General features: G+C 37.9%; 2 protein-coding genes across 4 annotated transcripts; one reads left to right on the top strand and one right to left on the bottom strand.

Annotated features, from left to right (window-relative positions):
• Positions 1–25,558: 25,558 nt before the first annotated feature.
• gba3 (glucosidase, beta, acid 3) lies at positions 25,559–29,367 on the bottom strand. 2 transcript variants are annotated; one of them, XM_046850700.1, is made up of 5 exons: positions 29,167–29,364; positions 28,588–28,812; positions 26,727–27,529; positions 26,504–26,627; positions 25,559–26,328 (listed from the first exon to the last, which is right to left on the bottom strand). In XM_046850700.1, exons 1-5 carry the CDS (start codon positions 29,267–29,269, stop codon positions 26,120–26,122), a joined length of 1,464 nt encoding a protein of 487 aa, XP_046706656.1. In that variant the 5' UTR covers positions 29,270–29,364; the 3' UTR covers positions 25,559–26,119. The 2 variants fall into 2 exon arrangements, with proteins under 2 accessions (XP_046706656.1, XP_046706658.1); XM_046850702.1 differs by having other exon boundaries at positions 26,032–26,328; positions 26,518–26,627; positions 29,167–29,367.
• Positions 29,368–33,540: 4,173 nt separating this feature from the next.
• On the top strand, positions 33,541–63,755 carry LOC124387422 (adhesion G protein-coupled receptor A3-like). 2 transcript variants are annotated; one of them, XM_046851780.1, is made up of 20 exons: positions 33,541–34,524; positions 34,604–34,886; positions 43,262–43,333; positions 48,104–48,175; positions 52,370–52,441; positions 53,384–53,455; positions 54,221–54,381; positions 55,140–55,353; positions 55,561–55,725; positions 56,889–57,090; positions 57,256–57,405; positions 58,111–58,266; positions 58,421–58,621; positions 58,835–59,021; positions 59,540–59,748; positions 60,058–60,182; positions 60,496–60,619; positions 60,816–60,961; positions 61,070–61,165; positions 61,911–63,755. In XM_046851780.1, the coding sequence occupies exons 1-20, from the start codon at positions 34,488–34,490 to the stop codon at positions 63,382–63,384; spliced, it is 4,218 nt and encodes a 1,405-aa protein (XP_046707736.1). In that variant the 5' UTR covers positions 33,541–34,487; the 3' UTR covers positions 63,385–63,755. The 2 variants fall into 2 exon arrangements, with proteins under 2 accessions (XP_046707736.1, XP_046707735.1); XM_046851779.1 differs by having other exon boundaries at positions 33,544–34,886.
• The last annotated feature ends 2,398 nt before the right edge of the window (positions 63,756–66,153 follow it).

The following is a 66,153-nucleotide window of genomic DNA, read 5'->3' as shown; positions in this document are numbered from 1 at the left end:
ATTAGTCCTGATTGAGATAAAAGTATATGTTTCATCTGATTAGAATCACTGTTACATTAGTATGGCATTGTGTGGTAGCATGATGATACCTGTGCTAGGTGAACACAGACCTAGGTTTAGACATCAGTAACCTGATGTTGATGTCAAAGTCCTGTGGAATAGAGAACATAGCAGGAGCTGAATGTCAACTCATCCTTCAACTGGGAAACAGAATGGGAAAGGACAAAGAAAGCCAAAAGGCTATTTAAAGCCTGATCATTCATTTCCACTTGCTCTCTTAATCCATCTCTCATGGGGAATGGGCCTTCTTCCACCTACCTAAGGCTAGCAATCTATTCTTACCCCTATGTTTTAAGCCTTTCAATAGATGGCCAGCTAGGAAAAAATGCGGTAAACTTTAATGTAATTTATTTATTACAAACTGATATGTTCTGTAATCTTTTGCCTTTTAAAAGGAATAAGGAATCGTTGGATCATGTAGGTGGGAGCACAACTTGTTTGTTTTGTGTCTAATAAAAGTAATAAGGTAGAGAAACAAGGACACACCAGATGGGAATTTTACAGACGTTTTGCTTTTTAATTTGATGAAATGTTATTGTGGATTAATCTTCTTCTCTCTCCTCTGAAAGAGAGACTGAACTGTGTCTTACTGATTACATTATGCCACAATATCAACTTCATAGAGGGCTCTTGACTTGGGCTAAATAAAAATAAAGCAAGAAGCTATGTAAAGAGTTGTCCAGCAACAATAAAAACATAAATGTATCTTCTGAATGTTTTCAAGCTAAAGCGCTCCATGTTGATTAAAAAGAGCACAATGATAAAAAGACATGTTCATCAGCAGAACCCAAAGCTAAAAAACTGTGACCCTACTAAGACTGTTTAATGTTTAATAAAAAAAATTTTTTTCAGGTGCTGCTAATCAATCGCTCTTAATTAAATAATCATCAGCAAGTGTGACCACCTCTATAAAAGACGAGGTTTTTGCAGTTTGCTGGTCTGGATCATTCTGGTGTGTGTTAAAACAATGCCAAAGAGGAGGGACTGCAATGATCTTACAGAAGCAATTGTTGAAGCAATCAATATGGTTATTGATGGTTTTAAGGCCATTTCCAAAAAATTTTAAATCCACAATTCTACAGTGATTACCAATCTTCTCAGGAGTGAAAATGTCAAAAAGAAATTCACCGCAAGGCCAGAGTATGCAGTGCTCAGAGAAATCGCAGAAAGCCCAACAGTTACATCTCAGATGCTACAGGCCTCAGTTAGCATGTTAAATTTGAAAGTTTATGACAGTACAATTTGAAAAAGACTGAACAAATATGGTTTATTTTTTAAGGATTCCCAAAAGAAAGCCTCATGACAACATGACTTAGGTTTGTTATGTTGCATATGAACAAACCACAAGATTTCTGTAACAGAAGAGACCAAATTGGAGATGTTTGGCCATAATGGACTGCACCAGGTTTGTATTATAAACAATATCAGCACAAACACTTTATATCAACTGTCTAGCACAGTGGTGGAGGGGGTTATTATTTTTGGATGTTTTGCAGACACCATGAACTCCTCTGTATATCAAAGTATTCCAGATTCAAATGTGAGGTTATCTGTCCAAAAGCTAAAGCTTGGTTGAAATTGGGTCATGCAACAAGACAATAATTCCAAGCACACCAGCATAGCAACTACAGAATGGCTGAAAAAAGACCAGAATCAAAATGTTGCAATGGCCCATTCAGTGTCCAGACCTCAACCCAGCTGAAATATTGGCAGGACCTGTTCATTGCCCAAAATTCCTCAAAGAACTGAAGTAAAGTGAGACAAAATTCCTACACAATGATGTGAGAGAGACTAATACAGAAAATACAGAAAATGTTATACAAAAAATGTTACTTCAAGTTGTTGCTGCAAAAGGTTTTTTATAAACTATAAAATTATAATCTGTACTCAGATGTCCACACATAGCTTTCTCCATGTCTCACACTTGGCACGATTTTTGCACCATAAATAATAACACAGTTTTAAATGTCATGTGCTGTTGTTCATCTAAGGTTGTTTCCAGCTAAGATAACTGTAATTATGTCCTGATATGTAAAACGATAGAATTCAAACAGGGTGTACTTTCATTTTCACATAAAAAAGAATTAAAAAAAATATATCATAACAAAATTCTAATTATAAATCCTTTGTGCTTAAAATGTTTAAATTACCTTAAATATAATGAAGTGCAGTTGTCTGAGAAAACTGGTTGGTAGGTTGCTTCAGGCTTCCCAGGCCACATACTGTTCATTTTATTCACTTTTTATAAGAACGTTGTCTATTATATAATATGGTTCATTATGTAATTCAAATATCTCTAGTAATTTAAAACAATCATTCTGTGTAGTGTTATTAGTATTATAATTACATAAAATGTATTCTACTGACATGCTAGTGGGGTAGTTATGAAAATGTCTATAGGATTTTCAGACTTTTTAACATAAATGTACATAGGAAAGTTCCACAGTAAACAAGAATAACAGAATACTAACATAATACTAATAACCTTTGCTCAAAAATTTTGTATACACCCAAATAAAGGTGCTGATTTAAAAAATGCTAATTTTTAATTTCTTTCAAAACCATCACCACGTCGTTTCTTCTATTAAATCACTTTGTATTTTCTGTGTTAGTCAAGGTAGGAGTTAATGTTATAGCATATGCAGTACAATGTGCAGTATTTTTTGCGTCTTTTTAATACTGTTTATTTGTTTGAGTTCAGAGTGATCCATTTATTTAATATTAATGTGTTGGTATTTTGGTGTAATCAGGTCAGCTAGATAGATTTTCCCCAATTTCTTTTCCTAATTTAGTTAAGGCAATTTCTCACCTACCATCCAGCTCTTCTTTCATGTAGCAGCTACCAAACATGAAGGTTAGCACACTGTTGTCTGGGGCATGCAGAGTCCCATAACGGCATAACGCACTAAACGCACACTGGCTAGTGTTGTTGTGATTGACAAGAAAGTAAGAATATTAAACTGTCAGCACAGAGTTTTTGTTCAGTTTTTTGCTACTTAGACTCCCTAGGGTTTTGAGATTTTTGATCTCTAGTCAATGCAGCAAACGCTTGTCTGTTGCAGCACTCAGGAGTGACAAAAGCACTATTAAACTATTAGTAATTCTTTCTGCAATCCACAGATTCTTTATATAAGTATTAGTCTATTGCTCCATTACATACCAAATCTTTCTTCAATCTTTCTTTCTTTATACATGTCTGTGACAATATTTTATTGTTCCTATTCTCCTCCATTACATGTTAACTATGCCTTAGAATTACAGTAATTTAAAAGAAAGTGCTGGACACATTGAGATAAAGTTGGTTCTAAGGCTGGAGTTCTTTAAAACGATAAGTGGCCTGTTAGAGTTATGGGCATGCTAAGGACTGAAACTGAAGGTACCATTAAAGATTCTGTCTCATTCAAGTCTTGGAACTTAATTGCTGTAATCGTTTGATAAATGACAGCAATTTAGACCTCATTTATATGCTTCTGCAATTTTTTATAGGTATTGTAAAGCACCATCGTTTGTCCTGCATCTTTCCGTCATCAAGAGGGAATTAACCCAAAAAATGTTAAATATGTACAATTGGGCCAGTAATGAGATTAATAAGCTCTAAATGAGTGCCAGGGTAGAGAAAGAGACCTAAAATCCCTCATCCTTTGAGGTGCGACAGTGAAACACATTATCTATTCTAAGTGAAAATGGGGTTTTAAAGTTTTAAGCTGCACTTTCTCGGCTCTTTGTCTGACTTCACATTTGTCGTTCCAGGTGTATTGTTTTTAAGGCAAGAGGAGCCAAGCTAAAAATGGGAGCAGGGTGGGAAGTTCTTGTGTTTGAAATAAGGTCACGGTAACACCTGTGCAAAGAAGTCGAGGGAAATGAAATCCACAGGGACTCGATCAGTATATTCCTGCTAATTTTATATTCCCTTTTACAACTTTGTGTGTGGATTGTATATTTTCTGGGTGCAATCCCTAAAGGTTTTTCAGAGAGAGTAATATAAGGTATGAGGCTTGCTGTCATTTTGTTTCATGATCTGGGTAGATACAAAATAAAAAAAAAGCAGCTGGTCTTGGATTAAACCTCCTTTGCCTCATGATTGTGTGTAGTTCCTGTAGCTCTGAAACATTTAGTTAAATTCACTCCGAAGCTGTTAACGTTAACTTAAAAATCTATACAGATGATAGTCTGATAATGAGAGCACAAAAAATGTGCTTTGACTAAACAAAGAACCGACAAGGATGGACCTTGGATGAATGGCAGTAGAAAAGAATATTTGCAGAAAACATAAAAGGACCAATGAAATAGAAGGCAAATTTCAGTGCAGTGTTTCATAGTCTTGTTTGTATGTGGTATATTTGTGTCAAATAAATAGTTGAACTGAACAACTGTTCAATTCCTAGCACATATTTCAGAATACTACACCTGTGATTTTTAACCTATATTATAACAGGCTATAAAAGGAGTTACATTCATGCACAATGATGTATTAAAAAATGCCATAAGTCAACACTATAGCTGTAGAATTCTCTGCAATTATAGTGTGTTCATATCTCTTTAGTGGGTATCAGAAACTTGAAAGCACAGAAGAAATGGTTTCCTAAGGGCTTACACATTTCACTTTGAAGGCCAAACAATGCACAGGATGGAGGAGAGAATAAAAAAGTCATTGCATCATCAAAGGTAGCTTAAATCAGCTTTTTTTTTGGCTGACGTGGATTAATTATACAGAGGTGTAATTTAGCTCCACTGCTTCGACTAGAGTACGGAAAGAAAAGGTTTGAAATTTGATTCAAGCATCAGGCAATAAGAGTGTGAAGAAATAGCAATGGAGATGGGGGTATCCTCACTCAATATGTCTCCTTGACAATTGTTCTAACATTACTACAATGGATTATTTTTTAGGAAATATGTTTTAGGCTGTTCTGTTGCATGTTCCTGAACATGTAGTAAATATAATTGTTAGAAGGCAAAGAGGTACTAAACTAAGTCCTACTGACCCAGAATGTGACTTCAGTGAGAGGAAGAGATGTTTTGTGTATAAATCTTGCTTAAGGGTTATTAAGGCACTCAAATGTATATAACATGTTGGAAAAAATTAAATTGTGGCTGAATAATTATTTAGTGATCCAGAGAGTATCGCTGCCATTTTACAGCTCCATAATCCTACCTATTTTCAGCTACTGTCATGTGTTTCCTCTGGGTTCTTTGGTTTCCTTCCACTGTCTAAACCTTACTGGTAGGTGAAACAGGCTAGGCTAAATTGCCTCTGTGTGAATCTGTGTGCATGGTGCCCTGTGATAGGCAGGAACGCTCCCACCTTGCATCCAGTGAGACAGGATAAAAAAGCTAATGAAGATGAATGAATGAATAATACATAAGAAACCATAAGAGAATGGAAGAAAAAATTGTTTGGTTTTACCAGCAAATTTAAAAAGCTGCTCTGTGCCATTTAACAAAGTGCCCTTTTGCAGTCCAGCACTACAGCGCTGCACGTCCCTTGAGTCTTTAAAGAAGGAAAAAAGTCTATGATACGATAGATCACTCCAAAAGTAATTACTAACCAGCCTCTCAGGTAATGAAAAATTCTGATCGCATTGTTCTTTCTTTTTTTTCATTGTTTTCATTGTGTATCGATTGTATCAAAGCTATCTACAATGTGAACCTTTCACTGCGTACAGTTTTGCTAATTTGTATATTAATTTCAGCTTTTTTGTGCTGTAATTGCATTGTTTACTGATGCAACATTAGCAAAACAGTCATGCTAACTCTCACATACCATGTGAGAATGTCTGCTTTTTTCCCCATTTTTCCATGATGGTGTCAGGAGAAACTGTTTAACTCTGACACACTCCCCACAGTGTCTTTCCATCGGATAAGAGGACAACAGCTATATTTAGTGTGTGCAGCCCTGCTGACTAACACCAACTAACATTTTCCCTGCATTGTTAATTCAATGACAGCAGGTTTAAAGTGTAATAAATCTTGTGGTCTTTGGGGACTGGGAGTGAATGAGAGGTGTGTATATGTGAGTGAGTGAGTGAGTGAGTGTGTGTGTGTGTGTGTGTGTGTGTGTGTGTGTGTGTGTGTGTGTGTGTGTGAGAGAGAGCGAGAGACAGGGGCAGTACAGATAAGTGACCCAATGTTTGTGAAGCTCTTTTAAAGCCACTAGGTTAAGTGGTCAGGTCAGAGGTCTTTTGGCCTCTGCTAAGTGACTGAGCAATCAATGCTTTAGGTGACAAAGTCAAAGGTCAGGATGTTCTGTAAAGACTTTGGATCAACCCTGGACATTTTTTCAGCAGGACAGGAAGAAAAAGCTATACAAAAAAAGCAAATGTATATGATAATAAGTGACATTCTACACAGAAATAATTGTTTTCTCTTTTTGTCCCACCCTTCCCTTTTAGACTCCCTTTATGACACTATCTATGCCACAAACAAGGGCATATTTTATAGCTTACTTGTTAACATGTTCCTTGCATATCATTAACAAACCTTCCAACTCAACCTGTCCTAGTGTTGCAGCATTTACAGTTTTTTGCAATCTTTTTTCCTGTTCCAGCAGTATTCAGGCAGCTATCAAACTGTCACTTTTTTATGCAAACGAGTGACAGTAGATCATTGAAGAGAAGGAGAGGAACAATAGCGAAATCTAAACCCGCACTCCATGCTGATGAAGTCCAGATGCACGCTGTGCATTCAAATTGCCCAACGCTGCTTGACAGGCAACCACGGTGTCTGTCTGAGGATCTGAGTGTGGATTACTGTTTGTACCAGATGATCTCCTGTCTGTCATCTAACATCTGTCTATGGGGTTGTGCTTATTTCGTTTACCAAAGAAGTCCTTGTCAAGGCCCTCAGTCAGAACATATACTAGGTAGAATAAATATTAATTGTATTCAAAAAGATTTTTCTTTTACTAATCACCAAAACAGCCACAGCCAAATCCTGATCTCAGGTCTCGATTTTACTGTTTTATCTGGTTCTCTAGTTTCTTTTCTATCTTTAAAAATGCCAAGAGATGCTAAACTGTCATTAGATATAAAGGGCGTGGATATGTGTGTAGTGTCCTGCAAAGGACCTACAGTGTGTCTCAACCAATTGTTCAGTGTTCCGACCCAAAGATAAGCTCAGAATCCAGGGCATCCCTGTCTATGATAAAGCATTTAACACTAGTGGATGAAGTGCATCATACCTGTATTTGAGTAAAAGTGCAAATAAATAATAGCTCAGGAAAGGAACACCATTACTACTTCAGTAAGTATTTGATTTTGAATTTAAGTATCAAAAGTAAATGAAATGACCTATGAAAACTATAGTTTAATGTTACATCATCCTGCTCATCAGTTTTTTGTTTTAGTAAAGGGTTACAGGCACACAGATTAAAGTACATTAACAAGGCAACAAATGTCTTAAATAAACTTTTGACAAGACACATCTGTGAACTGAAAAACATTCCAGGTGACAACCTCATGAAGCTGATGAAAGAATTAAATGAGTTTGTCAAGTCGAAGCCAAATGTAGCTACTTTGGACAGCCTAAAATAAAAAATAGAACCTCTAAAGGAGAAGGTGTGAACTTCTGACTGGTATTCAGAGATGGCACAAGTACACACATCCTTCATTTAAGTAGAGGTACAGGTATTCACCTTTTAAAAGACTCTGGTAAAAGTTGAAGTACTGACTACACTTTTTTACTCAGGATAAAGTAAAGAGGTTCGGCTCTAACATGTACTTAAGTAAAAAGTAGACATTATTACTACCTGTTTAAGTGTCATGCTGGTAACTGGACCACACATCATATAATATATTAATACAAAACAATTTCAAAGTTTTTCTCTAATGAATGCATCCAGGCTGAACAACCACCATATAAAAGACAAGCAGAGAGAAGATGATGTAAAAAAGTATTTGTACTTTGTTACTTCCCACATCTGCTGGTATTGTATATCCATTGGGAATAGTCACCCTCAAAGTTATTGATATAAGTTAAATACCTTATTTGAAACCTTTCTTTTTCACATAGTTGGTTGTGACAGCTGATTACCTTACAATATGATTAATTCTGTTCCCGTTTAACAGAGTGCAATATGTCATCCTCTTCTGCACCAACTTCACACATGCATCACCAATAACGTCGAGACAAAACGTACAAGCAATCATACATCAAGTGCTTTAGCTTCCTACTGCACAATTAATACTTCTGTTTAGCTAAGAATGTAGTGTATTCCATATAAAAAATTATAACAGTCTTGCACAATGTCAAAATTCATAAGTAAATTGTTGTTAATCAAAATTAACCTGAATAAAAAAATTACTGTTAAAAAAAAAGCACCACATATTTTCCAATGGTTTTACAATTAGACTTCATATCATGATGGATTTCTTCCCACCACATGATGAAATACATAGCAGTGGACAACACAGACTTATCCGGCAATCCTTCAAATCCTTTTCCCAGCATGAGCAAAAGAGTATGAGGCAGATAAATTGAAGTGCAACATGATCCCTCTGAGGTTCTTCTGAGGTTCTTTCCCATCACGTATGGATAGAAACATTAACTACCCACAGCAACAGCAACAAGCTCAGTGAGGTCAGAGCTATACCACATCCTTTAAGATCATATGTGACGCACTAATGTGCGTTTCTAGAATGTGCTAAGAAGTGGGAAGATATGATTAGCACATTATATATATATACTATTGTTCACATGGTATTGTTGCATGTTCCCACAGTAGTAAAGGGAACCATACTGTTCTATCATCCAAGTAAAACCCAGCCATTTGAGGGCACAGCTAAGAATAAAACCAAGATTCAGATTCTCAGAGTTTCAAGTCTTCAGATTAGCAATGATGTATTTTGACTACACTGAGACACCATTTCATTTCTCTGGTACTATTTATGAGGGTTTATTCCTTTTTTCTTCTAGTTTTATATTGTCTGGTTTGAAGCTGAGTAAGTAAGCCTCTTAATGATTAAAAAAAAAAAAGTGGGAACAGTCAGCAGAAAGCACTTCACGTTCTTTAACACATTAAAAGCACTCTGCTGTGAATCACAGGGTTGCAGATGCTATATGCTGTCATGACTGGAGTACAAAAAAGTGACTCACGAAATTGCATAGCTTTATTCTTACAACACTGCATCTTGCATGTTAAACAAAATTTCCCTAACGACCTGCTTTTATTCACAGTTAAACTGTCTACAACAATGCAATAAATGCAACATTGCTGACATTTAAGGAGAGAGGGAGAAAAAACACAGTTTGCCCTTTAAAATACTGATCAGAAGCGACAAACCCAGGCAGAAACAAAAGCTTTTCAGATTGCAGTTGACAGAAAAATGAACAGTGTCACATCCACTAGTGGAGGATGACTGTGTGGTGATTCCTCAAGCGGCCAGCGAATGACACGGTGGAGAAGACAACAGATTCAAAAATAGCCTCTCAGCAGGGAGGGACGAGAGGTTTTGAAGATATTATCCTTAAAATCGAGGCAGCAGCTTTGAGTGAGGCTGGAAGTAAGAAAATGCTGTCTCTGGTAAAATATGAAAGGCCTGCACTCAGTGACAGCCCATGGCTTTTCCCGATACCACTAACACCAGCTGACTGCAATGATCCATTGGCGCTTTGTGGAGACTTGTGATACAAACGCTAAGGGCGAGATGCTGGAGATACGAATCCACTTCTCTTCCACTCCCTGCCTCCTCACCTCCTCCCTTCACCAGGCGGAGCGCTGTCACACAGGAGGGAGGAATTTGTTATGTTCTTTCATCTATCCGTTTCCAGGCATGGAGTGACACGAGCGCCGCTCGTCCTTGTGCCTTTTCAATTTGACAAGGAAGTGGCCTTGGGGACATTGGACTCCATTTTCAAATTGACCATTTGTAATCAGCCACTAAAGAGAGTTAGAGAGGAGCAGGTGGCCAGAGATTGGAAGAAAGACATGCAAGAGAAAAAGAGTTTTGCCCATGTGGTGGATTTACTGTATATTAAATGTCTGTAGAAGGAAGACAAGCGAAACACTCTCTCTCTCTCTCTCTCTCTCTCTCTCTCTCTCTCTCTATATATATATATATATATATATATATATATATATATATATATATATATATATATATAATGTGTTATTTGAACTGTACATTCCCTCAGCAACCAATAATAAATCAATGTTTATTTTGCACTGCCAGAAATTTATTTTTTTTTTTCAATAAATTCTTTGTTGTCATGGTAGACACACATTTAAACACTCATTCAAACATAGAGAACAATTGCATAGCCAGTTCACATATAAGAATATTTTACAAAAAATAGAAAAGGAAAAAAAACTGAAAAAATCTTCATGGACAACATGCAGTGCTCCCACAGACAGTAACCTGATCAAACTTGACCATGGAGCTGTGAGGCAGCAATGTGATCTGCTGTATTACAAACGATATATATGTTTTCTCATAAAACCAGTCAGAGGTCTCTTTATGTGCTACAATATTTTTCAGCTTAATTTCAGCATCAATTCACACAGACATCACATAGAGCATTGTGTTCTGTTTTTTTTTTTTTGTTTGTTTGTTTGTTTGTTTGTTTTAGGAACAGGAATGTGTTATAAACGTTATTTTAACTGTGAAAAATGTAATAAAAATAGAAATATAGACATATTGGTTCACTATTAGGATAAATTTTTTTTTTTCATTGTAAACTAAATATAACAGTGTGTTACTTGATATCTTTATATTTTAGAACTCAAATGTGGCTAAATTAGCAAGACAAAAATATTTACCAAAAGCTGTTGAAGGAAAGGAAATGGTCAAGTCAAGTTTATTTGTATAGCGCTTTTCACAACAGACATTGTCTCAAAGCAGCAAAATGGGTGCCTTAAATGTGTATTTACTTTACTACATGCCAAAATAAAATATATACCTATATGTAAAAAATACATATTCGTTCTGCACCCCAGGGGATAGCCAATAGGGACAAAGCTCCTAGAAAACAAACTGGCTAGATTCACCCAGATGAGCCTGGGCCAGTTGTGGTTTGTTGAAACACTCCAGGCTACAGTGGTTACTCCAGGAGCGACTCGAAGACCTTATAGATTATATTTATTAGAAAAGTCAACCAAAAGGTTGATTTGGAGTCTATCTGCACACTAAATGCCTGACATTTTCACCAAACAGCTCTCTATTTTCCATGTGTTTGTTCAGGTGCTCATATTCTTCAGCATTGCCTCACTCCTAACGCCACACGTTTTCATTATCCTGTCATGCAGACTATACCAAAGAGACATGGCAGTAGAAGTGAACTTTACAGCCTATGTTTTGCTCTCATGCTAAAGGAGAGAGAGAGAGAGAGAGAGAGAGAGAAAGAGAAATTGTTCGTTTAGAAATTAATGTCAGTGTCAAAAGCAGCAGGCTAATATCGAAGCTGCTTGATGCATGCTCTTTCAGCTGCAAATAACTCTGATACCATGTTTGCTTACTGAGGTCATTTTATATGTTGTGGGCTGCTCCCCTGAGTCTCAGGTGAGTTTGTGTTGTGTTTATACATAGACCATTAGATGGAGTGGTCTGAGGTGTCAAATGACAGATATAGTGGCAATCTGAAGGTCGCAAACACTGTGAGGTGACCCTGTTTTTTTTTTTTTCTCTCGCTTAGTATTGATCCTCTACATTTCTCATTGCAAGCTTAAGATCAATCAGCATGGCAGAAAAAATTCTAAAGGGTACACTGTCGAACCTTAAATACAGCATTTCAAAATCAAACTAAAATAAATAAAATAACAAAAAATAAAATACCAAAATAGGCTACACCTGCAATATTATAACAGGAGTGCAAAATGAATATGAATAAACAATGACACTCTATAGCAGAATGTATTTACTAAATCATAAACCTCTAGACTGACAGACTTTTTTTTTTAAGCCAGTGTTTATTAGAATTCTCTTCGTCTTGGATGACTATAAAATCAAGGGGATACCCCAGCACTTTGCATTGACTTGTTATCTTTAATATGGTTTCAGCACACCATTTTGCATGTCAGTGACCCCTATAAATTAAACAGAGTTTACCTGAGGACTTTTCATTATATTAAAAGGAATACTTGAAACGTGTGTGGAAGCTGCATAGGCCAAGTATCAGGGATTCAGAAAGGGAGGGTTAATTATGATAACAAGGGGGCGGACAAAAATATGCAGCGTAAGTGGGGAGCCCCTATTTGTTTCAATAAGGGAAATTGATTCCCATGTCCTCTGGTGAACAGGTGCTCCTCTTTTCAGTGTGTGTGTGAGGCAAAAGCAATGGGGGTGCATTGATTTCTGAGTAGCTTGCACTGGAGAGGCTGGTCAAAGCAGAAAAGTATTATGATAGATTTAAACATTGAAGAGCAGGTACATTATATATCAGATCGCTCAAGTTATTTGCAGGCCAATTTTCAATTGACATTTATTTTTGCTTTTGTACACGGTAGTTATAGTATGCATCCTGATACAAATAGGCTGTAAACCAATTTTATACTCCATATATGCTAGATGATGTGAAGTCTGAATGAAAGTCATAACTACGGTCATCATTTCATTATACATGTACAGAATGATAAAACTATAAATGGCTAGTAAATATATGACACACAGATATGGAAAGCAATTACTCCCAGTCCTGTCGGCTTGCACGTGTGCTAGAGAAAGGACGCAAGCATGCCGTGCATTAGCAGGCAGGTGATGTATTATAAAATACTGTCTGCCAGTGGAGCCAGGATATAAAGGACAAAGAGGATGCTTATAGCATGCTGTCCCTGGGGCTTAGCCCTGCTTCACCACTACAGGGGCAGCTTAGTGGACTGATGTAGAACGTCAACTGGTTACTTCAGCTCTGTGGTAAAGCAGGCCCGAAGCTGCTCACCTTTCTGGCCATCTGCTAGTCCTTGAGAAAACTTTTGTTTAAATGGTTTGGTGCCTGATCTGAGGTGTGTGATGAAATACCAGTTTTTACCCTGGTGTTACAATATAAAATACTTTTCTACTAGTAATCACAAATGATCACATTACAAAAAGCTACTTCCAGGGGTAGTACACTACACCTTACAAGTTTTGAAGAAAACTATAGAAAACCCTCATTTCTATGTAAGTTTACTGACTGCTCTAAAATGCCCGAAGGTGTGAACGTACATGTGTGATGTCCTACAGTGGGCTGGCGTCCTATCCAGGGTGTACTTTGTGCAAGTTGTTCCCAGGATAAGTTGTGGATGCGCCACGACCGTGACCAGGATAAGGAGGTTAATGAAGATAAATGAATGAATGTTGTTTAGTTTTGTTGAATATTCTATTCCAATAGTGTTTTTACTGTTAATTAAAGTATAGCAGGACATTTTTGCTGATGTTATCATCATTTAAGTGCATTCATAAAACATTCTAAAAATAGAAAACGTCCTGAATCAGTTTTGTTTTAACTTTGGTAAAGACGACCGGCCGACTACTTTTTAAAAATTACTGGTTGACTAGTAAAAATGAAGTCCTGCTGTTATTGCCGTGAGCCGCTAAGACATACCAACGAGCATGCTCTATGCCACTTGACACATCTCATCAAACAGTATATCCCATCTGGAGCCATTTACAGACACTGTGCTATTCTTCTTGTCTGGGTTTAGAGATTGAGTCACGTTTCTCCTCTGCGTCGGCCACCCCAGAGCTCCCAATGCGGGGTGGCATCCATCTCTTCTGAACTGCAGCGGGCTCCAGGACACTCCCGCTGGCATGGCACCTTCCCCCATAAATCAGCGTGTGTCTCTGCTGATAGCACGTCGCCTCAGCTGTATGGATGAGTGTCACTTACCTGTGAGGGCCTGCATGCCAATGAACTCTCCATTACACATAATGACACAGGCACTCTGTTTCAATGTTTTATTGTTGTGCAACAGTTTTCATTATGTATACTGATTTTAATTATAAATACCAAAACCTTACTAGCATACTTAATATAGTGAGATTCACTGCATGCCTGAAAAGACATGCCTTACTTTTTTATTTCAATGTATTTAGAATGATAGTATTTGAAGCCATGTAGCTAGGTCTGATGAGGGATTTTAGTATGGTTCAGAAAAGGCTTCACATAAACAAAGGCAGTAGCAGTGTGAGAGTATAATTCTATAATTATTGGGAGCCCAGGGAGGCCTCTTTCGCTCTCTTCAGTGGTGCTCATTCACAGCAAGGGGCCATTATTCTGATTTAAATGGGATGAAAATGTACATTCAACACTGATCCGGCTGCTAAAAATATTCGCCATTCCCTTGTAATTCCCATAATTGTGTCATTACAGTGTTATTCAATACATTTCAAACCCTCAGTAGCTGCTAAATGTACTTGAGTCTCTTGTGCGATGTCTCCAGTTTGGCGCTTTATATGCTAGTCTTTGATTATAATAAATAGGTAGACACACATTTAAACACTCATTCAAACATAGAGAACAATTGCATAGCCAGTTCACATATAAGAATATTTTACAAAAATAGAAAAGGAAAAAAAACTGAAAAAATCTTCATGGACAACATGCAGTGCTCCCACAGACAGTAACCTGATCAAACTTGACCATGGAGCTGTGAGGCAGCAATGTGATCTGCTGTATTACAAACGATATATATGTTTTCTCATAAAACCAGTCAGAGGTCTCTTTATGTGCTACAATATTTTTCAGCTTAATTTCAGCATTAATTCACACAGACATCACATAGAGCATTGTGTTCTGTTTTTTTTTTTTTTGTTTGTTTGTTTGTTTGTTTGTTTTAGGAACAGGAATGTGTTATAAACGTTATTTTAACTGTGAAAAATGTAATAAAAATAGAAATATAGACATATTGGTTCACTATTAGGATAAATTTTTTTTTCATTGTAAACTAAATATAACAGTGTGTTACTTGATATCTTTATATTTTAGAACTCAAATGTGGCTAAATTAGCAAGACAAAAATATTTACCAAAAGCTGTTGAAGGAAAGGAAATGGTCAAGTCAAGTTTATTTGTATAGCGCTTTTCACAACAGACATTGTCTCAAAGCAGCAAAATGGGTGCCTTAAATGTGTATTTACTTTACTACATGCCAAAATAAAATATATACCTATATGTAAAAAATACATATTCGTTCTGCACCCCAGGGGATAGCCAATAGGGACAAAGCTCCTAGAAAACAAACTGGCTAGATTCACCCAGATGAACCTGGGCCAGTTGTGGTTTGTTGAAACACTCCAGGCTACAGTGGTTACTCCAGGAGCGACTCGAAGACCTTATAGATTATATTTATTAGAAAAGTCAACCAAAAGGTTGATTTGGAGTCTATCTGCACACTAAATGCCTGACATTTTCACCAAACAGCTCTCTATTTTCCATGTGTTTGTTCAGGTGCTCATATTCTTCAGCATTGCCTCACTCCTAACGCCACACATGTTTTCATTATCCTGTCATGCAGACTATACCAAAGAGACATGGCAGTAGAAGTGAACTTTACAGCCTATGTTTTGCTCTCATGCTAAAGGAGAGAGAGAGAGAGAGAGAGAGAGAGAAAGAGAAATTGTTCGTTTAGAAATTAATGTCAGTGTCAAAAGCAGCAGGCTAATATCGAAGCTGCTTGATGCATGCTCTTTCAGCTGCAAATAACTCTGATACCATGTTTGCTTACTGAGGTCATTTTATATGTTGTGGGCTGCTCCCCTGAGTCTCAGGTGAGTTTGTGTTGTGTTTATACATAGACCATTAGATGGAGTGGTCTGAGGTGTCAAATGACAGATATAGTGGCAATCTGAAGGTCGCAAACACTGTGAGGTGACCCTGTTTTTTTTTTCTCTCGCTTAGTATTGATCCTCTACATTTCTCATTGCAAGCTTAAGATCAATCAGCATGGCAGAAAAAATTCTAAAGGGTACACTGTCGAACCTTAAATACAGCATTTCAAAATCAAACTAAAATAAATAAAATAACAAAAAATAAAATACCAAAATAGGCTACACCTGCAATATTATAACAGGAGTGCAAAATGAATATGAATAAACAATGACACTCTATAGCAGAATGTATTTATTAAATCATAAACCTCTAGACTGACAGACTTTTTTTTTTAAGCCAGTGTTTATTAGAATTCTCTTCGTCTTGGATGACTATAAAATCAAGGGATACCCCAGCACTTTGCATTGACTTGTTATCTTTAATATGGTTTCAGCACACCATTTTGCATGTCAGTGACCCCTATAAATTAAACAGAGTTTACCTGAGGACTTTTCATTATATTAAAAGGAATACTTGAAACGTGTGTGGAAGCTGCATAGGCCAAGTATCAGGGATTCAGAAAGGGAGGGTTAATTATGATAACAAGGGGGCGGACAAAAATATGCAGCGTAAGTGGGGAGCCCCTATTTGTTTCAATAAGGGAAATTGATTCCCATGTCCTCTGGTGAACAGGTGCTCCTCTTTTCAGTGTGTGTGTGAGGCAAAAGCAATGGGGGTGCATTGATTTCTGAGTAGCTTGCACTGGAGAGGCTGGTCAAAGCAGAAAAGTATTATGATAGATTTAAACATTGAAGAGCAGGTACATTATATATCAGATCGCTCAAGTTATTTGCAGGCCAATTTTCAATTGACATTTATTTTTGCTTTTTGTACACGGTAGTTATAGTATGCATCCTGATACAAATAGGCTGTAAACCAATTTTATACTCCATATATGCTAGATGATGTGAAGTCTGAATGAAAGTCATAACTACGGTCATCATTTCATTATACATGTACAGAATGATAAAACTATAAATGGCTAGTAAATATATGACACACAGATATGGAAAGCAATTACTCCCAGTCCTGTCGGCTTGCACGTGTGCTAGAGAAAGGACGCAAGCATGCCGTGCATTAGCAGGCAGGTGATGTATTATAAAATACTGTCTGCCAGTGGAGCCAGGATATAAAGGACAAAGAGGATGCTTATAGCATGCTGTCCCTGGGGCTTAGCCCTGCTTCACCACTACAGGGGCAGCTTAGTGGACTGATGTAGAACGTCAACTGGTTACTTCAGCTCTGTGGTAAAGCAGGCCCGAAGCTGCTCACCTTTCTGGCCATCTGCTAGTCCTTGAGAAAACTTTTGTTTAAATGGTTTGGTGCCTGATCTGAGGTGTGTGATGAAATACCAGTTTTTACCCTGGTGTTACAATATAAAATACTTTTCTACTAGTAATCACAAATGATCACATTACAAAAAGCTACTTCCAGGGGTAGTACACTACACCTTACAAGTTTTGAAGAAAACTATAGAAAACCCTCATTTCTATGTAAGTTTACTGACTGCTCTAAAATGCCCGAAGGTGTGAACGTACATGTGTGATGTCCTACAGTGGGCTGGCGTCCTATCCAGGGTGTACTTTGTGCAAGTTGTTCCCAGGATAAGTTGTGGATGCGCCATGACCGTGACCAGGATAAGGAGGTTAATGAAGATAAATGAATGAATGTTGTTTTGTTTTGTTGAATGTTCTATTCCAATAGTGTTTCTACTGTTGATTAAAGTATAGCAGGACATTTTTGCTGATGTTATCACCATTTAAGTGCATTCATAAAACATTCTAAAAATAGAAAACGTCCTGAATCAGTTTTGTTTTAACTTTGGTAAAGACGACCGGCCGACTACTTTTTAAAAATTACTGGTTGACTAGTAAAAATGAAGTCCTGCAGTTATTGCCGTGAGCCGCTAAGACATACCAACGAGCATGCTCTATGCCACTTGACACATCTCATCAAACAGTATATCCCATCTGGAGCCATTTACAGACACTGTGCTATTCTTCTTGTCTGGGTTTAGAGATTGAGTCACGTTTCTCCTCTGCGTCGGCCACCCCAGAGCTCCCAATGCGGGGTGGCATCCATCTCTTCTGAACTGCAGCGGGCTCCAGGACACTCCCGCTGGCATGGCACCTTCCCCCATAAATCAGCGTGTGTCTCTGCTGATAGCACGTCGCCTCAGCTGTATGGATGAGTGTCACTTACCTGTGAGGGCCTGCATGCCAATGAACTCTCCATTACACATAATGACACAGGCACTCTGTTTCAATGTTTTATTGTTGTGCAACAGTTTTCATTATGTATACTGATTTTAATTATAAATACCAAAACCTTACTAGCATACTTAAAATAGTGAGATTCACTGCATGCCTGAAAAGACATGCCTTACTTTTTTTTTTTATTTCAATGTATTTAGAATGATAGTATTTGAAGCCATGTAGCTAGGTCTGATGAGGGATTTTAGTATGGTTCAGAAAAGGCTTCACATAAACAAAGGCAGTAGCAGTGTGAGAGTATAATTCTATAATTATTGGGAGCCCAGGGAGGCCTCTTTCGCTCTCTTCAGTGGTGCTCATTCACAGCAAGGGGCCATTATTCTGATTTAAATGGGATGAAAATGTACATTCAACACTGATCCGGCTGCTAAAAATATTCGCCATTCCCTTGTAATTCCCATAATTGTGTCATTACAGTGTTATTCAATACATTTCAAACCCTCAGTAGCTGCTAAATGTACTTGAGTCTCTTGTGCGATGTCTCCAGTTTGGCGCTTTATATGCTAGTCTTTGATTATAATAAATAGGTTGACACACCTCTAATGCAACCTCCAACAAACACTGCTTGTGGCAAAAAAATCCAAGGAAATGTAACAAAGAAAACAGATTTCCAAGGAGCCTTGAACTCTAGGGTTAATGTACTGTTTAGAGAGAGAAAAGACAACACTGCAGTATCCGAATGAGGTTACAGCTGAAAGAAGGAAAGTTCAAGGCTGCCCCAAATGCAACGTGAGAAGACTTGGCTAATTCAGTCTATGTTATAGCTAAATGTTATCGCCAAAACTACTTCACAATGGGATTTAGATAATGCTTCAACTTCGAATTTAAAAGATTTTAGTGCTGAGTGAAACGTTATATAAATATTATTGTTTATGCTCATTGCTGCTCTTTACTTGGATAGATCCTTTAGCTTGCTTTATTTAATCAACACAAAAGAACACATTATTTAAATAAAGAAATGAATAACAAATATTACTACTAATAAGAAAAAAGTAATTTGGCAAATGAAATAAAGGTAATTTTTGATAGTAATTCACTAATGCCACAATTGAGAGTTTTGAATCAACTGTAATACACTATGATAATCTGTGCATGATGTGCAAATAAAATTATAGGAATATTGGAAATCTTGGAAATTGGAAATGATAGAAATCTTGTAATATTTTTATAATCAATTTTGTCATATATATATATATCTTTTATGACTCATTCTGTGACTATATTATGACTGAATCATTAAATTAGTAAATGAATCTCAGTACAGAAAGTAACATCAAATAATAGATTACCTTTTGTAGATATAATGTGCTGGCTCTCAGATTTTCCCCTTAAAAGCAGAAGCAAGTGTGACAGTCAGATTCTGCAGAGGAATTTGGGCAGATTATCTGAGATGCTCCTTAAAACTTAAACATTTTCCATTAATCAGAGATCAGCAAGCAACAACAATCAGCTCAGCCCTACTTTTAAACCTGAAAAAAAGAAATCACCTTAATAGAACTATTGGGCAAGTTTTGCACTTTACCACTTTTCTCCAGTGGTGTTGATGTTTCTGTAATCAGTACCTGATTGTGGAACTGTGTTATCTGTGATTACTATTCTTATACTACAGAGGGTATAGATACTATTAAGTTTAAACTGAAATCCTTCTTTAAATCCTAAGGCTTAAAAGTTTTTAGTATGCAGTGTAGACTTCCTTTTTTTTTTTTTTAGCACATACTACACTAATTAAATTTAATCCTAGTAAAAACAGTTTAAAAAGTTATCAATAAAGCTGTGCTAAGATAAAGAGCTAGTACTTATGTATCCATCTTTTTTGTGATAAATTGGAAATATGATCATATATACCTGAAATAAGGCTTAGTGTGAGACATTGACACTACACTGACTTCTTTTAACTAATATTTATGGTATGATATTGACAACAGTGTATCATGTATGCATGATACAATAAAGATTCAGAAGGTTTTCAGATGCATCTAGAAGATTAAAACATTCAAAGATCATCAAAATGTTACAGTATGCAGCATCATGAATCATTGAGGGCACACTGAGTTCTATGAGAGTATTTTTATTCAAGTGAGCTGGAACTCTGTGCCTCTATTTTAGCTACACTATATAGACAAAAGTATAGGGACACCCCACTTTTCCAGCCATATTTGTTTGGAGGCACACAGTTGTACAGGATGTCGTCAGATGCTGTAGAAGCACAGTTTCCTCTCACTTGAACTATAGAAGACCCAAACCTGTTCCAGTATGACAATGCCACTGTGCACAAAGTGAGCTCCATGAATATATGGTTTACATAGGTTGGACTGGATGATGGTTGGCCTACTATAGAGATCTGACCTCAACCCTATTAAACAACTTTAATTTAAGATCATCAATAGGTTATTTTTCTTTATTAAAATTTATGGCATTTCACTGACACCCTTATCCACCCTTATGGGGCTCCCTTTGCATGAATTACTGCAGTGGCATGCGAAGTGTTCGGTCCGTGACGCTGCTGAAGTGTTATGGAAGCCTAGGTTGCTCTGATAGCGGCCTTCAGCTTTACGCTGTTGGGTCTGGTGTCTCCTATCTTCCTCTTTACAATACCCCATAGATTCTGCATGGGGTTTAACTCGGGCTAGTTTGCTGACCAATCAAGCACATGGATAATACCATGGTCCTTAAAGCAGGTAATAGTACTTTTGGCAGTGTGGGAAGCTGCCCAGTCCTGTTGAAAATTTAAATCAGCATCTCCATAATGCTGGTCAGCAGAGGGAAGTATGAAGTGCTCTAAAACTACCTGGTTGACGGCTGTGCTGACCTTGGACCTGATAAAACACAGTGGGCCAACACCAGCAGAAGACAAGACTCCCCAAACCACCACTGACTGTGCAAACTTTACACTGGACCTCGAGCTACTTGGATTCTGTGCCTCTCCTCTTTTCTCCTCTCCTCAGACTCTGGGACGTTGATTTTTAAATGAAATGCAAAATTTTTATCTGAAGAGGCAACTTTGGCCCAGTGAGCAACAGTCCAGCCCTTTTTGTCCTTTGCCCAGGTAAGACACCTCTGACGTTATCTCTGGTTCAAGAGTCGCTTGACACAATGAATGCGTCAGTGGTAGCCCATGGATACGTCTGTGCGTGGTGGCTCTTAAAGCACTGACTCCAGCTACAGTGCACTCTGTGAATCTCCCCCAAATTCTTGAAAGGGCCTTGTTTCACCTTTTTCTACCACATTTTTTCCTTCCATTCAACTTTCAATTACTGTGCTTGGATACAGCACTCTGTGAACATCAGCTTCTTTAGGGATGACCTTTTGTTTCTTACCCTCCATGTGCAGGGTGTCAGTGATCGTCTTCTGGACAACTGTCAAGTCAGCAGTCTTTCCCCATGATTGTGTAGCCTGAACCACACTGAGACACTGTTTAAAGGCTCAGGAAACCTTTGCAGGTGTTTGGAGTTAATGAGCTGATTAGAGTGTAACACCACGAGTCTCCAATATTTAACTTTTTCACAATATTCCAATTTTCTGAGATACTGAATTTTGGGTTTTTATTAGCTGTAAGCCATAATCATCAAAATTAAAAGTAATAAACACTTGAAATAAATCAGTCTGTGTGCAATGAATCTAAATAATATACAAGTTTTTTTATCTAATTACTAAAATAAATCAACATTTTTAATGATTTTATTATAAATTTATTGAGATGCACCTGTAAATCACATACTAAGCACGACTTCCATGGATAACAATTCACATTTTCACAATGGCTATTACATTTTTTTATATGTGTGAACCTGTAAGTTTTGTACAGGTGTAAAACTATCCATTTGTGAATTACACTTAAGCATTAAGAAGTAAGGGGAGTAAGCAGTCAAGCCACAGAGAATAAGATGAGATTCTTAGTTAGCTCATAACAGTGTTAATTGTGATGTCTGATTTTATAAAATACATCAGTCAGAGTTTTCTTATAGGTCATGTGACGTGTTTTCAGTCACAACCAAAGTAAACTGTTCACATTATCTGCTCGATGTAATCACCAGTTGTAAAGTGTGGGCAATATTTAAGTATTCTGAAAGAATTCAAAATCTCAAATACAATAATGCTAAATAGATTCCCGTTTTTAGATGCTCTTAAAGAAAAAAAAAGACATCCAGAGCGATTGAAGAAAAGCATGAAACCAGAAGCTTTTCTCTTTTCACCCTCCTTCTTCTCTCCTGAGAATTTGAAAGAAAGAATATAGAACGTAAAGGTGATGGAAAGATGGCCCTCTCAACCTTTTGTTTCTTTTTCTACCTTCAAACAATGAGCAAAAGTGAGAACACATTGTTCAAGGGGAAAGAGAGATCATTTACATCCACTGTAAAGAAAAAGTACTTCAATAAAAACTTACTTATAGGAACATGCAGACGAGGGAGATCAATAATAGACAAGGTAATTGTTTACCACAAGTCAATCTCTGCGTACATGGATTCAATGTATAAGCCAAAAACATAAGCGCAACACTTTGTACACCTAACATAATTGAGATAGGTAATTGAATCATCTAAATAATCCAGTTAATTTATATTAAGGAAATGTGTTCCCTTGTCACAGGACATTTTATTATGCCTGTCAAAACATAACAAGCGAACTCTGGTCAACTACAAATGTGTGTCCTGTGCGATTCTGCTAATAGGATTATCTGTACAGATGCCCACTGGAAAATATGATAAAATGTAACAATTACAAATACTAATGTGTCCTCAGAAGGGACGTACCCGCTCACATGATTTATCTGTGGCTCTAACTGGAGAGCAAGGTTTCTGTTGGCTCAGCACTTGGATTAGGACAAACTTGATAAATCTATTAAAACAATGTAACCCATGAATGAAGCAACACTTCATCTAAACCCTGTGGTTAAGTGTCATATAAAATACTTAAAGCGAACATAAAGATTCCACACAAACCTATTAAAATCACAAGTGTTTATATTATTAAAAGAAATGAATTGATAAAATCATGTCAGATCTTTTGCATCTTTGGATGTGATATGGCAACCTACTAAATTTTTTGGGGTCAAATATAATTTGTAAAGTATAAAAGGTTGGGTTTTTTTCCACACCATGACATTTTAACAATATCGTTTTCAGTAACTAGGTAATTTAACAAAATCTGTTTGTTTGTTTTGTTCATTGTTCAGTGGGTTTTTGTCTAGCTATCCCATACCAAGTACTACTTCTCATGGCAACTTTGTGGATCAGCTTACTTTTTGTCCTTTTTTTTGTTACTTTTGTTAAATAATGCCCCTGTGGTTAAAGATGGCCAACATAAGATTGGGATCAAACAGGTTACATGGCTCATCTTATGTTTTGGAAATTATTTTGTGCTGCTCTTCCAATTTAACCGATATTGATTTCTTACTGTACGCTGCCATGAGTTGCCATGACAGTTTATGTTAAATGAATTCATATAGCAATTGATATAACCATGGTAACAGCCTATAAACTGTATTTTTAATGCATAGGTTAGGGTCTTAAAGTTAGCTAAATAAACTGACAATATGCCATAGATCCTGCCATTGACTTAGCAAAGGCATTGTGGTAGAATTTAAAATGAATGAATAATGATTTATGTAAAGAAACATTTCATATGAGGTCAGTGGTCATAACATTTTATCAAACATTTTTTTCACTTGTTATTGTGTGTCATAAAGACATGTAATAAAACAGGCACACACGGCAATAGTTTGTGTGCAGCATAAACCGTCATGACAAGAACCATTATGGCAGCCATCATGACAATTCATTAGATAATGTTAATAGGCCAATGCTATACAACTGCTATGTCATGCATGACACGTTTAGGACATGGTTTGTTATATTTCTTATGAGGCAGGGTTCAAGTATGACTTTACGATGAATGATTTAATAGACAAGCAGCATTAGTGAACAAAAGCAGTGAAACTCTAACTCCCAGAATTCGGTATATAAATTGCATAAAAATCCAATTTGGTTATTTTTAACATATAGAAAATGGTTTCATATAATTATATGAGAAATAAAATATTTATTTTTATGAATATCATTATCATTATCAAGTCATTTGTCTATTACAGCTTGCATTTACCCATGGGAGCCGAAGTTCTACAAAAATAAAGATCCAATATATTTCATTATCAGATCAAAACATAAAAATAAAACACATTACGGGCGCGAAATAATTTCAGTGAGCATCTCTTTGTCTATAAATTTGCAAGGTTTGTTAGGTCCTAAGGCACTCTCCTCGAACTGTAATCATATGTACATGTGATTACCCTTTTGCACCACCATGTGGCAGTGCTCATCAACAAAACCCAAACAGAGCAACTCTGGCCTTCCTCAGCTCTTTTATTTATGTATTAGGTTTATCAAGAAAACATGAAAGCGATGTACTGCATGTAGATGCTAATGTGTAACTGTTCAGTCATGTATATACACATCACCTGTGGCCATCAAGGACACATTCTACACATGGAAACAGTTCTGTCCTTTAACTACTTTTAACCTTGTGATGATTTTTCCATAATGTTAAAAAACGTGTGGTACACATTTACTTTACTCAAGAAGAAGTACAGATACTCGTGTTTTAAGACTCTGGTAAAAGTTAAAAGTACTCACTACACTTTTTCAATCAAAGTAAAGAAGTTTGGGCTCCGACATGTACTTAAAAAGTAGCCATTACTACTAGCTGTTTTAGTTTAACGCTGGTAACTGAACTTCACATCATAGTAATATATTAATTTAAAATCGCTAACATTTTGTTTCCTAATGAATGTATTCAGGCAGAACATCCACCATATACAACACAAGTAGAGGAAAGATGATGATCAGAAATGTCATGTTTACATCACTGACTTCCTCTGTCTCATCCACATTAACCCCAAACCTCTTGTTACCTTCTGCCCTGCTTGCTGTTAGCGTTATAAACTAGTCTACATCTGTGCTGTGTGAGAGCTAGAAATGATACACCAGTGGCAGATTGAAAAAGCTGCACAAAGACAGGAAACAGATTGATGGGCTGAAAACAAAAAAAAAATATTGATAATGTCACAAATAGATTAAAACTAAAGTAACTTAAGTTTGATTAGTGATTAGATTTTTATAAGGAATTTAGCTAGTGAGAATCTTGGAGAGTCTGCCACAGTTCTTCTGGACTACCTGACCTTTCTTGCATGTAAAACTCAGCAATCTTCCTTAAATTATTAGTCTGAAAATGTAATGTGTTCCTGTCTTTACACTTTAAAACATTTTAACTTTACTATTCCAAGCAAAAAATGAAATGTAATGTTTGAAATGTATTTAGTTTTTGTACCTAATCAAATACGCAGATGCCCATAAATAAATAAAGACTAGGCTGCCCAGGACTTCTTCCAGCATGCAGTATATGTACACAATCTTAGAAAAAATCTTTAAAATTAATTTGAAAGAATTCAGAATATTCAGAATCTGCACATATTTATTGTACATTGTAAAAGTGCCTCAAAAGCATAATTATAACAATTAAAATGCTTGTTTTAGCTCAGCTTTGTGCTTCAGACTATTCATAGTGCATTCAAATGTGCAATGTGTTTTTATGTTGTTTAAATTGTATACAGTAATCCCTAGTCTATTGCGGCGGTTACGTCCCAAAACCACCCACGATAAACAAAAAACCGCAATAATACTATTTAATGTACTAACATTTTACATCATTTTCAATACATTTCATTAGTTCAACATAAAAGCACAAAAACAAGTCCCTATAAGTGTTATTGGTCTATCGTACTATGCGTAAGAGACCGGGCTCATCAGCGAAACAAGTTGTGTGGCAAATGCAATTCCACAATAAACCAGGGTCACGAGATTCGAACCGTGAGTGAAGCGGGGGATTATTGAAATTCTGGATTTAAAAACCACAAAGCCAGCCATCAGAATCATTAAAAATATATAATTCAGCCATTTTCATTGCTCTTAATGATATTCAGCATTAAAACAATCAGATGTGTAGATCTCAGTGATTTCAGTTGTCCAGCTTGGTATAGGTGTGGTATCTTTTTATTACAGCTGCATATTCTTCACCAGAGCGGTAGATAGTGCGTTTTAGCTCACTGCTGGAAAAGTCCACATGGAAGAGGCCAAATCTCACACTGAAGCCTTCTGACCACTCAAGGTTATCCAGAAGTGACCAGGCAAAATATCCTTTTACATTCACACCATCGTCTGTGATCGCTAGAACACAATGCAAGACACTGCATTAATGGTCTGTAAACAATATAATGTCTATATTTAGAAAAACCCAGCCTAAAATATTTATCGATCAAACGTTGCATCAAAGTCAATATATATTCTTATTTATTAAACACTGCTAGTGTAAAGAATAATGTACGCTCTGCTATTGCAAGACCTTTGGATACTTGCTGAAGTGTGTCCTGATAAAACTGGCAGCGATCAATATCTTCGAACTTCACAGGCCCAATTTGCGAGAAGCCATTTTCAGTGATATAAATGACTGGGTTGTTGCAAGTCTCCTGCGGAACATAATTCCATCACATTTAAAAAAGTTGTGAATGTGTAAATGTACCAAGTTAGAAATGCAAGTAAAAGTAAGAATAATATCTCAAATATACCTTTATGTATTTTAAAAGCTTGCGCAGTCCTTCGGGCACAACAGCAAGCCAGTACGCGCCACTCACTGGCCATGATGGATCTATTATAGCCTCTGTTCCCTGGTCCCCTGCGAAACTGAGCTCACTGGGACGAGAGCTTGCATCCTTCACTTTGCGTGATGTATAGTAGTTCAGTGCAAAGAAATCAGCTGTACCCAAGGGCTTGGGTTCGTCCTCTGAAAACTTGGGCAACCGCTGCCCTTTAGTAAATCCTAGCTCAAGGTTCTTAGCCTCAATCCTGAACCTCATGGACTTTGGATAGTCCCCTGTGCCAAACACTGGGCAAGCAAACCAGCCAAGGGTAAAGTCCATGTATCGCTGAGTGGCAGCAACATCTTTACTACATCCAGGGTCTAAAGGTTCAGCCCAGTCACTGTTAAGAGCAATGGAAACCATTCCTCCCTGCAGACCTCTAAAGTGGGCATTATAGCTATGCCAGGCTCTAGAATGAGCACGCAGCATGTTGTGTCCTACAAGGTAGAGTAAGGTCCCTGGTTCTTTAAGGCCTGGGGCTAAGATGCCATTTTCATACCCAAGTTTCGCACATACATAAGGCTCATTTAGTGTAATCCAAAACTTCACCCTGTCCCCAAAAGTTTTAAAGCAAAACTGAGCATACGAGTCAAAAATATCTGCAATCTCTGGAGATTCCCATCCACCATGGTCCTGAAGAGCCTGAGGCAAGTCAAAGTGGTTCAGGGTGACCATGGGAACAACAGCATTCGCGATCAGGTCATCAATCACTTTATTATAGTATTCTACACCTGGGGAATAAAACAGAAATAGGTTTATTCTCAGAGATGATGATGTGTGCAGAAAAAGATTATTACAATAACCTCACATGGACTTGAGTTGAAATTTACAGAGGGGATTTAAGAAACATCATAAATAAAAAGCAATGTGTTGTAACCAAAACTTTTAGTGCATTAAATTTTACACCGATGTTAATATTTCAGTGCTTGGGGCTGCTTCTCAGAGAAGCTGTGGAACAAACTTCGCTGTGACGGAGGGTGAGCGTGATCAACCCTGAATGCATTTTAAAAACCAAATAGACTTAACTACATTCGTTGCAGGGTATTCATTGAAAATGCATTCAAAGCGTGGGCATCAATGCATTAAAAAAATATAAGAATTTATAACAATTATGCTACCTTTTTGCTATACCTTTGGCCCAGATTGCATTTTGAAACACACACTGAATTTTGCTACAAATTTCACACAGTGTTACGATGAAAATAAAATCCTAAATGTCCTAACCATGAGTCTAAATGCATTTAGGACAAATAACATGTCAAATGATCATTTTGCTACTATTTCTGTTTGGACATTTTACACTTCAAATACATTTTTTTTTTATATATATTTTCATTTTGCAACTAATTAAATGTTAAAATTAGAATGTAATTACATAGTACAACTACTATTGGAAATGGCAAATGTAATTATATAATTTATATAATTTTCATTTCCTTTTGCACCAGACTTTGCACATATGGAAATGGAAAAAGTACATTTAAATACGTTACCATTTTGAATACTGCATTTTACATTTTAAATTGCATCTCTTTGCATCCATAAATTAACAGTGGAGTAAGATATTGAGATGTTGGCTTCCACAAAACAGAAGCCATGAGGATGCAAATTTTGCCACACACAAATGTACCGTATTTTATATATTTATGGCATATTTATTAACCACCTATATGTACAGAAGCACACACTCACCAATGCATTGGTTTACATTGACACACAAACACACATTGCAGATTACCAATTACTGGTCGTAGTTTTCCATTTTGATTTTATTGAACACATTCCAGACCTTTTGGGTTGACAAAATGTGTGGTTCCATCAGGAAGCAACCGTGGCCATGAGAAGGACAGACGGTAGTGTGTGAGGCCTAATTGCTGGATACACTTCAGGTCCTCATCCCAAAGCTGGTAGCTGTTACAGGCCACATCTCCAGTGTGACCCTCGAACACTCGGCCTTTACTGTGGCAAAAAGTGTCCCATATGCTGGGGCCTTTACCGTCCAAATCCCAGCCCCCTGTACAACCACACAAAAGTGACAAAACACACTTGAAAACATAGCTTGCTTCGAGTTGCATATATGAGTTAAATTACAGGCATCATTACAGTGTGTGCTGCATGTTCTCCTCTGGGTTCTCTGGTTTTCTCCCACCACACAAAAACATTGGTTGAAATACATTTAATTGCGTGTGTGTTGCAAAAAAGTGTCCATCCAGGGTATATTTCCATCTCATGATAGATTCTGGATCCTCCATTAACTTTGTTAAAGAGCATATAAATGTTTTAAATAATAGTTTATTTATTTATTTTTACTTAAGTGGTTTCATTTTGCAAAAGTGCATTAGAGTGCAGCTATAGAAAAGTAATCTACCTTCGATTTGGTACGCAGCTGTTGACGTTCCCCATGCAAAATCACTGGGAAAATGTTGAAGGGACACAGTTTTTGACAGCGCCATGTCGGCTGCGTTTGTCATTGACGAACATGAACACGGCACACGCGTCCTCTCACTTGTCCATCAGACCCAAAGCTCAACTTTAATTGCCGCCGCGTTTTACAGCACCCGGAAATACAGCGTGGAGCGTCAGCACGTACAGCGTGTGCGTAGCTACGTCATCACGTAAAGAAAGGGGAGACGTCTGTTTATACATAGGATAGGTCTCATATGCTTTGCGTCCAAGGATTAGGGATGAGCGATATCACTTTTTTCGATCCGATATCAAATACTGTCAAGATCAGTATCGCTAATAGGCATCTTCTTTTTCTTTCGGCTACTCCATTAGGGGTCGCCACAGCGGATCATTCGTCTCCATTCTACTTTGTCCACTACATCTGCCTCTTTCAAATGAACTACCTGCATGTCTTCCCTCACCACATCCATAAACCTCCTCTTTGGCCTTCCTCTTTTCCTCCTTCCTGGCGGCTCCATCCTCAGCATTCTCCTACCGATATACCTCATGTCTCTCCTCTGCCTATGTTCAAACCATCTCAATCGCACCTCTCTGTCTGCAAAAAAACCTACATGCGCTGTCCCTCTAATAAACTTATGTCTAATCCTGTCCATCTTTGTCACTCCCAGTGAAAATCTCAACATCTTCAGCTCTGCTACCTCCTGCTCCACCTCCTGTCTTTTCGTCAATGCCACTGTCTCTAATCCATATAACATAGCAGGTCTCACCACAGTCCTATAAACTTTCCTTTTCACTCTTGCAGATACCCTTCTTTCACAAATCACTCCTGCGATCACTCCTCTCCACCTACTCCACCCTGCCTGCACTCTTTTCTTCACTTCTCTAACACACTCTCCATTACTTTGCACTGTTGACCCCAGGTACCTGAACTCTCCACCTTCAACACCTCTTCTCCCTGATTGGCATACCGATCAAATTTCCAGTATTTTCATATAGATTCTCTCTCTCTCTCTCTCTCTCTCTCTCTCTCTCTCTCTCTATATATATATATATATATATATATATATATATATATATATATATAAAGTAATAATGGTGTTTTAAATTACTTAAATAATCAGGGCACCAAACAGAACTTGTGCAATGTTTCCATATGAAGTTTTATTGCCCGATGTGTGGATTTTGGTGCTCGATTTGGGTTTGGCACTTCAATAAAACAAATGTTCAGTGATTATATATAATTTTTTTATTGGAGTCAAACAAAAATGCATGCTGAATTAATCGGCATCAATAATAATTTAGCTGTAAAATTATTTTTCATTAATGTTTTATTATCTGGCATTGGAGTGGAAGATGCTGTCATCTTCCTCCTAAATTGGGCTATTTCGCACCTGGAAAAGGATGGGAGCACAGTGAGAGTTTTTTTTTACTTCTCTAGTGCTTTTAACACCATCCAACCTGCACTCCTGAGGGATAAGATGGTGTACATGGGAGTGGACCATCATCTCTCTAACCGGATATTGAATTACCTCACAGACCGACCACAGTATGTGAGGACTCGTGACTGTGAGTCTGACATTGTTGTCTGCAACATTGGAGCCCCGCAGGGAAGGGTTCTGGGCCCCATTCTTCTTCACCGTCTACACTACAGACTTTATGTTCAGCTCAGCAACCTGTCACCTGCAGAAGTTCTCTGATGACTCTGCCATCGTCGGTCTGATCATGGATAATGATGACAGGGAGTACAGACGACTGATCCAGAACTTTGTGGACTGGTGCCAATGGAGCTGCCTTCAGATAAACGCAGGGAAAACCAAAGAACTGGTGGTGGATTTCCAAAGGCACAAACAAACCTCATTATCACCAGTGAACATTTAGGAAATGGGCATTGTAAGAGTGGACTCTTACAAATACCTGGGTGTTCATCGAAACAGCAAAATGGACTGGACAGATAACACTGAGGCAATTTATAAGAAAGGACAGAGCAGACTCCTTTTGCTGAGGAGACTAAGGTTTTTTGGAGTGCAGGAGGAGCTACTGAAGACCTTTTTTGACTCTGTGGTGGCCTCAGCCACATTCTATGATGTGGTATGCTGGTGCAGCAGCATCTCTACTGCAGACAGGAAGAGACTGGACAAGCTGATCAGGAAGGCCAGCTCAGTCCTTGGGATACCCTTGGACACTGTACAGGAGGTGGGAGAAAAGAGGATGGTAGCTAAACTATCATCATTACTTCAGAATGACTCTAACCCCCTGTTTGAAACAGTTTCATCTCTGAGCAGCTCCTTCAGGGACAGACTGTTAAATCCTAACTGTCTGAAGGAGTCTTTTCTCCCTGCTGCTATTAGACTTTACAATCAGAGCTGCTCCCAGTGAACCAGTCACCAAATTATACACTGTTATGTTAATACTGTTGCAATAACAATAAATTTAAACCATGCAATAATACCTATGTGCAATATGTTTGATAATGTAACTACTTACTCGTGGTCTCTTTTTCTTCTTTTGTATTTATACATTGTGTTGTGTATATACTATATACTGTATTATGTTTCTACTTTGTTTTTTGTTTTTTTTTACATATTTGCACATTTCTTTTTTAGATATTTGTAACATTATTTTAGACTATGACTTAATTTTCCACAAACAGGACAGATTAGGTTTATGTTGAGGTTAATGATAGTTGTACATGTTATTTAGTTGTTGTGGTTGTTGTTGTTCGGATGAAACATGTTCAAATCAAGGAGTCAGTCAAAAAAAAAGATTAATTAATAAAATAAGAATAATTACAGAGCCTTGGAGGTGTGGTACTGTATCACAAAAATATATTGTAAAATGCTCTCTTTTGCCTTTTAACACCACTAAGAGTAGGAAGAATGCTTTTATACTCTATAGAGTTCATTGAATGTCCCTTAGTGAGCCATTTATTCATTTACAAGTAAACTTCCTGCTTCACTATAAAGTACCAACATAAAACTTGTGTTTTGTCATTATAGTAAAGGACTGTCAGAACTTGCACACACACGTAAACAAGTCTCATCTCTTGCTTTATACAGTTGCATGCGATGCCTGCACCCACTTCTGTTTGTAGGCTACCCACAGCTACGAGTTGGAACTTGCCTGTACTCTTTAGACTCACAATGAATACAATGCACCTAGGATTGTGAAGGATTGTGTTACAGTTGTAATCTGTTTAGTTGGCAAGTAATTCTCTTTAACAGTTACATCATGGATTCATCAATTAGCTACAAGCATTTTGTTTAATGGTAGGTGATGAAACACATAAAATATAAACCACTACACTGCATATGGCATCCAACATCTACATGAACTAAACAGGTGACACAGAATAGCCCACTAATTATTCATGTACAGCATGCCATTCACATGAACATTATTTGATTCTATAAATAGATATCTTTCGTTTTTGTGGGATTAACACAGTTCACAGAGAAAACAATAATAAATGCATAAATGTTTAAAAATCTATCAAGGGGATATAGAGGGCTTAGTCATCTAATATTGGGAATTTGCATGTTTTCCCTATGCTTTCGTCATTTCTTCAAGGTACTCTGGTTTCCTCCCCTAGTACAAACACAGGCATTGAAGGCCGATTGACATTTCCCCTTGTCTATAATGCGTGTGTTAGTGTTTGATTGTGCAGGTAGAAAACCCAGTCCATGATGTCTCTCACCTCTCCAAAGTCTCAAAGTGTTTTAGAGGATGGATAAATCTAGCACAAACAGAATTCATTAATTTAAAACCAGATAATTCAATGGATAATTAACAATGTTACTTTTCACAGCAGTTTTACTCTAAAATCAGTTTCTTCTGTTAGAGTAATCATCTGTCGTTTGAGTTTGTACAACGAATTCTACAGAAAACATTGAGACCTTCTCAAAAAAGAGAACACAAAAGCAATGATGGAAATTAGATGCACTTTAAAATGTTTTACCTGAGTGTAGTATTAACAAAACATATAGAATGTCTTTATTATATACAAAACTAGGTTTGTTTCATTTTTATTAATTTTTTGCTGCTTTTTAAATAGATTTTTCCATACACATTTTTATATGGATTTGAATGTTTACATGTCCAGTATTTGCTAACCTAATATTGTACTCCTTCACTGCACTGTGCTACTCTCATTGTGTTGTGTAGCTTGTACTAAACGTTGTTTGCACACGTGCACTTTGTGTAGTTTTTGCGTTATCTTGTGTTATATCGTTTCATGTAGCACCTTGGACCTGGATGAATGTTGTTTCGTTTTGCTGTGTACTGTACTCTATTAGGCTAAAATGCCAATGAAAGCCAATTGACTTGGTTGAAATGTGAAAATAAAACTTGAAATTCAGGTTCTTTTTCCACAGAGTTTGGTTGATGATGATTACGGGTGATAGTGGTGATGGTAAAGGTGGTTGTGGTGGTGTGTACTACTGAACACTTGGTCTGTTTTCGCAGTGAAGCCCTATGAGCTGCGCTTCATCGTGGATTACTGGTGGTTTTTTATGGAAAAGGTGGCAGCCCTGCGATGACGTCATCGGCGGAAGTGGAGCACACGGATTCACACGGACTTTTAACGAGTTCAACAAACTGCAAGCTGCTTCCCCTCCTCCTCCTCGCCTCACCTCGAGTTTAAAATCTGCGTCGATCTTTTGGACGTCGTTTTTTTTTTTTGTTGATGTTCCTGGAAAAAAAAAAAATTGCATATATTTCTACGGACATTTCTGTAACCTTATGGAGTGAGAGCTGACCGTGCGTGCTGGCGCGCGCGGTTCCCCAACTACAATCCGGTGTGTTTTTTGCGGTGCGGATCTGCTCGGCGCGCGACCAACTTTTGTGTTTGATAAGTTCGCGAACTCGTTCTTGAGTATCATTTAGTTTGCTTTGAACCATAACTATTTTTTTGCAAAAAACAAAACAAAGGAAAGGAAAGTAACTTTTGAGCAAAGCGTGATCAGATTTCCTGAAGTTTGTATGTCCTGTGTTTGGCTGCAGCTGTCTCCTCACCGCGCAGGAGTCTAGCTATTTAAAAAAAACCAACAACGAAGAGGCAAAGAGAAAAACGACATGGAATACAGCCAGCAGTGGCAGCCAGCCTACAGAAATTTCTGCTCGAGTTGAAGTTTCTGTATAATAGATTGTAATAGACTGGGAGCTTCGAGCGACTCAATGGCACCGAGTCGTAAAACGAGCCAATTGGAAAACAAAGGAAGGATCCCGGAGCGCGTCTCAGGACTGATTCATGTGCAGCACACAAAGCCATGGCGCATCCCAGTCTAAATGTGGACACCAAGATTCCAGCATGACCTAAAACGTTGTGCGTAATTCCCTAAATTAATTGCATTTAATGTGCGTTTGTCGAAAAAACACAAGAATAATCATTTATGTATCTGTAGACAAACAAACAAACTGTGCCGCTTTCCGAGGCTTCATTAACTCCACTCCTGTGCAACATAAGAACAAGCTGGAAATGTCTCCTAGCAGCTGCTGTACGCTTTTATTAGCGTTTGTACTGCTCGGGACTGCAAACTGGGCAGCTTCGCAAGAATGTAAATACTATGAAGAACGACAGAAAACCACCGGTCGTTCAGGGACAGCAGAGAAGAAGGTTGTGTGTAGCAACATGGAGCTCCAGCAGGTTGTGCCTGTCACTTCTTTCCCCAACAGTACAGTCACACTGTAAGTAACCACCATCCACCATCATGCTGCCTTGTTGTTTACCTCCCTTGTTTTCTTTCTTTCTTGCTGTTGAGTGACACGGCCAGGTTTTGTTGCATCTAGAGCTCCTGGTGGAAGGAATGAGTTTTTAAAAGGTGCTCATCTATTTATACATCTTGGACTGGACTCCAGTGGGTCACCACGGTGAAAGCTATCATACACACTCAAATATGTGTCAAGCTGGATCATATCTCATACCAACACCATTCTTTGTAATGTTCCACTATTAGGCTGGATTTGGTTTAAGCCTGGGTTTGGTTTAAACTTTTCTGTTCCTAGAGACATCGCATCACTTGACCCGACTCAATTTGTGCCTATTAGCGAATCGTAAGCTTGCAGATTAAATGTAACGGACACATCATCTTTCAAGATAATGAATCTTTAAAAAATGCCTATTGCCGAAGTAGGTCTTGTTTTTTGGCAGCTGAGGTTTTCAAAGTAGTAAGTGTGGAGCTGTCATGCAAACTCCGTGAACCAGCAAACATCTCTGTGTGTTTTCAATCTGAAATATTGGCTATGAATTTAAAAAAATCTCAAGTCTTTTTCTTTTGTGGCTGGGTGTAAAACTGGCACACAGAGCATACCTCCACATTCAGACTCCATCTTCAATCATGGACCCATTAAAAATTTAGCTTCCAGGTGGACTGTAGAGGCCATAAAGAAAAATAAATATTAACAACTCTACACTCTCAGAAAAATGTGTAACAAACTGTATCAATGGGCAGGTACACTGAACAATACACTATTTGCAAACACTGCTAAACATTCAAAAGTTATTAAAAGTACTTCATTAAATCAGGATTAAGATTTAATGTATTTAAAAGTACACCTCGTGCACCTTACACACTGAAGGTGCAGAAGTGTACTGAACCTTTAAGGTAATGGTAACACCCCAGGTAAAAGAATTACAGTGTAATACCCCTAATTTCTGAGTGTATACTAGAGTTGTCCAAGTGTACTATAGCATAACCTCAATAAGTAGTATTATTTTCTGAATTAACCCTCGCTGAAAGGGAAAACCCTCTGTTTTAATGTTCTGGAGTCTTTCCAAGTTCTCTTAGAGGTATACCTCAAAAGCCTAAAAATGTTGAACAACATGTTAATATATGGTACTTACATATGTGCTAAAAGTGGCAGATGTAAGGAATTTCTTATTGTGCTTGTTTTAAAGTAAAAATTACATTATGGTCAAATTGCTGCCGATTTTGCTAAATCTGTCGACCTTGTAGTTCTTGGTACTCGCGTCAAAAATAGCAGGCATGAATTTATGTCCAACCAGATGATGAACCTGACTACAGACATGATGCAATATAAATTGAAATCTAAAGTGTAGGACAGTTTGGGTATCATAGTTGGAGCTTAGACCAATATCAAATTTCTGTGAGAAATCCCAAACGGATGTTGTCCTGGTTAGCGGTTGTTGTCTGCCAGACGTTGTGAATTTTCACTCTTACATGGTTTGCATCACTCAGTTTGATCACTTTGTCTGAAAAGTGTTTGCTGTGAAAATGTGACAGTGTCTGTCCACTTGATGCGTTCTTCTGAGCAGCCCTGTGTGCTTTTTACCAGAATGAATGGGATCAGATGATGTGTCTCATGGTCTGCAAACATTACTATTGAATTTCTGTGGTAAAGTGTCTGTACATATTGAGACCTGTCCAGTATGTGGATTTTTAGCTTTTCCAGCTGATTTGTCTGATTGTTTGCTCGAATAAGGCACATTCACTGTATGCCACTGTATTTTTTTTTATGGATATTTGAATAATAACAGGGTCTTATTTCCCTGCCTGAATCAGCTGCACTATTAACTCTTCCGTTTTTGCTTGAGGACTTTGTTTAATGGCAGGTCAAATTAGTTTTGTTGGGAAAATATCCTTTATATTCATTATCTTTTATATTCTGTGTTTCAAACTACAGAGGTGCAATTTTGTGCAGTTGCTAAAACATACCAGGATGCTGGTACTTCTGTCCAAGTGCTGTTCTGCACTGGTGCACATAGTTCTGTAATATGTCATGTCACAAAGTTTTGATCAGTACGACGCTTCTATGCATCTCAGTATCGAGCATTACATTCAACATGTGTGCCCTTAAGCACAATATAGATCCTTACTGCTTTAATCGAGTGTTAATAAAATTTCACGAGGAGCTACAGCATCTTCCATCAATACAAACAACCCCAAGGGACATCTTAAATATAAAGCTATGTTCACACTTAAAAAGAAAGGGTTAGCTTTAGATAGCTTTAGTTACATTATTTATCTATGTATCTACCCCCTCACAATTCAAAAGCCATTTTATTATATCTTTTCAAAGGACAATACTATAGAAATGAAACTTGGATATATTTTAATCAATGCGCAGCTTGTGTAGCAGTACAGATTTATTGTCTTCTGAAAATAACATGCAGCAATTATCAAAATAGCCTGCAACAAAAGTATGTACATCCTAAGTAATAACAACTGTATGACACTCAACCATGCAAAGCCACGTGTCCTATTCATCATGTTCAAGTTTTTGTCTGCTTGACAAGACCATACAAATTGGTGTATCTTGTACTCGAGTAGTTAAAATTTTCTGAGGATTTAAGAATTAGAATTGTTGCTCTCCATAAAGATGCCCAGGCTATAAGATCAGTAACACCCTGAAACTGAGTTACAGTACAGTGGCCAGGGTCATACAGAGGTTTTCCAATACGGGTTCAGCTCGGAACAGACCTCGCAAGGGTCAATTAAAGAATTTAAGTCCTCGTGCGGTGCAGCAGGCTCAGAAGCTGGCTTCAAAAAAACTGACACGAGTGCTGATAGCATCGCTTTAGAGGTTGCGGAAGCAGAAGGTTCGCTAGTCAGTGCCCAGACCGTTCGCTGCACACTGCAGCAAGTCCGGTGAACAGTTTCCTGAAGACATCCTGTCCAAGAGCATGAATTACTGGAACCATGTCATGTGGTTTGTTGAGACTAGGATAAACTTGTTTGGCTCAGATGACGCCCTGGTGAGGAGTACCAAGAAAATTGTGTCTTGCCTACAGTCACATGGTGGTGGTAGCATCATAGTCTGTAGCTTGTACTGGGGCACTGGGGAAACATGGATTCCAACATATACTGAGACAATCTAAAGCAATGATGCCCTCCCATCAGAAACTGAAGAAATAATGTCTAATTTGCAGTCCTGTAATAAAACATTAATTTACATTGTACTCACTGTACACTGTATTACATGTGGTGTGTGTTAACATGAATAAAAATAACCAGATGACCTGCAGAAATAGGACTTTAGCTCTGATTAATGCAAAATGTTTACATGTAGAGTAGATATGAGGCTTGAGTGACGTTCTTTAGGAATTGGCTTGGGGGGAGGGAAACTAGTCAAAAATAAACTACCTCAAACATTAGACATTTCTTGGCCCCTTTATGGGAGATTTGCACATTCCAGTGATTCATTCTCACTCGCATTTAGTGTTTTGGGTTTCACTGACTTGAGCATAGAGCATGTGACGGTCTGACATGGTCCAAAAGATTGAGATAAGTGTTTTACATGCACATACTCATCCAACTTGGCGGCCTTTTCCTTTTTACCTTTTTTTTTCTCCCCTTTTTTATTTATTTGTGGTTGAGCCTAATTCCTAGTCAGTCATTTCCACTAATCTGGATTGTAGCCTACTCACACAAACATGAAATACATGAAATAATTGACTATTAATAAAAAGCTAATACTATATTGATTGATTTCTGTATACGTTCACTGTATTTATCACTGTACAACACATTCCCAGACATATATTTCATTTAAAAGCATATTATATCCCTGTTGTAGCCTGTAGAAAGAGATGACAATGGTACATCCTGTGTGATTGTGAGTGTGCACACACCTGCGCTTGTTGTTCAGTAGGAGGGTTATAACTCTTCCAACGCAGCTCACTATTTCTCTCTCTGACTGACACACACCTGGCACCTTTAGAGAAGCACTGTGGGACGTGGGATTTCCTCCTACCACAGGAAACGCTGGTTTGAAAGTCCAGCCGAGTCCTATTAAACGTTGTGGCTCGCAGCAAGACTGGATCAGCTTATTTAATGGGAACACATGTAAGCTGTCCAGGCCAGAGCAAGTCACATTTTTGTCCAACTCTAATAGAAAAATGTCCCTTTTTGTCCCTGCTTTATTAGAACAACATTTTTTTAAATCTGGCATGGCTAATGTTTTTTAAAGGCACCAAACCTGGCCCATTGTGCTTTTTTTTGCATCAAGTAGGTATTTCTTCAGGTGGTGGAATACTTTACTGGCTGTTTTGATTCATGTAGCTGCTGTCTAATGAAAAAAGGTGAACTGGGGGCTCATCTCGAGTGTTTGTGTAAGCTGCGCCCAGAAAAAACATGCACTGCTGCAGCTGCTTTTCTTTACTTCTTGCACACGGATGTTTGTTTTGGGTGCTTTCTTTGTGCTGTATGATTCTTGGAAATTTAGAAAGAAAATCTTCATATATAACCAAGTATATTCCAAATATATATAACCAATGTTATTTTGTCTTTAAGAATAAGGTTAAATCACTGTTAAATACTGGTGGTAGAAGTGCAAATGTTCTCTTATTGTCCATACCAAAAGGGATATGAATATTTTATGTTCATTTGATAGCAAGTTGATGTTACTTACAGTTTTGTTTGATATCAAGTTTACTGCTGATCAAGTGTGATATCAAGTTAGCTGCTATTGGCCAGTTAGAGCACAACCAGCTTATAGTGGGCATTTTGAGCTTCCACTTTAGAAACCCACTCCCTGTTTAGACTTCCAGCTTGACACCCGTTTATTCAGTTTGGACAAAATCTCACTTTTTGAGCACCGCTGTGTGTGCATGTTGAAAGTCTCAGTGCTTGTCAGTAAACACTTCAGGAATAAATAGAACATTTCTAAACACTTCACACAAAAAAAGAACCGGAAACACGGTAGTACTGGTAGACCAGGAAAATATTGTTTTGTGTAATATTGCTGTGGTGCCATCTGTTTATTGTGCATTTTTTTCAGCCTGGTTTTTGCTGGTGCATATTCGGTTTGTTTGGGATATCGCTGGCCTTGGAATGTGAAAACACTAAAGACACTGGACAGCTACAAATTGACAGAAATCAATACCCCCATTACCTCAAGCTTACTTTGTACTTTGTATGTGGCGCCACTGAACCCAATCATACTGATTGATTGACGTAAGCATAGCTTAGGTCTTTTCTTAAAAGTGTGTTGTGAGAGGAGCTTCATCATACAAGCTGAAACAGAGAATGTTATGTTTACAGAATCCAAGCAATAATCCAATAAAATTGTTAGTTTAGTCTTAAACAGGGATGCTTTGAGAGTGTCTAAAGTGCTTGTGAAAGTAACTTTCTACTTACTCTACTATACATAGTAATGCATGTTTAAGTAACAGCTCACCATACCTTTTCCATGGACTTCAACCCGCTCACTTGATCTACACCAAAGACTTGCCACTAATCCATTTTACTTCTTAGTCCCATCACTACTTTCTCACAAAGGCATCTGAGCAGGTTTAATGATTCTAGCCAGAGACGTCTTGAGCATCTGTCGAGCCATCAGGATGCAGTGCACACACAAGTATCACATTATCACTCTGCATCTCGTCAATCTTCTGATGTCTTTTAGCTTAGATGGTTTTTGGTAAAAGCTTGGTTTGTTTTGTCTCTGGTACATGTCTGAAAAAGAAGAACAAGTTCTGACTGGTTGACATTTATTCTTTCTGGTGTCTCCAGAAAGCTTGAAGAGCCTCTTTTCAAAGTTTCAGTTAAATGCTGGCAAAAATCTTCTACAAACTTTTCCCTTTTTTTAGTTTCAAAATATTGTTAATGTAAAAGTCTTTTAAGACGGTCTACTTGCAATAAATAATTACATTTAATATGAACTCCTTTTGTGTGCCATGATTTGTAGCCTGTGCAGACTATTAGTTATTCTGATAGTTGGCTGCTTCGTATGTTTGGTTGTATTCCTTAAACTGGCTCTGCTGAAGTCAGGCACCAAATCTATTTAAAATATCAAGATAAGAAGATTCCTGTCTCTGGGACCGCAAGGCCCTCAGGCACCAAAACAGATTATCATTAGCATGCTAATTGTCAGGACTTCCCGAGAGAGGCCACAAGCAAGGTCTGCAGTCAGAGTTGCCATCCTCTGCACTTCATTATCTCTGCAGTCTTTTTAGTCTCTAGACATTTAAGCTGCTCTTAAGTGGTTTTTAAACTTGTCTTTACCCGTCCTTTATGCAAGTCTACAGAAACGTAAGGCAGAGATAAATCCAATGCCTGGGATCCCCATTCCTGTCCTGTTTAGTACCAGCATTACTAAAACCCACCTGATCTTTGATAGTCAATACTATTGAGTAAACCTGAATATGGGAAGTGAACTCTCAATGATGATGCAAGGACTTAAACACTCTTTATGTAACAAATAAATTGTGTATTGTCTGAGGAATTTGAGAAGTTTTATATGTACTAAAAAAGTGATCTCAGGTGAGCAGTGCAGATTGGGTAATGACTTCTCCACAGCCTGAGCATTGCCAGATTGCATGCTCTATCTACAGTGCAAATGATCTTTTAAAATCTGTCCCAGGTTTCCGTAAACCTGCCGTGAAACAAATGTTTTACACATTACAGCTATATTTCAATCAGACAAAACTAAATACATTGCTAAAATTGTTTGCAGAGATAGCAGCACTGTTTTAAATTCTTATTAAGACCGAAACTATTAGTCTGTTTAAGCTTTTAACTCAAAATCCATTAAAGTCTTTCATACTCATAACTGGACATATCACTATCCTGAACCCAGGACAAACAGATTTTGTGTATGTATTCTGAATGCAAATTATTAATAAGGAGAACATATTCTTTTTATTCAAGCTTCAAAAAAGTATTTATTTGGAATTTATTATTGGGAGAATTAGGGTCAAATCCCAATGATGCCACAGCCACTCATGGCCCTCTATCAGCTATCAGTCAAAAAAACATCATGAGTGTCTGTCAGATCAGTCCTATTAGAGGGCAGCTAGTCTTATGTACCACTGTGAATTGGCATGAACAGAGGTTTGAAAATATGCGGTCAGTTGTCTTCACATTTTGAAAGTAGCATGTTCTTCTGAGCACCTAACTGCAAACAAAACTCGGCATAGGTTTATATTTACAATAGGTTAGCTACCACCTAAAACACAGCGTTACACATTTTTGCTTGCCTTGTAGACTTTATCTGCTCATGTGTTATTCCACTTAATTCAAAACAAGGTAGTTTCATTGGGCTTTAAAGTGTTTGAAGTGTTTGTGTCACCTGATTTTGAGAAGGTGAAAAAAAGCCGATTTTGCGCACAGGTTTATTGTATGTCCAGATTTCCATTATAACTAAAGATTACAAAAACAGCATCTTCTGAAGCTTGGAGATTTTTCAGATTTCAGAATAGCTGTTAATTGGATTAGTTTAGTGTAACTTTGGATCGCTGCAAATTACTGTATTTGATTTGTATTTCCTATTATGATCACTGCCTCTGAAACCAGTAGTGATGGTATTTTTATACCCCATTTATTTTTCAAAACTAAATTTCAACTTATGTTCCAATGAGATATGTTATTGAAGTCTTGCACTATTCGCATGTGGCATTTGAAATGCTAATGTCTGCTGTACTGTAATGGTGAATTGCACACGAGCTCTCAGCACGTACAGGTATATAGCCTTGGAATGGAGCTGGGGTGGGGTAGGGGATTAAATCACACACTAACCTGTAATAAAACCAGCCCTCAGCACCCGTAATAAAAGTATGTCTGTGTGAGTAAAGGGTGAGTGTGAGTGTGAGTGAGCCACTACAACCTGTAACTCTGTCCAGGAATGTTTTGACCGAGAAAGATTTAGCTTCAGGCTATGTTGCTTCCTTAATGGTGCTTCCATATGATATGATGATGCCGTAACTACATTCGAAACCCTTTAGTAGGCCGTGCAGTCTTTGTGCTGCTTGAAGGACTGCGAAATAGTCTGAAATACGTAAATAATCCATGATGCTAAATATCTACCACGTCATTGTTACACTCTTAAATATTAATTTCAACACCATTGGAAAAAAAATCACTATGTATATGTTAACTTGCGTTATTTACGCACCATAGTGTTTGTGGGAAAATATCCACACCCACATAGTCTGGCCCTAAAAGTATGTGGGTTTTCTGTGTGCGTCTCGAAATAAACGATTCTTTTGAAATGTTTAATGCTTTCAGTACTTTGAATACAGATTAAAATGAGATCAGTGAAGCAACCTGATGTTTACACTTTGCTTTATACATTTAATAATTATGTGTTTGTTTTCTTTACAGGCTCTTAAGCACCAATAAAATCCAAGAACTCCTAAATGGTTCCTTCGTCGGCCTGGCTATGCTTGAGAGACTGTAAGTTGAGCTGGATTTCCTTTTCTGATAATAATAAACTAATACAAACACACAGGAAAAAAAGGCTTATGCAGGCTGAATGACTGTCACATACAGAGGGAACTGCTACTATATTCGACCGGTCAGCTGCCAGAGAAAGGACTTCAGTAAAGTGGAGGAATTTTTAAGTGCTTGTCGTGAGAGGGTGGTGGAAAGGACAGTTAATTTTAGACACTGCCCTTAGGGAACTAGTCTGACCTGCTTTATACTATGAATGTATTGGTAAAACAATATGTTTACTGAAAAAAAAAGTCCATGGATTTATCTTTTCATTCTTTTGTGAAGTGTTCTAAAGAAAAGCAGTTTTACTTCTTATGAATGTGGAGATGTGTGTGCTTGATTTGCCCCCAAAGTACAAGAAACCTATGTATAGTATGCACTGCTGTCTAGCTCTTAGGATGATTTATTGCTTAAGAGTGGCTTTGTGCAGAAAAATAACCAGCCCATTAGCAGCCCGGTGTTTCAACGAGGGCTAAAATAACATGACGCAATCTGACTGGAATTCCAAGGGCATATTTTCTGTGATTATAGGGATCCTGGGTGAGAAAAGGGAAAAGAGACGAGGCAATGGGGCCTTTTTTGGGGTAATTCTCTGGCAGCGCTTAGACAACACTGGCATGCCGAGTCCTTTCTCTTCTCCCTTTGACCCTTCTATGGCCTTGAAGGCATGCAGAGAAATTTCACTATTTTTGAAAGGGAACTCTGCCAGACCTTCAGACTGAAAGTGGGATTGGTTTATTTGGATTGGCAACTGAAAAGTATTGTCTTCTGAAGGCTGGCTGAGATTAATTTTGTTGCCAATACAATTCACTGGTTTCCTGAATTCTGTCTGTACCGTTATAAACTCGGCATATTCCAGGTGCAGAGCTGCTTCTTTAAAACTCTGGTACTGGAATTCGAAATGTACAGTTATATATTTCTATAGGCTTTCTTTCCTGTTCCAAAGTAGACAAATGCACAGATCATGAGCATAAGCTAAACAAATGTCTATTAGAACCCATTCAAAGTATAAACACTTCTATCCTCCTCTTCCCTAACCACTTGGGGAAATAAGCTATGCTTCTCGGGTGAAGTCTGTTAGACAGCCAGTCTCTGAATCTCTTTTCCTCTTGCCATTTTGCTCATCTGTGTATTTATCTCCGGGCAGATAAAACTGTTTGTGTAACGATGCAGGATTGTGGCCAAGCATATCTGTTGTAGTGTCCATCCGGTCTCAGCTCTGCTATTGACCTGAAATTCTTTTGTCAAAATCTTTTATATTTTTTGATCCCTGTGTGTTGATGTAATTTACTTCAATTTTATTTGTATAGCATGTTTAGTAAAACATGGCAGCTTTATAGCTTTAAGTCAACCTTGAACCAGACCCTAAAGAGAACCTTGTTCTTTGTTGATTGATGTTCGGGATGAGCATGTCATAAAAAGGAGTCATGGGATGAGCACTGGAAGGTTTATGATTATACCAGCAGTTCCTGGATATACGTATGCTGTATTTGAGTAAAGCTTAAAATTTGAGAAAAAACAAACAAAACAGCTCTTCAATTTAGAATTCCTAGTCAAAAAGTTTGAGAAGTTTCCTCAGCTATGTGGACTGTGTATGTATGTCAACATGGTCACTCACGATTAAATAAAGTATTATTTCTCTACTTTACATGGGCGTATAGTAGTATTTTATTATAGACCAGTAAACATAGAGACATTAATTGCTTTAATCAGTGTCGCCAAAAGTGCATACAACATGTAAAAAACTAGTTTAAGGATATTCCTATGAAGTCACCGTTAAATAATTTCTAGAACTTTCCTATAAACCCTGCTGATGGTAAATATGCACACATGTAAACGCTTGTGCACAAAGCTAGCACGTTTGTCGATTGTCACACTCAGAAGTTTAATTCGGGGGTCACTTTCCCTTAACAGTGTGAGGCATGCTGCTTTTCTTATGCTAATGGTGCCCGAGGTGTCACCGACTGATTTCCCTCAAAAAGCTGTCCTCTGGAAGCTTTTGTGTGCTGGATAAGAGGAGTGAGTGCCGAGTTGCCGTTTCTTTTCATAGCAAATGAAGCCACTTTGCAGTCCCCAACTCACACCACAGCAGAGCCCGTTGGTGTCATAGCCGTTCTCTGCTCTGATGGTGACGGACATGAGAGAATCAATGAATGCACACCATTCACCTTAAATCCCCGGCCATGAAATTGTAGCTGGACTGTGGACACCTTAGTTTTTTTTTTCCTTTAAGTCCATCCAAAGACATACCTTATTGTTGCAGACTTCAGACAGTTCTTGAAGGAAGAACATTACACTGATATTTTAGTCCATTTCAGTTTGGTGGTGCTTTTCAGCAAGTAATATTTTTGAGTTTTATTGCAATAGAATCCTTCCAACAATGAACTTGCTTTTTTTAGTTGTCTCTAGAAAATCATTCTCAAAGTTTTTGGGCACAGAGCTTATTTTTGTCCATGTGTAAGAAATTTGGAAACAGAAACCACTGGAATTTTTGTTTGTCTTTTAATTCCAGAGAGATCAGCTTCATTTGGTGTTGGAGAATTTGGGGAACCTTTATAGCTGGTCTGTTGAAAGAAAGACCAAGACAAACTTTCCACATGGGAAACAAGAACTCCATCCTCATTTATTTGTTTTAACAGCCCTGATGATCAGGTTGCCAAGTTTTTCATGTGCTTAGCTCTTTCTGCTTTAAAGAAATGTGGAATGCATTAGTTGAATGAAAGAAGAACCAATTTGTCTTTAACAGCACCAATATTTTTTTTTAATCTTGTGACGAATACCACAAGTAAGATTGGTTTGGACTGTAGTTCTTTATTTAATATGTTTAAACTAAGCATATTTTCTCAACGTAGCCTCATCTGCACTGTAGTGTGCTACTGAAAATGTTATTTTATTTTTTTTGGTTTGAAAAATGTACCACACTAACTTCTACATAGTCATTTGCCAGTTATTTAAAACTGACCTTATTTTTACTGCCTATTCAGTGTAAGCGGCATAATTATTGGGACTATTAGTAAATATGGTTAAAATGGGTAGGAAAAATATTTTTGTGGTTAATTAAATTAATCTGACATTAAAGTTATGAAAAAAAGCTGAAAGGGTCCAGCATTAATGTGTTTTTTTTTTCCTCTGATAGATTTTCCATCTGAGAGGAATTATCCAAGCTGGGTTTTAAATTTGGTCATGTTCATTTGTTCAAATTCAGTATTGGCTTTAACCTGGTCATGTTGTAGTGAAGTCGATACCAGGGCACTCTGCACACATTTGCTACAAGTAACATTTTAGACTAGTCAGAGCAAGAAGAAAACCCAGGTGGACGCAGAAAGAAACTGCAAGAAGACTAACCTAAGTTTAGGCTCAAACTGCCTGATTGAATATGTGCTACAAGATCTGAACTGATGCAGAATGAAAAATGCATTTATTTTCTCTACTCCATAACACAATTTCAATGTTATTATTTAAAGTTCATCAAATCAGTAAAACACACTTTATGTTGGTACCAACAGTTTATGTTAGTACAAACAAGTGGGTTGGTATCAAGAATGTATTTTTAATGGTAGTTTTTTAAAAGAATAAGGATAAATGGTAACAGATGATATATAGATACAAAAACACAGCCTTGGTCTGAAGCTCTAAATTGCTTGAAATGGCAGTGTGCTTATTTTGGTCAGCGAGTGTCAATTGTATAAAAGTATTATTTACGAAACTGAAGCATTCCATTCCACTCATCTTTTCACAATGCGCTCACCTCTTCCTTCATCACGTTTTCCCCAACACATCAAAACCATTCATGTGAACAGCCCGGCCTTCTCTCTGTCCTCCTTTCTAACCACAGCCGAGGACTTCAAAAGGCTTTGAGCCTTTGAGCTATTGAGATGGCGGTATGTGTGTGTTGAAGCTTTTAACAAGGACTAGCTGTTGGCTGAATCGCACAGGTGTGGTCTGTAAGCATCACATCACTGCTCTGTGAACTCTGAGGGTTGGAGTGTTTCATCACTTATTGTGTATTGGTGCATTGCTTGCTTGGGTGTACGAGGGTCTCTAAAAGAACCTTTTAGAGACAGAGTCTGAGCAGAGGCTGTCTGTATTGATTCTTGTTGCATCTTGCCTGTATATTCAGACTCTCAGTATAATTTTTAGTAAAATTGCTCATTTTTTATAAACCCATTTTTTTGGCTCGATATTGTTTATTTTTTGCAGTATCGCAAAAATGAGCAGTCAAACGTGTGTGTGTGTGTGTGTGTGTGTGTGTGTGTGTGTGTGTGTGTGTGTGTGTGTGTGTGTGTGTGTGTGTGTATATGTATGTATATATATATATATATATATATATATATATATATATATAAAAGTATGGATCATTGTAACCAGCAGATTGTAGTTCAAAATAGATATAAACAGGGTCCAAGGTCACAGCAAGCTTGAATGTCTGAAATCATTTTTCCTTCAATAGCTGCCTTCTTGTAGGTTAGTAGGTTATACCTTGTACATGTGTGTGTGGATATGCATGTCTGTGTGTGTATACTTACACACCTTGTATTATTTAAAATGGTGTTATTTAGTTACAGCCTCATTCATTGCGCAAAATTAAACAAAGTTCTTAAATCTCAAACAAGTTAGTAGTATTATTAATAAATGTTTCTGAAGTGAATTTTCTACATCATGCAAATATTTACTAGTAATAATTAATAATAATTAACAATTATGTTTCCTCTGTGCTGCTTTCTTTTCTAGGGACATAAAGAATAACATCATCTCCCGCATTGAACCAGGAGCCTTTCTCGGACTTACTTCTCTAAAAAGACTGTAAGTAAATGTATTATGTTTAGTAGTTAATACCACAGTTTTCTGTGTTTATTAATATTTACTGCATTTGGCAGATGCCAATAATACAACTGAGGAGTTTGGGGTAAAGGGCCTTGCTCAGGGGCCCAGCAGTGACAGCTTGGTGGTGCTGGAAATTTTTATCTCTTGACTATATAATTCAAAGTTAAACCACTGCGCTATATATAGCTGATATACAGGTAGTCGTTGACTTACGACCATGATTGGGACCGACAGACCAGTCGTAACACGATTTGGTCATAAGTAGAGTAGGCTATATGTACAGTACTGTGAAATTATGCCGGAAGCTGGTACGCACTGTCGTACGCCACGGCTAGCGATGGTGGTCGTAAAGTCGAATGGTCGTAAGCTGTCGACGACTACCTGTATGTACTTGTAGGAGGTTCGCACTGTCAGTATTGTATCAGATGCATGTATAATGAACCCATCAGGTGTAACTTGTGTATTTTTAGCTATATTGTTTCCCTATAAGTGGTCTCGTGAAGTGACAAAAAAAACCAAATTTGTTTACATTTTAATTTTACAAAGGAAAGTGCTGTGTATGTGTGGTGACCTGCCCTTCACAGGTTGCACATTTTGGCATTTTGTTAGTGTATATAGTGCTAAAACCTGCAAGTTATTTACCCAAACTATTTTGTGCAAAGACAAACTGGCTGCAGTTGCTGAACTCATTCATTGCCTAATCTTTATGGGAACATCACCTGAGCAATAGAAAAATGTAAAAAAAATATTTCCAGCTTGTTGTGGAGAAATATATTGATAGTTAGTTGATGTTGAAATAAACTTGAGTTTTGTTTTTGTTTTTATTCCTTTTGGCAGTTGTTAACCACCGTAACAATTATTGGGGTTTTGAAGGCCACCTCGCATGTCATGCATTTCTTGTAATGATAGGTTTTTGCGTGTAATATCTTAAACAGTGTACTGGGATCAATGTTTGTGCTGTGTATGTGGGTGTTCAATGGGGCTTGTGATTGGTTGGAATATACCGTATGTGTGGCAAGACTGCAAATGTACACGCTACCAATTGTGTGCACAGAGAAGACTGCATGCCACATTTCCAACCAACCTTCTTGGCTTTCTAAACAGAGAACAATGCATCTGCTTCAAAATAACATTGAGAAATATTCAAGAGAAAGTGAGCAATCCCTGAATGTCTCCATTTAAGGCACACAGTTCTATTCATACAGAAATTACTGGAGCCAGAATTATAGTTAAATAGAGTATTGGATTGAACTTAGACAAGGCAGAAAAAATAGTGCAGAAGCCATTTCCTGTTGAGAAAGTTCTTATGATATTTATACTCAGACCATCGAAAGATTGTACTTTGTGTGATTGCGTGATGGGGTGCCTCTTAGCCACTGTAATCTTTGAAAACATGCTTTTTTCTGCTTAGAAATCTCCTACAATTGTTTTTACAAGAAGTTTGTAAAATGTTTGTTATTAAAGAACATAAAACAGATAATGATCAAATATGCAAAAATAAGTTGCAGCCATGATAATGACATGAAATCTAAATCATTAATTCATATTTTATAAAACATTAAGTAAATACAAATAATTTGCATTTTGTTATTCATAACCTTTTAAAATGGGGTGTGTAATGGATGCTTTAAACATAAGACTTAACAATTAGGTTTCAAGGGAAAAGTGTAGTGTTTGTAGATTTATAGGTTTTATTCATGCTTTGGGTTTAATATAGGTTACTTGCTTCTACCTTTTTATGCATATTTGCAAATGTAATATCAGTGCCAATTTGCCTAATCGTGAAGATCAACAACGTTTTTGGATGTTGATTTTGGAAAGGGGAGATTCTCATATAGAACACGAAAAGCATACACGCTGGGTAATTTTGGCCAGCAGAGGGGTCTGTTAACAAAAGAGTCCCTGTGCTCAAACGTTCCTCGTTCTAAATGTGGATTTTTGTCCCCATCTGCATTTAATTTTTTTTCCCAAAACAGCTAATTGCATTTCCCCTGTTACATTTCGAGACACGTCACTGGCCTCGGGATAGAGGCATAGACACTGAATTTAAAAGAGAAGCGTGGAGGAGAAAGAAGAAAAGATTAAAGAGATGAAGGAACGTTGAGTCAAGACTGGAGAAGGAAGATGAAACGATAATGAAAGGAGTGAATCAGGAAGAATAAAAGGCAGTCCAAAGACTTGCAGTTGATGAGAGGGGCGCCAGTGAAGGAAGCATTAAGCCTGTGAGTTACAGTTTAGAAAGAGCAAGTGAAGAAACACTGTTTAGCTTGGGCAGCTTATTATACTTTTTATAACAATGAAAAGTTGAAAGCTGATCACGTGGTTTTAAAGTGAGACTCGTGTTGATAAGTAGTCTTTTAAAACTCATGACTGTAGTCATTTTCTCTCTATAACACACCATTGGCTTCTTCTCTGAGTGGAATTTCTATGCTATAAATTCCCAACCTCTCCCCAAATCCCACATTAGTAAAAAGCAGCTACTGTTTGCACAGTCAACAAGCAGACATCAGCTGAACAAGAAGCTGACATGTGATTCTGGCAGTTGCCTTTGAGTCAGAGTGGCTGTCTGCAGGGCATAGTAAATCCATTCTGACGCCAACATGTCATGTCGGTGATAGAAGCCGAACATCGAACCTCATCCAGTTCGGCATGTTGGAATAGTTAGGGCTAGATGAAAGAACGTTTTTGACTTAAACATGCTACATGTTTCTGTCCACTTCTATCCCTGGGAGCTGGGATTAGATTTCTCACCCCACTTAAATAATTTAAAGAATTTTCAGTGCAACCCACAGACGAGCATGAAATCGTTCTTCAGAACCAGAGTCCTAAGAGCAAAGTACACAGCAAAAGTTTTCTTCATGTATGGTTTAGTATATTTTTCAGAACTGCATTACTACAGTTTAGAGCTACAAGAAAAAGCTGTAGAGAAATGTATATTATACAGGAAAGAAAGAAAAAGAGACTTGGAAAAAAGATCAAATTACGGTAGTCAAAATTCATGTCTTATTTTGGGTGGAAAATTACAAATTAGGGTGGGTTTAGATTTCCTACCTTTGTTTCCATGACTTTGTCCATGCGATTACATTCACTTTAATTTATTTATATATATATATATATATATATATATATATATATATATATATATATATATATATATATATATATATATATATTAGGGATGCACCGAATGAGCGGCCATTTATTTTGAAATATATCAAGTCAGTGTTTTTATACTCTCTAAACCACCTCAACAAGACTGCTCAAACATCACACAAAATCGATGTATCACTAGATGCTAAAGACCACAAAGCCTTGACAGTTATAATTACACCCCACATACTCTTTTGATATGAAGAAGCCAAAGGCAAAAATAAGTTGTGCTCGTAGTCTTGTTTAATTTTTCACCTGACAAATTCCTTTGAAATGATGTCAGTGTTGATTTAGAAGACTTTCCTGCACTGGTCTCTGGAATATATATCATAAAATCTCTATGCTGTAGCAATACAATTTTATCAAATGATTTAGTTCAGTCTGTCGCCCTGCTTGTCTTGGTTAGTTCTTGGTTAGTAGTACCTTGGTCCTGGAAGAACACTGTTTTATGTCTACTGTATGAATTGAGGATGGTGAGGATGGCAATTTTAACTTTATTGGAACTAAGGAGCCAAACCTGTTTCAGTATGACAAAACCCATGTGCAGAATGGAAGGTCAAAGAAGACCTATTTAGCCAAGATTGGTATGAAACAACTGGAGTGGTCTGCACAGAACCCCGATCTTAGCCCCACTGATAGTCTTGAAATAAACTGGAACCTAGTCTGCACCCCCTGTCCACCTCACCTTACATCAGCACCTGACCTCACTAATGTTTTTGTGACTGACTGGATAGAAATCCCCCATAGCCAAGCTCCAAAGTTGAGTAAAAAGCCTTCCCAGAAGAGAGGAGCCTATTATAACCGCAAAAGGGGAATCAACCTGGAATGGGAAGCTCAAATATTACATATTGTGTGATTGTAAAATGTTTATATATTTTTGGGCATGTAATGTGTCTTGAAGCATACTAATCATAGACTCTGTTCTGTTAGTCTTGCTTCAGATTTTTATCAAAGCATCTGCCTAATGCTTTTTGTGTCAGTATGTCTGTTTATTTGATGTGATCTATTTTCCTACCCTTTCAGAGATTTGTCTAATAATCGTATTGGTTGCCTCAATGTGGATATATTCAAAGGACTTACGAATCTGGCTAAACTGTAAGTAAATCTCTTCATTATGTATTACTCTATCACCACCATGTTGGTGGCCATTATGCTTTCTTTATTTGTGTTGTATTTTTGATAGCTTTTATATTTCAGTAGCTGTGTTTAGTGCTCCCTAATGAGGATATTAGAAGTCTTTTAGGCAATTGGCTAGAAATTGAGAATGTAATTGCCCTTCACTGGGCTCTAAATTGAGGAACAGATGTTGTAAGATTAGCATGTTCGTTTTTGCCTCCCTTGAGTATAGCAACAGCAGTGCACACACCTGTGTGTCCTCTCCACCTCGTGAAGGTGATGCTAATGTTATCCATTTGAAAAAATAAAGCTGTCATTCTGATTAAAGCTCTCAGATGAGTGTAGATTAAGCTGTTATGGGGAATGTTTGGCAAGATAAATAGCAGCAGCTATAAGGAACCTGAAACAAGTCAGGCCTAGTTTTTTTCTGAACTATGGGTGGGCAACATGGTTGGGGGCATGATGTGTGTCATGATTATATATGTTTGGTAACAACAAAAACTATGTATAAAAAATACCCTATAAAATCCTGTCACATGAAAAGTAAATTACTTTAAACTAATGGGTATAAAAACATTTTAGCGTTTTACAAAGATTATAAAAGTTTCGAATATTTTAATATCAGATCACTTGCTTTTAATCAAGGTTTGTGAATTTGAAAAGTGCACGTGGCATATCATAATCTCAGCATTATAATTGTCATCCCTATGCCCTATTCTGAACTATGCAAAAGTTACCTCTATACCTGCTACATAATATAGCATTTTAGGGTAAACAGCTAGAATTTGGTAAACTGGGTAGCAGTTGGTTTATGCAGTAATGCTGTATAGATATCTATAATACAAAAACCACCTCAGGTGCCAGATTTAGCCAATCCTGATTTTCATGTGATGTACCAATTTACCTGTGGTGTCATTTCAGCAACCTTTCAGGGAACATGTTTTCATCTCTTGCTCAAGGGATCTTCGACAGCCTTGTCTCTTTAAAAAACCTGTGAGTACACTGAATTTATATTCATCCCATTTCTTTTTTTTTTTTTTTTTATGCCCTAAGTGACTTGACCCCAGGTGTTATACGTGATTCTTTTATTAATGATCATTATGCCACTTTGAATTGAATAAAGCCACTGAAATAACCAGTTAAGTATATTTATATTATAAGAACACGTTAAATGGTTCAAAATATAATGTTTACAATATAAGTATGGGATCAAATTTAATAAGAGCATATTGGTTTAGGAAAATATCAAAGCACAGTGCAGCCCAGCAATAACCCAGGGCTAAATCTGATTAAATTCTTATAAAATCATTCCTCTTATCCCACATCAGCATTTACATTTTGTTATTAATTAAAGAACCACTCCTCATGCTTTATTGGGTTTTACTTTTAATAATTGTTATGGATTGGATATGAAACATGATAGTTCTTATCACTTGCTCTATAAAAATTCCAGCCTCTTTTTGCTCTCTATCATTCTCTCTCTTTTACTCTTTAAATTAAAAACAATGAAAAGCATAACAGGGAAACCAAAAGGCACGAATTTCTCAATATCCCTGTGGTGGAAAACGCCTAACAAAAACTCCAGCATTTATATTATTTTAAGAATGACCGCATTTATATAAACCTATGTTTTGCTTTGAAACCTGCACTGCTGTGAGTGCTGTTCAGTTATTCTCTACTGTGAATAGTAGTTATTGTCATGGTTTTACTGCCTACACTTCACTGATTTCACACCGTTTGTATGTGTTTGTGTCTTAGGGATTTCCAGAGCCCTTTTCTGCTGTGTGACTGTAACCTGCAATGGCTGGTGCGCTGGATTAAAGAGAAGGGTATAGTGGTGAAGGACACACGATGCTCCTACCCGCGCTCACTACAGGGCCAATTGATAACCTCACTCAAACCTGAAATGCTCACCTGTGGTAAGAAGACAAAACACGTACACACTTATACAAAAAGAGGGCAATTGTACTAGGTAGGGGGCCTTAAATATAGAAAATAGCGAGAATTGCTGTATGTTCTCCAGTTTTCTAAGAGCGATTGGTAAAAGTTTTAAAAACAAGGCAGCAGCAACTGCCACGAAGATTTATTTTTTAACTGGTTCAATTTCAGATGAAAAATATTCTTTTCCGTGCATGATATTGCCATGTTTTGTAAAATGTGCCATGCACTGGATTTAATTGTTTATTTTATTACATAATAGTGTGGGTCATCTGGAAGTCTGAAGTTTTTTGTTTGTTTGTTTGTTTTTTTGCTGGAATACTCATTCTGCAAGTTCTTGTAATAGAAAAGATTTTTAAAAAATGCTGATTTGGCACCAAATATGAATCACAGATCCCTTAATTTGTAAAGGCTGTGAAGAAAACACTGATAATTGGAGCATCATGATGAACTTTTTTTTTCCTGTCTGCTTGTCCAGACACACATTGAACTGTTATACATTAATCTCTGGGTGCCCAGGTTGGTTACATTTTTAATCTGTCTACAGAAGTTCAGGGTTTTTGAGGGCACCTGGTTGCTTGTAACATATACAATCACTTGGATGACAATAAAAAACAAAGCAACTACTTAAAATTGAGAAAACCAAGAGTACAAAGATACAGATTAAAAATGGCCCATATCTCTTTACTGTGAACACTTGGTGTATTTTTTCCCACTTAACTGTTTCTCTTTTCTGTAGATGCACCTCTGGAGCTCCCCTCATTCCAAATGACTCCTTCCCAGCATCAGATAGTTTTTCAGGGGGACAGCCTACCCTTCCAGTGCTTGGCCTCCTTTGTGGACGAAGACATGCAGGTGCTCTGGTATCAGGATGGCAAGATGGTGGAGTCTGATGCTACGCAGGGAATCTCCATAGAGAAGAGCATGGTGCAGAACTGCTCCCTTATTGCTAGGTAATGTATTTTAAAGGAGCTGAAGGAAGGTGACTGGGGGATTCCACATTAAATAGTAAAGATTGGATTTCAAGGTTGCAATCTTGACTCTAGTGCAAAGTATATAAATTCTAGGCATGTGTTCACTTGCGACGTGATTTTTTGGACTACAATTTGTGAACAATCTCTCTTATTGTCTTTTCATTTGTTTCCCTCGTTCCACCGCAGTGCTCTGACCATCTCAAACATTCAGCCAGGCTTTACAGGAGACTGGGAATGTCGAGTGCGTACTAGCCGAGGCAACAACACCCGCACGGTGCACATTGTTGTTTTGGAGAGCGCTGCCAAATACTGTGCTCCTGAACGGGTGTCCAACAATAAAGGAGACTACAGGTGAGGCACAACTTCAATCATCATTTATAGCATAAACTGATAGCAAGTGTACTCGTCCAGCCTGAGAAATGTAGCTCATCGTTGCTCTCTAGTGGCTGGAAAATTAATGTTAATGTACATAGTGTGGCATTGCCAATCTGAATACGGTTACTGCTAAGTGAAAGGGAAAGTTTATAGGACTGTGGTGAGACCCACGATGCTGAATGTTTTAGAGACAGTGGCAGTGAGGAAAAGACGGGAGGTAGAAGAGCTGAAGATTTTAAGGTTTTCGTTGGGAGTGATTAGGATGTAGGCTGTTTTGGAGACAAAATGAGGGAGGCTTGATTGAGATGGTTTGGACAGGTGCAGAGGAGGGACATGGGGTATATTGGTAGGAGAATGATGAGGATGGAGCTACCAGGAAGAAGGAAAAGAGGAAGGCCAAGGAGGGTTATGGATGGGGTGAGGGAAGACATGCAGGTGGTTTGGGTGAAAGAGGCAGATGTACAAAACAGGGGTATGGAGAAGGATGATCCGCTGTGGCGACCCCTAATGGGAGCAGCCAAAAAAGAAGAAGAAGAGGTCAATAAAAGCTGAACCCTTCTACTATGCCTTCATAAAAACGCTGGGTTGGAGGGTGGTCTAGCAGCAGGTTTACAGGAACTGTAAATTCTTGCCTTCACAGTTCCTCAAGTTTAGCATATATCAGTCATAACCTGTTCACTAGAGATGTACAGGGGACTATTCATCAACATGTAAACAAGTGCTGTAACCTAATTTAAAGCACTGAGAACCCTGACCAGGGCCTTTCTAAGGGCCTGCAAAACAGCACTGCACATTCATTTTATTGAAACACTGCCGTTCTTTGTTTTTCAATTTTCACGTTTAAACTATTTTTCACACCCAGAAAGTAAAAATCTCTTATTTCTGCAGGATTGTTGTTGTTTTGCCGTATCACAGGCACCTTTCTAGTCTCAACCAGATCAACCAGTCAAAACCCAGCTCATCTCCCATATATGTCTGTATTTGTATCCATTTAGAACACATTATCTGTTTGGTACAGTATAATCTAATCAGAGATTTGTCTGAGAAGCAGGCAGGAATTAGCCTGGGGGATTCAGGTGACAGATTTTCTGTTAATCACTTTTAATGCTTCAGCTTCTTCCTAACTGATGTCTCTGCAGATGGCCTCGTACACTGGCAGGCATCATGGCGTACCTGCCCTGTTCACGACAGGTAACCGGCACAGGCATCTATTCGGGCAGCTCAGCTGAAGACCGGCGTGCCAGGAGACGATGTGACCGCAGTGGGCACTGGGCTGAGGACGACTACTCCCGCTGCGAGTACATAAAAGACACCACTCGTGTGCTTCACATCATCAACCAGGTGCAGATCTGTTTAAAACTTTCCCAGCTTACTAATTCTTTCAGTAAACACAACCATGATCCTAACACGGACTAGCAAACATCTATTTAATATAGTTGATACCTTTTGTGCGATCTATAACTCATCTCACTCATCATTATTGATTTCTTTTTTCCTGTCTAATAGATGGCTCTGAACCTGACAAATGCAGTGCATACAGCACAGCAGCTTCTAGCTTACACAGTAGAAGCTCCTAATTTCTCAGACAAGGTGGATGTGATCTACGTGGCTGAGATGATCGAGAAGATAGGGAAGTTTGCAGAGAAATACAAAGAGGTGAGAATCATCCCGAAACAAATTTCTTTATTATTATTTTCAGCAGAAAACTTTATTATATATTTTGAATCAGTAAATTCATTTTCAGAAAACAATTTTTTTATAATCATTATTGTAAAGCATACAGTAGATTGATGCCTGCTTTCAAATCTTTTGCTCTTTAAGAGATTGGTGCTTCTTTGACAAATCCTAAACCCTGAAAAGATTTAATTAAGTACAGCTTAAAGCGACCGATTGGCAAGGCTGCTGTTCACTCTGACATTCTTGCTGACTGTAGACAAAGCATGCATTCTGTGGACCAGTTCATAGCATAAATGGCATGAGGGGAAGAGATAAGATCAGAACGAAGGGATTTGCCAGGAAAGTCGCATTGGACCCACTTTTTGGGTTTGGGTTTCACTTTGTTGAACTGAAACATTACCATGTAACACCTGTGTGTAGTTCCACTTCATAGAGTTTCCATAGTAACACTTCATAGTTTTTTTTTTTTGTTTGGTTATTTTTCTGCACAATAAAATAATTCCAGACTAATAAAATAAGGTCTCTTGATCTTGTGATATACATTTTTCCTAATGATATTTATTTACTTCAGTGATTCTCTACTTTAAAAAAATGTTATTTGTGGTTTATATGGAGTTTATGTGGGACTGGAGGTTAAATGGATGTACATGGGATTAATAGCGCATGATTGATGTGTGTTGACAGTTAGGGGATGTGATGGTGGATATTTCCAGTAATCTGATGCTGACTGATGAGCGAGTGCTGTGGATGGCACAGAAGGAGGCTCGGGCTTGCTCACGCATCATTGAGAGTCTACAAAGGATCGCAGTTCTCCGTCTGGCTGGCGGCGCTTATTATACTGTAAGTATTCTACACTTCTTGCTCTACAGTCTTATTTTGTATGCGTAAAGTCTGTTTATTGTACCTTATCATGAATATCTCCTGCATATTATAGTTTTATTACAGTTTGATTGTATTTCGTTTGTTTTGTTTCCTGGTCATTTTCCTTCTAAAGAACTCCCACAATATTGCCATGGAGTCGCATGTGATCAAGGCCAGCAGCTTTAACGGCATGACCTGCACACTGTTCCAGAAGATGGCGCCAGAGCGCACTCTGATTCCTCACCTGGGGCACTTAAACCCTGACATGAACCTGGACCGGCAGCTCAGTTTCAAATGCAACGTCACTAGCAATCTCTCTGCCCTGGCCCTAAAGGTGTGCTGTTTATCCATCAAAAATGTATTATTGTCCAAAGTGTTTGGCACATTTTTGCATTTTGTTTGTGTTTCAATTGTAGATAAAATATGCTCAATGAAATATCCAGACAAAGCAGTAGGGCATATGTGTATAGTTAGTCATCATTTTAGACCTAATGTAGAATATAAATGTATAAAAACCGTATGCCCCTCTCTCCTTCATTACGTTCAGAACACTATAGTGGAGGCGTCTGTGCAGCTGCCTCCGTCTCTCTTCCCTCTGCGCAACTCAAGTCAACCTGACGATGGCATTTATAAGTTGCAGCTGCTGGCTTTCCGCAACGGCAAGCTTTTCCCCCCTACAGGCAACTCAACCAAGAGAAGGAGTGTCGTCACTCCGGTCATCCTCACCAAGATCGGTAAACCACATCGCCCACAACTGGCACCTTTTTCCCCCACTCAATTGTGTACTGTTTTTAAGCAGGATGTATTCACGCAGGAAGAGTATATGCAGGAGTGGACAAATCCTACATTTAATACCTATTAATCTTTGCTTGTTTTACTTTCTCCTGGAAACCGAACTAATTGGGCGAAAAAGCAGTAGTTAATATAGCAAAATAAAATGTAGCTAGTAAGCTAGGTAATTGCACTGATACAGACTAAATGTAAGAAATCCCTATATAATTATTATTCCCTTCAAGCTAAATTTCACACCATATAGCACAGCATGTTTGCACACTCAACAAAAGCAGGGCAGTGTTTTTTGCATAACACACACATGATACTGTTGAAACTTTGTACATACAGATATTGTTCTAATTAATTTATCTATCTAGCTGTCTTAGCTATTTCACAGGATCAAAAGGTTACACCCTTGTTCATTGTCTCATAATTTATAAGCTCATATAAATGTTATTGTCCTGTGTGTCCCTTTTAGAGGGTGTCCCCCTGCAGCCCCTGCGCAGTCGTGTAAACGTCACCCTGCGGCGCTTTGTGCAGGGTTTGGACCCTGTGGCCGCACACTGGGATTTCGCTGCTCAGGAGGGTCAGGGTGGCTGGCAGTCAGATGGCTGCACCATCCTCCAACATGACTCCAACTTCACCACACTTTCGTGTGACTCGCTCAGTAACTACGCTGTTCTGATGGTCAGTACTAACTCAGCTAACTTTCAATACCTTTCATGTATGGACTGTTTTGTCTTTTTCAGTAGGAATGTATTTTGCATAGAACGTACTGATTTCCTCTTATGTCTTCTTAGTGTTTGTCTTTTAGTTGTTGTACCAAAACTGACTTTCAAGATAATGACAGATGATGTTTAATAAAATAAAGAAATGTGTATTGACTCAACATTAGGTTTAGCTGAACAAGAAAACCGAAACATTTATACATACCATTCAATATTGTTTTATTTTGTTTTGTTAATATATGTTTTATTGGGTGCTTCTTTTCAACAGGATCTGACCAGGACAGAGCCCACCATGCACAGCTTTAAACTTCTTTACCCAGTCACTTACATCACAGCAATCATGCTTAGTCTCTGCCTGCTGGCCATCATCATCAGCTACATTTATCATCAAAAGTAAGAACACCTTCTATTCAAGAGGCAGATAGCAGTTACAGTATTGAACTAATTAGGTTTGCTGTGTATTCTGTTTAATTAATTTAAACTAGTTTAGCCTTGTCGCTCCCAGGCGGGTCTAGAGCAAATAGGATTGTTGAGGTATTTAGGCAGACTAGAAGTACTAGACTAGCACTAATAGATCTCTGAAGGTTGCCCACAACCTGTCTCTTATAATACAGTTGTTGCATACAACCTGTTTAATGCTGATATAATCACTGGAAAGGTTTGACTGAATGTGCCTTATTTATTTCATTATATTGTGTGTCCACAGGTCTGTGTGTATTAGCAAGAAGTGCTGGCACATGCTGGTGAACCTGTGCTTGCATATCCTCCTTACCTGTGCTGCATTTGCTGGGGGAATCAACCAGACTTCCTATGCCACTGTGTGTCAAGGGGTATGAGATACATAACTGAAAATGCAAACATCTTTTCATTACACTGTTTTATCAATTCAACATATCTTTATTTGTAGAAGTTGTGTGTATATGTATAGATATATATAGCTATATATAGCTGCACTAAAAAATGTGTAGATATATGTATATTTGTTGTACTTGTTTGTCATTGTGTGTTTGTGTGCGTGTGCTTCAGGTAGGGATAGTGCTACATTACTCCACCCTGGCTACTGCCTTGTGGTCGGGCGTCACGGCTCGGAACATCTACAAGCAGGTCACACGCAAGACTAAGCAATATGAAGAGCTGGATGAGCCTCCTCCCCCACCCAGACCCATGCTCAGGTAACCACTCACCCATTACTGATGGAAGAGGAAGTTCTTTAAAGGCCCTTAAAAAAAAAAAAAAAAAAGTTACAAATAAAATATTTGCTTTATTTCTTTGCTCTTCAGGTTCTACTTGATAGGTGGAGGCATTCCCGTAATTGTTTGCGGCATAACTGCAGCTGCTAACATTAAAAACTATGGAGGCCGACCCGGTGCACCTTAGTAAGTAAAAAAAGGGAATGGGGCTTGAAATCTCAAGTGACTCATGCGAGTCTACATGTCTGCTTAAAACATGGAAAAGATAAGAGATTTAGTGCAATTTAGTGTGAAGATTTGTGAGTGATTTCGTGTCGGCATTCTTATACAGGGATCTTGTCTGGAAACATTTTGTGCTTGTTTGCAGGTGAATATACGTGCTACAGAGAGTGATTAAATGTTAGTTAACAGTTGTTATATTCATAGTTATGTATACCTACAAGGTTTTTTGGCATATGCTGCATGTGAATAATGAATAATTAGCAGCAGCAATAACTTGAGGCAGTGTGCAGTTATGTGAGCCTAATTATCTATTTTTAGCTAAAGCCAAGTCATCCTGTGTCTGCCTGTTTCCCAGCCTCTCAGTTCTTCTCTAGTGTTTGAGTTGTGTAAAAGGAGTGACTTAAAAAAAAATCGGTACCATCTTAACACTTAATGAGCATTTAATTTATGTTGTTCCACTTAGACAATAGTGGTGTGATAAATGCATGGATATGAAACACTAAGCAGACATCTGCTTATTTAAAAAGAGAAAATGAAACAGAAATGTATCTCCATATGCCTAATTGTACATTATTAATATTCAGCTCCAATGTGGCCTGATTTATGTCTTTTTCTACTTTTAAGTACTTTTAAATAAATGCAAATGCTTACTACTAGGCTTTGATATACAATATGTTTTATTGAGTAAATGTATTTGTTGTGTTCTCAGTTGCTGGATGGCGTGGGAGCCGAGTTTGGGTGCATTCTATGGTCCACTGGCCTTCATCATCTTTGTGGACTGCATGTACTTCCTGAGTATTCTTCTTCAGCTACGGCGTCACCCAGAAAGACGATTTGAGCTTAAAGAACAGTCGGAGGAGCAGCAAAGACTCTCTGTGACTGAGATTGCTGCTGGTCCCTGTGCAGAATCATCTGGGCCAGTATCTCTGTCAGCACTTGAGAATGAGCACACGTTCTTAGCGCAGCTTTTTGGTGTGGCCGGAGCTTTGGCACTCTATGCACTGCTTTGGCTGTTTGGTGCCTTGGCTGTTTCTCAAGAATACCCTTTGGATTTGGTTTTTTCCTGCCTCTTTGGTGTGGTTGCTTTGGCTCTTGGAGCCTTCCTTGTTGGCCATCACTGTGTTACACGGCAAGACATGCGTCGCCACTGGGCACAGGCTTGCTGCCTTGGACACCGAAGGTATGCCATGCAGGTTGACGCCCTCCTGGCACCAATGACTGGGGCCTCTGGGGACGGGTCAACTAATACAGGAAACGGTGAGGTAGCACGATGCCATACAAGCGCAACCGAGTCATCTTGTACTAACAAGAGTACTCAAAGTGTGCGCAACTCCACCCAAGGCTGCAAGCTGACCAATCTGCAAGTAGAAGCAGCTCAGTGCAAAACAATTCCTGCACCACCGAACGGCACGGCTTTATTAGACAACAGCTTAACCGAACACTCTTTGGATAATGAGATCAAGATGCATGTTGCTCCAGTGGAGGTTCAGTATCGTCCCAATATTGGCAGCAATGGCCACCCTGGATTGGGAAGTGCCAATGGCAACATCAACGGACACCCCGGGAGGCACCACAAGAACCGAGCACGGGCACACCGTGCAAGTCGACTCACTGTTTTGCGGGAATATGCCTACGATGTGCCCACCAGTGTAGAAGGCAGCGAGCATAGCGCTCCCCAGCGACGCCACCATCAAGAAAGTCTGCACGCCCGTAACAGCCGCCGTGCTGCATATCTGGCATACCGTGAGCGCCAGCAGAGCCAGCTCCAACAGGACAGCAGCGACGCTAGTGCTAGCTTGCCCCGTCGCACTCGCCAGTTCGACAGGGGTGCCAACAAAGGCACAAGCACCAGTGTTGTCAACGGCCTCGGAAAAAGCCGTTTCCGGAACAGTCTGGGAAGTGTCCTTGGTAGTGGGACGATTATCAGCCAAAGCAATGGGGTTAGTAAAGGATGTGAAGAAGGGAAGGAACCTGAAAATGAAATGTCGAGCTCAATCAAAGACTGCCCAAAGCAGCCCCTTCCTGTAGAACTCGAAGTTCAGCCAAAGTCATATGGACTGAACCTGGCGTCAGAGAATGGACTTGCTAAAAGTTCAGAGAGGCAACAGAACCTGTCACCTCTCAATACAGACAGCACAGCTGCCATTAAGACTGGTTTGTGGAAACATGAAACTACAGTGTAGCAACATTTCCATCCTCAGAGACTGCTATTTACACTTTTTCTGTCAAACTGTGAACTTAAAAAAACAAAAAACAAAAAAATACTTTGCATTTTTAATAGTAAATTTTAAGTGTTTTAAGAAAACAGATTTTATAAATGAGTTGGTTTGAAGAAGTCACCTCTTAGTATACCACTTGCTAATTGTTGTAGACGATCTATAAATGATCTATTTTTATATCGTTTATTTCTTTTTCACATGTGCACACGATTTTGTATGATAAGGTGCACAACAGTTGGGCAAAGCTAGAGTTGGTCTTCTGTTTGAACCTTTTCTGGCGTAATGAAGCAGTTGCAAAATGCATTTGTGAAATAAAAAAAGAATTGTTTAAAAAATGCACTGTTGCTTGTGTTTGATCCCACAGGACATCGAATTAATAGCTAAGCATTTTATCAGATGTCATTATCCAGACTCTAGTTAATGAAAGTGAATCTCAATACAATATAGTATCTGCTTCCAAAACGTCGTGCTCTTTATTCTTTTAATTGAGATTGGAGTTTCGTATCAGACTGCTTCACTGCAATGTGGAGGTGCCAATGCTGCAGTGTTAAGAATATTCTGGCCCACTACGCCCTGAATCAGCACCTACACTGTAATTGTCTGTCATTCCTTTTTCTCTGTTTTTTTTGTTTTTTTTTACTTTTAATAAGGCCTAATGGATGCAAAGCAGGATGGAATGAATTCTGCTTGGATTCAAAGGTTCGATGATAAAATCTGCAAAAAACTCAGCACGGCATTTCTGTAATATTTGTCCAGGACCGTAGTTAACTGGCCATTTAAATTTATATTTCTTTTTACCTACAACTGAGTTCACATGAAAGCCTAATCTGACTATGTACTTCATGTACTCTCACAAACTGTGCAATGCTGTGTTTGCTTCAGTACCTGCATCGCTGCAGTGTATAGAAATAGCTCAAATTTCTTCATTGACACTATTTTTATTCCCATGTCTGAGCAGTGCAGGGATTTCACATTGTTATATGGCTTCCTTCAACCACTATGAGCTCTCACACCACCCACATTATCAGTATTACAGTTCAGAACCTTTAAGAGAAGAAAATTAACGGACATAAAAAGCTATACTGTGTTTGAGCATCTTAATTAAATCTTTGTCCACTCATAGCTAGAACAGTTGTGTTTAGATTATAGGGTGATTCATTGCAGCTCCAGCTTGGATATCAGTGAAGTCCAGGAGAGTAGAGTCTCTTTAGTCACTCTAGCACAGGGGTGTCATTTTATGTAATGGACCAGACTATACTTAGTCTAATGTCAAGTGATATACAAGTTCAACTTATTTCATTGAACGTATTATAATTGATCTAAAGTTTACATTTTCATTAAACATTCATCACTTATAAATACAAATAATGCGTTTGCATTTATGTACACCTCTCTGGACATATAGGAAGGCAAAGTCAAGGCTTGTTTTTTCTTTGTTACACACTGAAGGCTTTTGGGATCGAGATCAAAATCTAAACATGCATTTCAACTTGTATTTTTTCTGAAATGTACAATTAGATGTTACACAGCAAAACACCCAGAGTTTAGGTAAGCAAAAGAATCGGAGCAGGTAGTCTAAATAAGTGAACAATTAAAATTTGGTTGTGTATCCCTTGTTTGCATTAACGTTAATCTGGTGATATCACCAAACTTATGTATTCTTTCTAGTGATGCTTTTAATTTTTCTGTAGATTTCTAAAAAAAATATAGTCATACAATTAATTTTATGATCTCAAACCCAAATGTGTACTTGGAGGGGACTTGATGTATGTTGAGGATGAAAAATCAGACACTGAAGATCATTTTTTCCTATTAAAAATTTGAAATACAAATATATATGTACACATTTTATTAACTTTTGAACATTTTAAACAAAGTTAGGAAATATGAGTATTAAATATTCAAGGTTCAGCACTATTTGTATAAATTCATTATAAAACATTAAGTGAACAATTTTGTAAGGGAGAAAAGCAATCTTACTTTTCAAACTAATGAGTAAACACTCGTTATCTAATATGAACCTTATTCTATGGGGGTCTACCATACATTAAGATATGAAGTACTGAATACTGAGACACTTCCATGTTATTGCTGATATATTCTGGGAAGGGAATCAATGAAAATATTAGAGTTGGATAAGAATTCAACCATGCAGCTTTAAATTAGCCTAAATCATTAAATTTAAAAAGTAGCTTATTTCCAATGTTAAAGTTTAAGCTTGCTAATGCAGAACATTAAACATTATGAGGATTATACAGTTTTTGCTTACTGTGCTGATGTTTCACCCGTGACTTGGGATGCAAACATTTACCTGCTGCAGGTACTCTCTGCCATTTCGCAAGCAACTGTGTTAAGCTAAGCTCAGCAGCCCAACCAATTCTATTACGGCAATCATTGACAATGAATTTCGTGATTGTTATTGCAGCATTTGCAAAATTGCACAGCATATCTTTAATCTTACATTTAATCAGTAGCACGAGTTTATTGCTCAATTTTGCCCACTAGTAAAGTAACAGACACTGTTGTTGTTTTTTTTCCTCTCTTCTTGTAATCTTTCAGTTTAGTTCTCATGATCCACAAGTATTTCTGGGATGGATTTTATTAGAACCTTCATTGTAGCAGTTCTAGCTAACCCAGCCATTATGGATGCAAAGCCAGTGCACTCTTAGTCCGGGTAAATAGGGAGGGTTGCGTTAGGAAGGGCATCCAGCGTAAAACATGTGCCAAATCAAA

Source organism: Silurus meridionalis, chromosome 6 (genome assembly GCF_014805685.1).
Source record: "Silurus meridionalis isolate SWU-2019-XX chromosome 6, ASM1480568v1, whole genome shotgun sequence".
NCBI classification, from domain to species: domain Eukaryota; kingdom Metazoa; phylum Chordata; class Actinopteri; order Siluriformes; family Siluridae; genus Silurus; species Silurus meridionalis.
Note: the sequence above shows the minus strand (reverse complement) of the source record. Positions and strands in the feature narration are given on the sequence as shown.

Bases quoted from the DNA above. Each gene is read 5' to 3' on its own strand.
- LOC124387422 (XM_046851779.1), top strand. From the start codon at position 34,555: ATGTGCGTTTGTCGAAAAAACACAAGAATAATCATTTATGTATCTGTA. The intron at 43,334-48,103 runs GTAAGTTGAGCT...TTTCTTTTCTAG, and splicing joins CTGGCTATGCTTGAGAGACT to GGACATAAAGAATAACATCA. The intron at 55,354-55,560 runs GTAATGTATTTT...GTTCCACCGCAG, and splicing joins AACTGCTCCCTTATTGCTAG to TGCTCTGACCATCTCAAACA.
- gba3 (XM_046850700.1), bottom strand. From the start codon at position 29,269: ATGACAAACGCAGCCGACATGGCGCTGTCAAAAACTGTGTCCCTTCAA. The intron at 28,813-29,166 runs GTAGATTACTTT...GTGGTTGTACAG, and splicing joins AGCTGCGTACCAAATCGAAG to GGGGCTGGGATTTGGACGGT. The intron at 26,329-26,503 runs GTCTTGCAATAG...ATTGTGTTCTAG, and splicing joins ACTTCAGCAAGTATCCAAAG to CGATCACAGACGATGGTGTG.